Raw genomic sequence first — 57539 nt, 5'->3', positions numbered from 1 at the left:
GGTGCTTTGCAGTAAATCTATTCCTGTGGCCGCTCTCCGTGTGACATTGCCAATAAAAGATGGAGAATTGGTGAAATGATGACGGATGAAAGGCGAGGGCTCAGTGCATTGTTTTAACAGAAAAGGGCAGCAGCTGCTGTCACACGGTTGTGGCGTGAAAAGTGGAAACCTGACCTATTGGTTAGAGCACATCACAACACATTTACCCCTGACCTTTCCGCTTCATTACCTGCCATGATACCTCATAAATTGAAGGGAATACTAGTCCTGCTGCTGGAGATAAAGGAGGTTTTCACAGCCCTTTCCCTCAGTTTTTCTTCATTGCCAAATTCCCAGTACACACATACTGTATATGGGACGCCTTTTGTAAAGTTGTGCATGCTAAAATAAATCACAATATTTAGCAACAAACCACGTTTTAAAACATGTTACTTTTGACCAGATTTACAGCAATAATTGTGAAATTTGTGATATTTACTTTTCTCGTAAAAATGAGAAAATTAAATGTTAAATTTAAATCTAAATGTTAAATCTAAATCTAAATGTAAACTCTAAATGTTACATGTAAATATTAAATGCTAAATCTTGACTCTGAATGTTAAATGTTAAATCTAAATCTAAATGTAAATCTAAATGTTAAATGTAAATCTTAAATGTTGAATATTGAACCTAAATCCAAATGTTAAATGTTGAATCTGAATCTAAATGTTAAGTATAAATGTAAAATCTAAATGTTACGTATAAATGTAAAATCTAAATGTTACATATAAATCTTAAATGCTAAATCTTAAAGTTAAATGTTAAATCTAAATCTAAATGTTGAATGTAAATCTTAAATGTTGAATGTTGAATCTAAATCCAAATGTTAAATGTTGATAATCTAAATGTTACATGTAAATCTTAAATGCTAAATCTTGAATCTAAATGTTAAATCTAAATGTACATCTAAATGTTAAATGTAAATCTTAAATGTTGAATGTTAAATCTAAATGTTTAATCTAAATCTAAATGGTAAATCTAAATCTAAATGTTGACTGTTGAATCTAAATCTAATTGTTAAATCTAAATCTAAACGTTAGATCTAAATGTCATTGGTGAAACTAAATATTTAACTAATATGCAAATTCACCGGAAGGACCAAAATAAAAGCTCATTGACGCTGGTCAAAAAATTCACAGATGTTTTTTAATGCAGTTTGTTGCTAAATGTTGCAAAAAGTTGCTGTTTTTTGTTTGCCTGCGCAACTCTATACAATCGGCGCCCATACATAATTATAAATGGTTTTCTTTTTTGCTTTTATAAACCCTTTTCCACTGCTTTTCCCCACCTAATGTCACATATTTTAACCCATTATTGTCACTTTTAACCTCTTTTTCACCATATTCCATGCTTATTTTTGCCAATTTAATCACATTCATGATTTGTCATGCCCATTATTTGCCACCCCCTTTTAAACAATTTCTGTCGTTTTAAAAATCCAATTTCTCCATCTTTTCCACCATTTTTGTCACTTTTAACCCAGTTACTTTATAATGAAAAAAAAAAAAAAAAACAAGGATTTACATCTTTAAGATGACTACATACTATGGCACAAATAATAATAAACTTCCTGGATAACAGTGGATATATTCAGGTAAATAAATACATGTGGTTATCACATATTCATACAGAACAATGGACCATCATTTATGCTGACTTTATGGATGGGTCCCAAAAAGCCATGTCTGTGTTCAACCACCTTCAGGTACAGTGGGGTCCCCGGTCTCTGGCACCTTTATTTTGGGAGTCGTGGGATAAAACGTTTGAGAATCACTGGTTTAAATGAATCTATGATTTAATGAACTTAATAATCTTTTTACGCCCCCTGCTGGCTCTGTCCTAAAATAACAAGAACAAACTTCTCTCGACCTTGTGGCCAAAATTCCGACAGACCCTGAACGTTTCATGTGCCTGTTTCCGGTTTGCTGCAGGTTGAGTGAAAACGTGAGTAAAAATGCGTCTTTTTAAAGCTCTAAAAAGTATAAAAGACAAGAACAACATTAGATTAACATGACCAGGAGGTTCATTTGTTTGTTCGAACGGTTATGAGTTAATTTTAATTTTAGCCTTAAAAAGGGAAAACATCTGCACACGTGAGGGCTAAATGTATTGATTATGTGCAATGTGACGTGCACTGAGGTGACAACATGTTTCTTTGTTGTTGTTCTTAATGGAGTTGAAAATACTTATTATTTTAAGACACTTTTTAATGTACTGCTGACAAGTGACATATATAGGCATTTTCCCTAATTACTACAGTTCTAAAAACACTTTTTAATATATATTTTGTATTTGTGCATTTTTATTTTAAGCACATCATACTGGGTAACATAACCACAGCTGTTTCTGAGCAAAGCAAAATGTTCTAAAAAAAAAAAATAAAACAGAAGGAAAAAGAAGAACTCTTGTTTGTTTTTTTTTTGTCATTTTATTTGACACACGTGGACCTCATGTGTTAGTGAGCTTATTATTATCACGTGGTGTCTTCCAGTACAAAAAGCTTCATAAAGCAGTTTTCGTCACAGACAGAAGATATTCTTTTGATTTTAGTTAATGTTCATAATAATGACATCGTTTTAGAGTGTGTAGCTGCTGTAGTCACATTTTTATAAATTTAAAACTGCTTCAAATATACAATTAAAATCATTAATATCAGACAATCAAAAAAGTCATGGGAGTTTATCAGTGACGTGCCGTGACCACTCGGGTTGGGTAGGCACGGCGTTGCAAATCAAGACCACAAATGACTTTCTTTTTTTTTCCTGTCTTTTTTTTTCCCCCCCTTGTCTGCACATGCTGTCAAAGGCAATCATTATGAGACAGCAATGACAATTTTCAATATAGCCTCCTCTCCCAACAAGATATATCTCATGTCACAGCATCCTTGTTTGTGTTGGAAACACGGAAAAAATGACAACGACTCGGACGGCGGAGCTGTCTGCGGTGCTAAAACCACGTCTGCACCCCAAATGCACGTAACACCCAAAACCTTTACAGCAATAAGTTTATGCACGTATTCAAAATGTGCAGCACCTCTTCCTCTTACGTCATGCTATTTACGTTGTTATTTTTTCATAAACACCATATTTTACCATATACACACACCATTCAGCTCGCACAATGACCACCGCTGTAATAGAGAGAGAGAGAGAGAGAAAACTGTAAGTTTTGATGCGTTTTAAAGCAGAAAATGACCTCTCCACCGATGCTGTGGTGGCTGGAATGGTCAACACCAACTTCAGCAGACTAGACCTTGTCGGTAATGCCACGGCCGCCAAACAGCAAACACGGGAGGCAGAACAGCCGGTTCCGTGAGGCGCATCCACAAAGCCATTCCTTCCGTCTGTACCATTCACTTTGGAAAGTCCGCACACTTTTCTGACCGTTCTTTTGCTGAAGGTCTGGTTGCTCAGGTGTTGGTCTCCCATCGTTTAAAAGCTGTCGCTTTTCTTCAAAAGAAAGTTGTGAAAATGTATTTATCCTCTCCATCGCTGTCATCCAACCTGTAGTGTAATCCCGCCCACTAGATGCGGCCACGTGATATCTGTTTTGTGTTCACTATGCGCTGTGCGTACGTATTGGATTAACATAGCACGGTTACGTCCAAAGGCAGGGTAGGGATTTGCCTTTTTGCGTAAATGGTTTTTCATAGTGGGTCCGTGGGGAACTGACTGCGCATGCACAAAAACATCTGTTCACGTGATATGGGGCTAAACTTTAGCCGCTAAAGGCAGAGCAGCAGTGTGCCTTCAGGAGAGGTGTGTCCTCCTCCTCGTAATACAGGAGTGTGCAGCGTCTCTGCCGTTCCAGGAAATAGGCGCATAGCGATGTTTAGTCACTCATTTGGGCTATGAAAAGCACAAAAATGCTGACACTTTCAAACTTATCGGTACTGTGGGCTATCGGAAATTGAAAAAAAAAAAAAAAAAAAAAAAATTATGATTAAAAAAAATTTGATTAAATTTTTTTTTTTTTTTTTCAAATGAATATGTCATCCTACCCTGACTGCACGTGCTTGGAGTTTATTCATTATTGCTATTACAGATATGGTGGACCAGACCTGCCTAAATTAATAAAATAAAAGAATAAGATAAAAACAAACAAAAAAACAAATAAAAATGTTTTTATGTGTATAAAATAAATGATTAAATGAATAAAAGTAAAAAAAAAAACCTTTTATTTATCAATCTACATTTAATTTTGGAATATATATATATATATATATATATATATCTTTATATATTGGTAGGTTTGGTGCAAAAATATATGCTATATCTTATTCAATTCTGCTGAATCTGCAGGAAATTCAATATTTTTTAGCGCTTTCTTAAAAAAAAAAAAAGAAAAAAAATGACATAGAGATGTAAAAAAGTGCTAAACAGCAAAAAGTTGTTAAGTTGTTTATAGTTGCCTATTAGTATTAGTAATATAAGTTTTCAAACATAGTGGTTCACGTTGGAGCACCATCTAGTGGACAGAATTTTTCGAACCTTAAATTTTTCCATCTTTTTTAGTGAATGAGTATTGAGACTTGTGGAATTTTCCCCAGAAATTACAGCATTTCTCCCAGAAATAGTTACAATTACATACGTTTTTGGTTTACACGTGTTTATTTCCTTTTTGTGCATTGAAAAAACACAAAAAAGCAGAAGTGAAAAAAGCCAAAATGTACATAATTTTACACGAAATAATAAAAAAAATGTATATGTAACTGGCTTCAGGTGTGATGTTTTAGTTAAACAGGTGAGTTCAAAGGAGCATCACACGTTTGAAATAAAATGATTCATCAACAGTTTTAAAAGGGTGCCAACAATTTTTGTTCGGTCATTTTTAATTTATTTTTTCATGTAAAATTCTGTAAATTTTGGCTTCTTTCTTCTGTTTTTTTTTTCGGTAATAAACGTGTGTATACCAAAAGACTGTTGTCATTACAACAATTTCTGGGAGAAATGGTGTATTTTCTGGAAAAATTCCAGGGGTGCCAATGCTTTCGCCCATGACTAGAAGGCAGGAGTTCTCAACCTTGGGGTCAGGACCCCATTTGGGATTGCAAGACATTGGGAGGGGTCGCCACATGTCTTTACAAAACTAATAATTTAATAATATTTTTTAACAACATTTTTGCTTATTTTTACCCTTTTTCTGTAATGACACCCAGCTTGCCACGTTTTAACCTATTTTCAATACTTTTTCTTGCCATATTTTTGGTCCTTTTAATGCATTTTTGCTACTTTACTCCCATTTCTGCCAATTATCCATCAAATTTCTGCACATTATTTTCACTTTTAAGACATTTTCCACACTTATGAATTCTTTCCAGCATTTTTTCCACCTAATGTCACATATGTTGACCCATTATTGTCACCTTTAACCTCTTTTCACCATATTTCATGCTTATTTTTGCAAATTTAACCACATTCAAGATTTGTCAAGCCTATTATATGCCAGTTTAAACTAATTGTTCCTACTTTTTAAGTTACACTGCCCCAGCCCCCTTCCCCCATTTATGCCACTTTTAAGACAATATTTTTTTTACGCTTTTTACCACTTTTTTGGTCCATTTATGGCCACTCTAATTTGCAACATTTAACTAATTACTGTGGTTTTAAAAAATCCCATTTCATCACTTTCAACCCATTTTATTTAGACATTGTGTATTTTCTAAAAAAAAATTCCAGGGGTGACGATACTTTTGTCCATGAATGTCAAAAACTAAGCCAAATTGAGCTATAACCAATTTCAGCTATTTGATACATACTGTATAATTATTTTGTTTAATCATAATTATTGCTGTGTGTGTGTGCGTGTGCGTGTGCGCGTGCACGTGTGTGTGTGGAGACTGGGGATGCTCCCCCCACCCACGCACACACACATACAGTTTACACATGGAGGAGGAGGAGGATCATTGTAGACGTGAGGCAGAAAAAGGGGCGGATCGTCTAAACACTTGATCCATCAACCTGTTTGTGCAGTTCAGCAGCAGATCATCAGGTCGTCGAAGGAATCAAATGAAAAACATGTGACGTAGAAGCAGTGATTAGAGGGCATGGCACTGATTTCCTGCAGAAGAGCAAATATTTTATTGTTATTAGATAAAATCATAGTACACACGTGTCAAACTCGAGGCTCAGGGGCCAAATTCGGCCCTGTAGACAGGGGTGTTAAACATATATTAGTTGAAGGGCCAAATATGGACCACTTTGATCTCAAGTGGGCTGCAAATTTTAGGTGGGAAAAAGATTGAATTTAAAACTATTCTGCCCTATAAATATATGTAAAGTAATGGAAAGTTTGTGACCAATTCTTATAATTTGCAGAATCTATTTAATAAAATTGTAGTATTTTGGAAAAGATAAAGATTCCATTTTTTAAAACAATTTGGGGTAAAAGTGTTGGAAAACTGGGCGTCCAGGCAAATATTGAGGATATTCATTCATTCATGTATTTGAAATGGCTGAGAAATCTGCTCCTGAATTACAATCTCCGGAAATACACATCCCACAATGCAATTCGGGAACATTTCAACAGACTGTTTACCAGAGGTGTATAGTAAGAAAGTAAATGTACTTTGTGGCTGTACATGAGTTGTTGTTTTTTATCCCAGCATTAATAAATTTAATATACTATATTTAAAAGTTAAAAAATATACTTTTACTCCCTCACTTTTATTTTTGCCACCTCGTTACTTGTTACAAATGTTATGGTCATTTTTATATTCATCATCATATCCTCAAATGTATGTTCATGTGTACAATTTGTCATGTTTTAATACATGACGACTCCATTAATCTTTACACTTTTGAACAGCTGAATCATGATTAAACAGTACAGATCGTATTATTCTCAGTGCAGCACAGTCTCTGCCAAGGCCAGAATCTCTGCTCACATGCAGACATACACTGACGCACACACTTATCAAGACAGATAAAGACTGGAGCCAAACCTTCTCATAACATCTTCATCATCCTCCAACATTGCCACTATGGGCATCTGACTCCCTCCCTTTTGTCTCTCACTGTTGGGACCTTTTCTTATCTGTATAAAAAGCTTAAGCTTTGAAACTGTTGGAGCGGGGCGCGGCACTTCCTTCGGACGTCCGCCTGGACGGACGCTAATTTTGTTTCACTTTGTTCCATTTTGTACCTTTTTACTTAGCAATAGAATAAACTTTTTATATAAAATCATCAATGCTTCTCCTGGATTCCATCATTCAACCAGAGCAATGAATCATGTCACTAAATGAGGTCAACCGTAAATTCTGCCGTAACACAAATTAAAATATGAACATAATTATTCTGGAATGGGCATGTCCGAGAGCACAAAAAGAACAACTTTCAGTTCGCAAACTCATCAAAATGTCTGGTTTTCCCAGGGACCCTGAAAGCATCTCAGGAATACATTAATTTAAAAGAGTGTAACTCCACTAATATTTGCTTTATCTGAGAAGTTTTACCCTTTTCTAGTTGCTCTTTACAGCCAATATCAATCAATATCTCAGACAGACACTTTATTTACTAACTGTTTATGTTTGCTCAGGGCTTGTTTTTAAATCATACCACGTCTTTACCTGAAAGTGAAATAAAGAGAACAAGGGAAGAATATTAATGGCTGTTTTGCTTCTTTTTATGCATACTTTACTTGCTCTACTTTTAATACTTTAGTATTTTTTTCACAAGATACTTTTTATACCGAAGTACATTTAATGGCTATCTGTACGTAGCCGTATCAATATACCGTCATTCTATCCGTACGTAGCACCCCTCATTGGCCAGTTTAGGTGATGTGATAGGTCACATGATTAATACGCTACGTACTTGTACTTCTGTTTGCTATTAACACGTAGATTCCTAAACTACGTTACGGACATGCTATGCAATTGTTGTGATATTCATACGTTGCCCCCTCATTGGCCAGTGCTTTTGTTTGTGATTAATACGTAGATATCTTAACTACGTTATGAACAAACTATTCATAACCCTAACCGTAACCCTAACTTTAAGAAGTGGGTTTTCATTTCTTGCCATTGTGAATTTGTACGTGTATCGCTTGTTCAGCCATTTTTTCTTTTGATTTGAATGTACAGAATGGTCACATGACTTCCGGTAACGTCATAGGCCACGTACGAGGTTGTCTGTATGGCTATGTATGGATAGCCACTTTGTATATTTAATGTGAGCTGTTTTAAGACTTTTACTCAAGTGATTTTCAAATGGGTAACTTTCACTTTTACCAAAGTTATTTATTTTCAGTTATTGTATTTGTACTTTTACTTAGTTTTTTTTTATTCTGGTACTTTATACATCTCTGCTGTTTACGGTGGAGACCAAAACAAACTTGAAAGGGGCAATTTAAACTTTTTTTTTCTTTCTTTTTGGAGTAAATAATGTTTTTTTGGGCATACACTCTGATTTTGTCGAACAAACAAAAAATGATCAGGCGTCAAATTGAACGTGTGTGTGTTTTAATAAGTCATTGTTTACATGATAAGCATTATGCTCGTGATATAAGTTTGAATCCGGAGCACGCAGATTAGAGTTGACATTCACAAAGAAATTGATACAGCGTCGTTGACTTGTTTACTTCCTGATTCTTCACGCATGATTCAGAGACATCGATGAAAAATCTTCTACAAACTGACTTGTTTGTATGGAGTGTGTTTAACATGTACAGTATATCGTGCAGTGTTTATCACCTTTAGGTCTTTCGATTGTGTCCCAGTTTGAAGAGCTGAAATATTAAGAAATTTCATGTTTAGGGTTACAACATTGCTTTTTTTTTTTAATAATAATAATGATTAAAAAAAGAAGTTGCATGATGTTACTTTAGTATGCAGTTACAGTTGAAAGTATAGCATGAGTTTTCAGCGTATCTGCTCACGTCCGGACCTCTGTGGATGTTCCGATCCTGTGGAGATCAGGCAGAAAGAGCAGAACGTAGAAAGATCAATACTCCTTAGTGGATTTCCTATATCAACCACAGTGAAATCCTACCATCTGTGACATATAGGTTGAGTGTAAGTCACTGCTGGGTGAGATCCAATCCAATCAATCGCTCCCTGTGCCGTCTGTTCTCTCGGGCTGGAAATGCTGTAGGACCATGAGGTGGATGAGTGGGGGACACCAGGTAGCTTCACCAGGTGGAGTGTTCATATTATTCCATCTGAATGTTTTTTTTTTAAATATATGTGGGAATCATTTATTATTTTTATGTTCCTGCTTTATCTTGTACTATTGGTGCCTTTAACCATAGGCTCATCTATAGAAAACAATGAATTGATTGTTTCTGAACAAAGCTTTTTTTTTTCCTCTTTTTTTTGTTTTTTTTGTTTGGGCCACTGATCTTCAAATTAGTACAAATGCAACATTTGGGGTCACATTTGTGATAAGAGTAGTAGTTAAAACCCCATTAATGAAAATAATCCCTAAATAAAGCAAAACATTGCACTAGTTTATTTTCAACGGCATGTATTTATTTCTGTTTGTTGGCAGGATTACATCTAAAGTAAGCATGTACAGTATGTACATAGCATCTTGTACTCTGTTCTCATCTTGTTTTTAATCCAATACACAACTCAATTTTAACTGTTTATGATAAAATAAGTCTGGTAAGGATGGAAATATTTGTACTCATGTTCCTACTACAATAACAATAACTTTAAACTTTTTCTAGAGAAACTTCAGAGTGTTATCTTTCAAAATAGACCATCCCCATGCATGTGCACCAAAGGGTTCAAATACAGTTATTCCTATTTTGGAATGTCTTGGACAGGCATTTTTTCCATAATCTGGGTGGACCTTAAGGGGTTAATGGTTTTTGACATTTTAACCAAAGATAGACCTTACACCATGGAAGATTCCATTGCATTTTGGAAGAGAGGTTTGGATCCATTTACTGATTCTGGATTTCAAAAATTCATATATCAATTAGTAATTGACTGATCTTTATGAAATTGTACTCAGTGATGTAATTGAGGAACCAATTCCACATAACAGTTTCATCAAGATCAAATCCAGATTGCGCATTTAATCACACGTTCTCGAAAAAGGGATGTCAAATCCACACATTGGACCTACTGTATGGTTATTAATTTTGACATTAATTAAATTGTCTCTTAGAAAGATTACATCTAAAGTACTGAATGGATTTTGACAACATTTTAAGCAAAGATAGACCTCACACCATGGAAGATTCCATACATTTTTGGAAGAGATCGAGATAAATATATCGTTTCTGGATCAGTTTAAAAAATCCAAAAATTTCTCTTTCATCATTGGTAAAAAAAAATTGTATTGTAATTTGGTAATTGACTGAACTTCATTAAATTTGACTCCGATATGTGGAGATTTTCCAAATTACTCCTTTCAGTTTAATCCAGTTCAGATCAAGATTTAACCACGATTTTTCGAAAAAACGGTGTCAAATCCATACATCTGGACCTACTGTATTGCCATTAATGAGGAAAAACCTGTCTTCCAAGCCTTTAAAGTGTGAATAATTATTGTACTATGATCAGGATCACTGATCCAGATAACTGCCAATATCTAGTAAAGAGGAGATTTGTCACTTAGGGAGGTTTGCGCTCTCTAACTGCTCCTGTGTGATATACAGCAACCCTAAATAATCCACCCAATCCAAATGTCTAACAGACTTAAAGTAACGCAATCACAGAAAACACAGTGTTGGTAAATGGGAGGCTCATGATTGCTCTGCATAGGTTTGTGTTTGAAGTAGCACAATGGAGGATATTTAGTAACTCCTGTGGGCCTGTAGTTTTTGTCCACACATTGTGACCTTTGACAGAAGCTTCTGGTTCCGTCTGACTCAAGAGTAACATCTAATAGAAATGTCTATTTATTATTTGTCTTTGCTGAGCAGCTTGAGCATCAGACTTCCTGTGCACATCACCTACTTCTACACCAAAATCATCTGGTTCTGCATTTTCATTACTTCTGTTTCATCTTCTTTGGTGTTTCATATAAAGTCTTCTTTCTTTTTAAGTTTATACATGAGGTGTTTACTGTATGCAAGGGAACCGTGGCAAGATTTATTACCAAAACTAAATCTGGTGGGTGAAAGTAACTTTTGCTTTGAGTACAGTTTAATTGAGCTACTTTTTGCTTGTACTTGAGTATTTTATGTATGACTTACTTGTACGTGTACTTTTCTTCAGTATAATTTCAACCAAGTAACAGTGCTTCTACTTGAGTAGGATATATCAATACTCTTTACACCTCTGTACGTTTAACCTGTTCATTCCGATTTTGCTCTCCTTCCTCCTCCTCTCATACAAAGTCACTCATACTTCCTGATTCCTCTACTTTTTCATCTGATTACCTTCACAATGAATTCTAATCTTTAGTCATCCCAATAGGTTATTATACATTTTGTACCTTCAAACTCCTGTTTGGCTACCAACACATATCCATGATAACAAATGAGTGATTAGCAGAGGTGTAAAGAGTACTGATGTATCCTACACAAGTAGTACTGTTACTTGACTGAAATTGTACTCAAGTACAAGTAAGTCACACATAAAATACTCAAATACAAGTAAAAAGTAGCTCAATTAAATAGTACTCATTGTGAAAGTTACTAGTCACTCCCCCCCAATTTTTATTCTTGGTAATAAATCTTGATACGGTTCCCTTGTGTACAGTAAACATCTCATGTATAAACTTTAAAAGGTAGGCAAAGTTTACCACGCATTATGATACTGTTTGTTGCCTTTCCTGTGTTTAAATGCAAATATATCAGAAAGATGCAACCATTGATTTGCATCTTCATCAACCTCTCTCTCTTGTGGTGTTTTCTTTGGTTCTGTTTTTATACTGTCTATGGTTCACTTTGGTCCACATGAGCAGAGGGTTTTCACCACGTCATCAAACCCAAAGTTGCCATATTGGAGGTACTCAGCAGGTAAAACAAAGCAGATCCCAAATGTTGAATGAAAGGAAATGGTGAATTATTGCTGTGTTTTTGGCTGTGCCAATCGGTCGGACCGTGAAAAACATTTGGAGTTTTATAGACTGCCAACTGGCAAGGTTCTCAGTCATGCAAACTTCACGCTTTGCTTGGAGACACTACACCTCTCATCCAACAGGCTTCAACAGTTCTGAAACGAGTCTGGGATAAAGTATACAGTATAAATTCCAAACTCCCAACAGACGAAGCCTCTAATGACCCCCAAAATAAAGATGCCAGAGCCCGGGGACCCCCACTGTACCTGAAGGTGGATGAACACAGACATGAACATTGAAGAACAGTCATGTGGAGACAGGGTCATCTGGGTAATGTAATTTCAAAAGTATATAACAATTCCCTTAAACTGACGTATAATGGGCATAAGAAATTGTGACTGTGGTTAAGTTGGCAAAAACAAGCATGGGATATGGAGAAAAGAGGATAAAGGTAACAATAATGCGGCAACATATATGACATTAGGTTAAAAAGGGAATAATTTAGCAAAAATGCATTAAAAGAATCCAAAAAAGGCATGAAAAACTGATCAATATCAGTTAGAATATGGCAAGTTTGGTGTCGTTGCAGAACAAGGGTAAAAATCAGCAAAAATGGGTTTAAATTTTTCAAAAAATATTCTTAGTTTCTTATAGGCATCTGGTGACCCCCACGCATGCTGTCTCGCGACCTTAAATGGGGTCCTGACCACAAGGTTCAAAACCTCTGTGTTAAAAGAATAAAAATTCAAACAACTACATTGAGAATATGATGAGGAACTGTGGGGGGAACGAGAATAAAAACAACCTGAATCTAGTCTTTTAGGAAAATACTGAAAAATAATATGTGAAAAATGTGAAGCACTGAAGACACTTTGATGTAATTTTGGAGATACATTCAACATTTCATGTGCCCACTGACTGCTACGGACTCCATTTAGAATCATGAAAGGAACCGTGGGTCGTGAAGCACTGAAGTAGAACAGCTGTATCGTTAATATATACGATAACACTCAAGCATATACACATTTTCATACCCCTTATTCCTGAGTGCATTTCTCCTATCAGCCACTCTGAAATCCTACCATCTGTGACATATAGGTTGGGTGTTTAAGTCAGTGCTGTGAGGGATGCGGTCCAATAATTTGCTCTGTATGCCGTCTGTTGCTGTGAGGATTACAGGAGCGTCGCGTTTAGGGAGCTGCACCTGGAGCTTCACTGGGTCACTGTTTGTGCCACTTTTTAAACAAAGAATTATTGCATATATTTGATGAATGTACATAAAATATCTATCATAGTGTGTGGAGGGCTTTGTGTTTAATTTGTCCAATTCAACACACTAAACCAGGGGTGACCAACTCATTTTAGTTCACGGGCCAAATCAAAATCACAGGTTACAAGCGGGAAAACAAATACAGTACGGATATTATTACCTGCAGCATCTCCATGTCAAAATATTCTTGATTTTGTGACCAATTTTATTTTAATTTGGGGTTATTTTCTGGAATGGTTTGGGGAAAAAAATGTCAGAATTCTAGAGAAAGAAATGAAAGTTATTTCAAAATCATTACCGTCGTATGATATAAGCACGGAAAAACTGAGTTTTTTTTAAGTGTGTATTTTGAGTGGCTGAGATATCAAACTGTATTGTAATTTACACAATATTTCAGGTTTTCTCTGACACAATGGATGCTCTTAAGGGCCGTATTTGGTCCCCGAACCTTGAGTCTGACACATGACTTAAACAAACCCAGCACGAAACTACTCCTCATTTACTTCGAACACCCAATATTGACCTGGAGGTTGTACTGTAAATGAGTGAATGAATAAAAATTTAATTTATTGATCACTTGAAATATTTACAGGTTTAGGTTTTTTTTTACCTAAGCTATATCAGGAAACTCAACTTTAACCCTTCTATTATCCTTGGGGTCAATTTGACCCCGTTTGCTTTTTTTTTGCTTCATGTTTCATGACTTTTCCTAGTTTGATGGGTACAATTAATTCAGCATAAAATTATCATGATGGTATTTTTTTCAATGTGCTGAACACATATTGCACTCATTGGTGTTTCTGATGGTGGCGCCAGAGAAAAGGTCATGGTTTCAGTATCAAGAGGTTATTTATGTATTCAACAAATAAACAAAGTGTCTGACACAAAAACTTGGTCAACAATTTTCTGAAAATCATTTTTTGGAGACAAATATACATGGGGTCAGATTGACCCCTTGGATAAAATGTGTATAGTATAATAAGAGGGTGAAGTGATATCGAGAGTGTGTCCATTGTATCAGGGGCTCTTATTGTGGAAAACCTAGAAACGGTGTATTTTTGAGGATTCTCTCTCTGTGTGTACACAGAGAGAGAGAGGATCCTCAAATATTACTAGCACATTTTATACTTGGGGTCAATCTGACCCCGGGGATATATGCGTCCAGAAAATTATTTTCAGAAAATTGTTGACCATTGTTTTTGTTTCAGGTACTTTGTTTATTTGTTGAATACATAAATAACCCCTTCATAATGAAACCATGACCTGTTCTGTAGCGCCACCATCAGGCCAAACTTTTAATATTAGAATTAATTTATCTTGAATAGTTTTCTTCCAAATCTTCTTGAACTTTACTGACAACATTAATGAATCCTAATGGTTGTGGTGATGATATGACCTTTTCTGCAGCGCCACCATCAGGTCAAACTTTCAGTTAATGAGTTAATGTATATTGAACCCCCCCCCCCCCCCCCCCCCCCCTCCTTTTCTCTGAATAAACATAGAGCTGACAGACAGACAAGTTTTACACAGCTAAAATAGCTTGGGGTCAAATTGACCCCAGATGAACACCACTTTGTGCAATAAGTATTCAGCACATTAGAAAAAAAAATCATAATGATAATTTTATACTTAAATGTACCCATCAAATTATGAAAATCCATGAAATGTGGAGCAAAAATTTCAAGTTAACAAATGTTTTGAATGATTTTTGAATGATAAACATTAACTGGGGTCAAATTGACCCCAAGGATAATAGGATGGTTGAAAGTTTGGCCTGATGGTGGCGCTAGAGAATATCCCTGGGGTCTAATTGACCCCAAGGGTAATAAGTGTCAATAAAGCCACTATGTTGTCTTGGTTGATTGTCATGAATCTTTTTCACAGGAAATATTCAGGAAGGAGGAACTAATATTGCTGTCCTAAATGTGTAGTTTTGGATGATACCAAGCCTGTGTCTGTAGTTTATTTGCAAAACTCTTTTTGTTTTTGTTTTTTTGATTCTACTTCTGCATACAGCTATAGCATTCCAAACTAGCAGAATGTACAGGAAGGATTTCAATGTGTGAGCACGTTTTCATCTTTCCTTCTGTATATTCTTCCCGTCTCCTGTGTGAAGATGGTTCAACACGAGATGAAAACAAACAGAATTTGCTCAGGTGTTATTTATTTCCTATCTTAACGTTGGAGCCTGGGAAACTGTTCCTCCTGCCTTTGTTATTCAGGCACATACAGACACAGCGGTGAACAGAGGTAAACGTCAATTAAGACGTTCCAGTGGATGACAGGCCCGAGGAAAAACAGTGGTGCGAGATGGCATCCGGGGCAGCCTGTGCAAACAGAAGGTGTCTGAACACGACGCCTCAGATCCTGCTGAAACCTTTGCAACTTCAGGATTGTCAGCTAAACATGAAGAGGCATGAGGAAGACCTCCTGGAGGAGCGTGATGTGCCTGTGGGCCAAAAATATCAGCCCTTTTGTTTTACTTTCTACATGTAATATGATAACATGTCTATTAACGTTGCATGTATATGTATATAATAATAATTGATGGATGGAATGTTGAAAATATTAGGAACATTACTTTTGAAAAGTGAATGAAAAATGAGGGTGGGGGATAATAAGTGCTATTTCATCTTACTCCCTTTCGAGCAGTGTATTTATGTTTATCTACAGTGTTTATGATAATACATGTAATTAGCCATGTAGGCAACAAATGGAAAATGATGGTGTTATTTTATTGAAAAAATAATTGCACATTTTGACAAACCTTTTATTTTGTACGGATGCCTTTGTGAAAAATAAATTAAGTTCCAATTGTGCAAGATTTCATCTCTTACTTTTTAAGTTTATACATGAGATGTTTACTGTATGCAAGGGAACCGTGGCAAGATTTAAAATAAAAATAAACGTGGGGCGTGAAAGTAACTAATAACTTTTACTTTGAGTACGCGATTGAGCTGCTTTTTACTTGTACTTGAGTATTTTAGGTATTACTTACTAGTATTTGTACTTGAGTACAATTTCAATCAAGTAACAATACTTCTACTTAAGTAGGATAAATCAGTACTCTTTATACCAGCATGAATAAGGTGTCATGAAGGCTGTTATTAAGTGTCGTTAGTTACCCTAATTCTACCTAACCCTAAAAATGCCAACATAGCTCTAAAGGTGTCATAATTTAGCGAACGACACTTAATGACAGCCTTCATGACACTTTATTCATGCTAATGACAGTGTAATGTCAGCCTTATGTGTAAAACTTAAATATTTATGTTTATTATAATCCCTATAACAGTGTTTTTCAACCTTGGGGTCGGAACCCCATGTGGAGTTGCCTGAAATGGAAAAAAAGCAAAAAAAAACAATAATGATTTTTAAAATTTTAAAATTAAAGCATACAATCTTAAACAACTGTAAAATTAGTTACTTATCATAACTGCTCTGTATCAAACATGATCAAAAATTAATTCTAGAAAAAAATCGTCTTTGTGGTCACCAGAAATTCTTGATATCAAAATGGGGCCACGATCCAAAAAAGGTTGGAAACCACTGCCTTATAACAAGTGATGGTAATTTGGTCAAATGTTCATTCAACTGTGGATAGTTCAACATCAAACATCCTTGCTGTGAAGTAAAATAACCAAATACTGAGGGGGAACATTGCATTGTTAAGATCTTTAAAAAGATTATTGTCTTTTCTCATCACTATTTCAAGCTGTAATCATTTCATGCACCCGTAATGTGTCGGAAAAATCGATTTGGAAAGAAAAACCTCTATGAGGTTGATATTTTATTTTGGTTTCCGTTCATCTTTCATTGGACTTCACAGAGCAGGAAGTGTGTGCGTCAATAAATTTGCCTATTTTCACACGCTCCAACCAACCGCATGCACTGTACTACACCACCAGTCAGTGCCACTGGAACAGATGAGGGTAAATAAAGTGGTGCACTGGCACCGTCCACATGCTTTACATCAGACATGGGCAACTGGTGGCCCGGCCGGGGACACATCTAATTTTTTGCAGCCCCCGAAGCAAATTCCCCAAAATTGTAATTTAAGAAGTTGGAAGGAATATAAAGCCCACAATAATACACAGAATAATTCCCAAAACACAATAATTGGCAGCAAAATGCACAAAAAAAATCACAAAATGGCTCATAAAACAAAATGACAAGAAAGGCTGACACGAACACCACTTACACAAACAAAATGACTACAAAAAAACCCCACAAAATAACAACATGTTACAGAACAGCTCTAAAGACACACAGACTGTTAACAAAATTACACAAAATGACAGAAAACATCATCAAAAATACAGAAAGTGACCCCAACGAGGCACAATACGACAACAAAAATGCAGAAAAGGACAGAAAAATACACAAAATTACAACAAAAACACAAAAAAATAACAAAAAACACACAACATGTCTTCACAGCCCACTTAAGAAAATAAACCGAACCAGTTTATTACCTTTATTGTATAAAACTGATCTGTAAAGCGACTATAAGCATCTAAAATTTGGTTTCAAAACATTTTATTTGGCAGGTTAACTACAAGTCCATTTTTCCAATTAAAAATATGCACCTTTTAAAGCCTATAGAGTAGTGTTTGTGCTCACAATCACCCAAAATTGTAATTCAAGAAGTTGGAAGGAATGTGAAGCCCACAATAATGCACAAAATAACTCAGCAAAATGCACATAGAACACACAAAATTCCTTAAATACACAACAAAATGGCTCATAAAATGACAACAAAAACAGACACAACAACCACTAAAATAAACAAAATGACTACAAAAACAAACAAAACAACACATTACAGAATAGCTCCAAAGATGCACAAAATAAAAAAATTAGACAAAATGACAGGAAAATACAGAAAACAACAAATATACAGAAAACGACCCCAAAAATGCACAAAACCAACAACAAAATTGCAGAAAATGACAGAAAAATACACAAAATTACAACAAGAACACAAAAAAATACACATGATTACTCCAAAAACACACAAAATGTCTAAAAACGGACAAACCACAGACACACACACAAAAAAAAGATAAAACCTGTTTTCCACTTGTGTTAGTGCTGACATGAATGTTGATAATGTGGCCCTCGGATTAGATACAATCACAGTTTTGTGGCCCTCGCTGTGATAGAGTTGTCCATCCCTGCATTACATGGATTTTCCTTGTTTTAAATAATGTTTACATTTGCTTACAATCAAACTTAAAGCACATTAGACAGTTTTCCTCATGAAGCTAATATCATCTCCAGGGAATCAGTTCTTATGTAGCGTCCTGTAGAGATATATCTATACACGCAGATGCAATTTGCCAAAGAAGTTGTAGTCGAGCCTTGAGGTGAGGGTGAGAATGTGTGAGGTCACACCATGTGACCTTTAGCTGAAAGCCTCTGGCCACCATTGGTTCAACGCTAAAAGACCCCCCCCCACCCTCTCCCCCCAGACACACCAGAGCCCTCCCTGCTGCCTGTATGACTGCTGCATGCTGGAACAATCCGCAACCATCAATTCTGACCTAGTGGCTCATGGTTCTTTAAAAAAAACAAAGGTAACTCAAACAAATCTAATGGCAAATACACAGATACTGTATGTGGATGTAACACACACACACAAGTGCAAATATAGAAATAATGTTATTTTTAACATTTTTTAACGATTGTAGGCCTGCTGGGCATCTTCACAGTCCACTTAAAAAAAATAAACCCTATATCAGATTCACCCAGAACAAGCTCATTATTTACCTTTATCATAAATCTGATCTAAAGCCACTATGTATAAGCTTCCACCAAAATTTGGTTTCAGAACGTGTTCTTTGGCAGGTTGGCTCCAAGTCCTTTAAACTTGATTTATCATCTTTCCCCAATTTAAAATATAAGCTTGCACCCTTTAAAGCACATGTCAAACTCATGGCTCCGGGGGCCACATCCAGCCCTTTAAAGCATTAAATTTGGCCCACAGGAGAAAGTAAAAAACATAAATCATTGTGTAAATAAAACTCAACAATATTTGCCAGTGCACACAGTTTTTCCAGTACTAAACAGTTTTAAAAAAAACTATTTTTTTCTTAAATTATTACATAATATTAGCCTTAAGTAGAAATTGGTCACAAAATTTAGGAAATTTAAAATGAAGATGCTGTTAGGGCTGATATATGTCACTTATTGCTTGGATATTGTCAGTTTCTTACATATTTTGTATTTTGTGTATATGTATATGTGCAAACTAGGGCATAATAATGATGAAAGTACTCATTTTCCAGAATAAAATGTGTGACCCACTTGAGATCAAGCTGCTCCGTATTTGGCCCCTGAACTAAAATGAGTTTGAGGCCCCTATACTATAGTTAGTGTTTGAGTTGAATACCAGTGATTTCTGACCTTTTTTTTTTTTTTTTTTTATCATAACCCCATTTTATCAAGAATTTCTGGCTATCCTAAAGACATTTTTCTTAATTTATTATAGAATTGGTTTTTGATCGTTTCTTACATTACATTATTAATACAGAGTAGCCATGATTAGTGACAAGTTGTGCCAGGTCATATATATATATATATATATATAAATATATATATATATATATATATATATATATATATATATATATATATATATATATATATATATATATATATATATATATATATATATAACTTGATTTATATATCAATGTATGCAATACAGTTGTTTAAGATTGTGTGTTGTTTTAATAAAAAAAAGTGTATTTAAATTAAATTTATTTTATTTATTTTTCATTTTTCAGACAAACTCATTTAAACTCCAGGTGACCCCATATGGGCTCCCAACCCCAAGGTTGAAAAACACTGCCTTAGTGATAAGATAATATGATGTATTAAAAGGAATTTATTTTTCCCAAAGTGTCATTTGTTTATAAATGTGACGTCATCATGTTTGGTTGTAAACACATTTGATTGCATGAATGAAAGGTAATTCAATAACAACGTGTTGAGTTAAAGATGAGCTGCAGACCTTGTATTTAGACTTCAGGCTTCATTATTATCACCCAACTATGTCCTCTGTAAATATGGAGAGGCCGTTGATTATTTGGATTGAAGGTGTAACGATACATGTTTGAATATTTGCACTTGCTGGAATATTTAAAAAAAATTTAATTCACACCATGGGAGAAGGAAGGAATACTGTGGATTACTGGCGGAACTAATCCGACATGCTTTGTTAAATACATTTACATGTTTTTCTATACATAAAAGAAATCATTAAACGAGGAACACATTTTAACATTTTAAAATAGTAAATTGTTCAATTGTATTCGATGAAACATTTCAGATAAAACAATCCCCATCTTTTGTTTTGTTAAATTTCAATAAGATCCTACCTTCTCCAGTCTGGAAAGAAGAGGGGAAATAACCCGCATATCCTGCACACCGTGTCCTCCAAATGATCAGCTTTCCGTCCAAGTGTCTTTTCCTTTAGTTTACACGCACACACAGACGCACACACACACACACACACACACACCCATTGTGCGGATGTGTATTGAAGCCCCAGACTTGTGTATTCGCCCAGGCTTTATCCCCCTGTCCGCTGATTATTGTTCAGCGTTACCAACTTCATCAAACGTGACACTTGTGACCCAAAAAGAGTCTGCAGCGTGCAGCTTTCTTTCTTTTTTTCTTTTTTTAAGGATACACCCACATACACACACAGTTGGCAGAGGCCAATACACACACACACACACACACACACACACACGCTCAGGCTTCACTTTGTGTTTTGTTGGATGACAGTTGTGCAAAAAATATTTGGGTTTGCCTGTGATTTATTCCTGCTCATGAAAATCCCTTTTGTGAGATGATCGGAGATAATCCTCCATGACATCACACCCTAAATCATATTATTAACAAGGGATTATTGTAGTTCTTTGTGATCCCCCCCCCCCCCATTTTTTTGTGGTAATTTTCTCATATTTTATAAACCAACACACATACACACAAAAAAAAAAAAAAAACTACACTGATATAAAAATAATAATCAAATACATGTAAATATGAATTTAATAAATAATTATGTCTCTACACTGATATAAATGAATATAAAATAAAGGATTAAATAAATAGATTTAAATAAACAAATACATAAAATGCATTTTAATAAATATCTAAATGTTGCATTTGAATGTCTGTTCTGGTTCCGTGTTTACGCGCGGTTTTTACGCACGGTGTGTCTACACTGTCTGCAGCCGAGAATCATGCACTCACCCCCGCCTGTCTGATGCAACAAGCACCGGTACACACACACACACACACACACACACACACACACACACACACACACACACACACACACACACACACACACACACACACACACACACACACACACACACCCCTCCGTATTTCCTGTGTGGTTTTGTTTGCTTTAGCTTTTTACTGCATAGTTAGTTTTTCTATATATACCAGTTTTGTTTTACGCACGGGCGCAGGCGCTATACATAATAAAGTGCAATGTATAGACAGTTATGAGCTTTAAAAACTGCTGTGATGAGAACATCACACCACATGCTTGTTCAAATAATTGTGTATAGCATCTTATTTGGTAGCAGAAGTCGCTTTTTTCATAATAATCCTGCACCACAAATCGAGGCTGAGATCAGAACACAAAAAGCACCTCATCCTAATGGACTCTTGTCATTGTTGTGTGGTCCAGATCTTTTTTTTTTCTCCTCTTCCCTCTTATAATGTTGATTCCAGTGTTATTTCAAGCACCAGTAACCAGGCTGCAGACGTGGATTCAGACGCTTTTAATCTGACGGAGCATCCTGGTGCTTTGTGTATTGGAGCTGCCCGCATTGTTTTCCTCTATAGATTAGCCACACAGGCAGGCCACAGCAGCAGCTCACCCCCAAACCAAAGACTATAGACACAGTGTCATCGCTTAACCAACTCCCCCAACACAAAGATTCAATAAAAAGTCCAGAGTGTTTTTGGACAATATATTTACTTCCATTAAATAAAACACAATATTTTTTTTGGGATGTTTGAAAAAACAAAAACATAATTTCGTACCAAATTGTATACACAGAGCAAAATAAAATAAAATAAAAAAAACCAAGTCATTTGTTGCAGGAGCATATTTGGATGCGTCTTTTCTTTCCTTTTTCTTTTCTTTCTTTTTTTTTTTTTTTTAAATCCAGAGTCGCTATTCTAAACCCATATTCACACAGACATTAATAATAAATTTATAATATGTTAGAAACACACAGCTGGTGCGTTTTAAGTATATACATTCCCTTTTTGTTTGCAAGCAAAACATGACCCCTTTTTTAAGGTGATATTTTTAACCCCCCGACATGCGTAAATTGAACCCGAAGAAGACTTTGAAGGGCACGAGGAGATGATCGTTCAAATATATATACAGTCTTTTTTCAGTCAACAAAATCCACCAGGAAAAAACACAAGGAGTTGATAGAGAAATGAATGAGACCGCAGAGAGGGGAGACAGACCCCGGGACTCACCATGAAGGACGGAACCAGTTCAGAGTCCAGCCTGCAGCAGTGAAGCTTCTTTCATTCAGTGGTTCAGTCTTTAGTGCTCTTTTTTTCTTTTTGGAGTAAAATGAAAAGTAGTAGTAGTAGTCTTTTTTTGTTCCTGTGGTCGTCTGTTCGGTATTTACCCATGCACACTGCAAAAAATCACCATCCAAACTGTGCGTAATAATCTCCACTAAAATCGCGCTTATTATTCTTTCAAAAGTAACAAAACATATTGTACCTTATCCTTATACAAGATTAGGTTTGACATTGTTTCCGTGTTTCCCATTAAATTAACCAAAAAACAAAACAAAAAAAACCTGTTAGAATAATTATATTACATCAAAAATAAAAATAAATCTGATGATTTCAGAAATCCAAAAAGCCCAGTTTAGAGTTTCACATTAATTGTTGCTTCCGTGCATCCCGGATGGTTATTTTTTGCAGTGCATCAATGGGTATTAGACCGGTCTGTCCACGGCGTATTGGCAAGCGCTCAGATTGGTGGCCGGATTCTGCATCCCTGCGTATCCAAAACTCGAGTGCTGCTTGGCTTTCAGTCTCAGGCTGGCCAGGCTCGAGTTGCAAGTGTCCCTGTACACGTATGGGGGTGTCGGCGGCGCGTAAGGACACGCCGGCGTGGGTACCCCGGAGTTTAGAGACGGGTTACTGAGGTTGTTCAAGTTATTGAGACTGTTGAGGCTGGAGCCCGGCACACCGGTCACCGCCGACGGCACCATGCTGGAGGTCATGGAGGAGATGGAGCTCGGGGGGGAGAACATGGTCTGCGAGGACAGGGGGTTGACGTTCATGGAGTTGAAGAAGGGGAAGCTTTTGGTGGACAGGGAGGCGGAGGTGAGGCCTTTGGCGGCCCAGTTGTTGTAGGTGTAGCTCGGGTACATGTCGTCGTAGGGCTGCATGAGTCCGTTGAACTGCGGCCCGAAGCCGTTCTTGCACAGCTCGGCTTGTTGGTTTCTTTCCCGTTTCCTCCACTTGGCTCTCCTGTTCTTAAACCACACCTAAACCAAAGATAAACAAAAACAAACACGTATTAAACACATATTCTTACTTCTATAAATTCAAATAAGAATTTTAATGAATTTAAGCGTCCCATACTTTTTAAAAATAAGATATAAAGTCTAATAAGTGATGTGATATCCCTGCCAGTTCCTTATCTAGAACTGAATACTCACTGATCCTCCTCTGGATGTGTATTCTATTCTCCTAACGAGCTGCAGGCTCTAATCACACAACAGGCGACAATCGCAAAATACAAGCTTTGCACCTCTTTCACACGAATAGGAGAAACACGACTGGTATCTGTCACCGACTAATGTCAATATGCCTGACTGTAAACAGCTCACTTAGCGTTTAATCATACCTTATATTATGCAAACAGGAAAGGTTCCTTATTTATTTTAATAACGAGATAAGAAATAACATCATTTGCACAAGGGTGATCTACCTATCATCTATCAATAATTTGCGCTGTGCGTTTATTAATAATAAATGTATTTACCATACCAGAGGCACGCACATGCTGGTAGTTACTCTAATGAAAGTTTTCCTTCAGTATCTGAACAAAGTTTGTTTTCAAATTAAACAGGGCATATGTCCTACATTGTTTTTAAATAATAGTATATATATTCCCTGTGCGTGCGTGCTTAAATAACGATGTTTATTGGATCAACAAAAGACATTTGGAACAAATCGTTGAAGATTATTCACACAGATTCATTGGATTTTCTCTGAAATTGAAGTGAGAAAGATAAAACTCACCCGGACTCGGGCCTCTGTCAGGTTGGTCCACACTGCGATCTCCTCCCTGGTGCTCATGTCCGGGTAACGATTCCGCTGGAAAGTGGCCTCCAGCTCCTGCAGCTGCTGGCTGGTGAAGTGAGTCCTCTGCCGCCGCTGCCGCTTCTTTTTGGACGGATCGTCTGAGGAATCGTCGTTTTTATTCTGTATCTTCTCCTTTTCTGCAAAAGTATTAAACTCAATTCAGATATTTCTTTCTTTCTTTCTTTCTTTTTTTTTTTTTTTTTAAAAAGCCGCTGCACAATTTTCTTTTTACCCATTTACGCACGGCAATAAATAAGCACGTGGTTTAATTTATTTAAATACATTAATTACACAGTGTGAGGCTTTCTTTAAATTTACATGACAGAAAACTTTTCTTTGAAGCTAAATAAATGATTCGCGGGGTTTAAATGGCAGCTCTAATCCCTCGTTCACATGTGCGTAAAAGTGCCTGAATTCACATCTACTGACGGGAGATAAAGTCACGATAACATCTTCGGATCACCCTGAGGTGGGTCTTACCGACGGACTCTGGACTTGACGTGTCGGACACGGTGTGCACCTCTAACCGATGTTTAGAATCCACGGTGCGCTGGAGCGGCTGTAACGAGGCCATCGCCAAAGCCGTGTGCGTGTGGTGGTGCGTGGAGGAGAGTTTAGTCCCTGTCAAGTGGTGGTGGTCAATATTTATTGAATCCCTCATAGAGTTCATCAGTGAAATAGCACACAGCTAAGATAAGGTCCAACAGCAGCAGTAGTAGGTGTCCAGAACAAAACAAAAACGCACAAATGCGCACGAATTCCTCCTCTGGATGAAATCACGGTCCGATTCAGTAAAAAACGCGTTGTGCCATGGCGTCGGTGTTAGTTCTAACAGCAGCTTCTTCTTCCCCCGGCTCACTATCAGAGTGACAAGGGCAGGTATGCTTGATATTAGATCCACACACATACACACACACACACACACACGCACCACACCACACTGCTCACTGTTCATTTCAGCTGTTCATTCCAACTCGCTCCATGCGCGCTACGTCACCGCAATGCGGCCCCGCCCACAATCTCTCTCTCTTCTGACAGGCGCGTCCATGTGGAAATGAGTGCGTGCGTGCTCGACCAAACAAGATGTTTTTTTTTTTTAAATTTATTTATTTCTCTCTTCCAAATAGAAGCGCGTAAAGAGAGACGCGCTCGCGGGGCTTCCGCTGCGCAACAGCCCAAGACCAAATAACAATGGAAATAACAGTTTTTACCTCGTTTTACGAGAACAGTCCATTGGCCCTGCAGTAAAATGATAACTTTATGGCGCGTGTACACATGGTTTACCCTGGCAACCAAATGAGAATAAAGCGAGCAAAAAGAAATAGACACATCAAACACACAAGCATGATTGGAAGAAGTGAAAGATCTATAGTTGTTCTCAACTGGTCTGGATTTATAGGAACCATCACCACCTCCTAGAAATGTGTAACTCAAACGTATTCAATATGTTTGTGCAGTAGATAAAACATAATATCACTATATGGCAACATTTGCATGTAATACTTCTGTAATTCCACCCCTCAATAATTAATACATGCTTAAACATTTGACAAATAGTGGATTTTGCTATAATGGGAAAACCATTAAAAACCACAATTGATTTATAACTATAGCTGAGAAAAAAAAAAAATAGTTGAAAGGTTTAGTCAAAATGCTAAATTATGACACAAAATAACTAAATAAATAATAATAATAAAAACCTTTTTCTGATCGGGACGTCATTAACAAGGGTATAACATTAAAAAAACAAACAAAACAAAAACACACACATACACACACATATATATATAATAAAAAAAAAAAAACATGTTGTGAACCAATGATCAATATAGGACCATGGGGGGCTGTATAAATAACTTCAAAGGGAGAATTAGCCCCCCTGCTGCAGATCTGTCTGTGCGCCCCTGTCAACTGACGCTAACTACCAGACACGCACGCTATGTTAAAAAGAGCAGGTGTGACACTCGCGAGGTTCACTGCGAGCGTCAGGATTTTATACCATATCCATAATAATAATAATAATAATAATAATAATAATAATAATAATAATAATAATAATAAATAAATAAAAATCATGTCAAAAAGCGTCCTCTCACTGACCTGATGATTTTATTAAAACATGACAGGTCTGTCATGAAGTAAGGAAAAAAAAAAAAAAAAGTTTCTCAATTCCCTCAACCTTAATGCATATTTAGGGCAAAGCAAACACATGATAAATAAATAAATGAAGGCCATGTTCACAGTCAGGAGAGACGCGTATAACAGGTGACCAGGGAGGGATGTGCAACACCATCATAACCATCATCATAATTAAGAGCCTCGAGCACAATGCGCATTAATAATCACAGGAATAACACTAGTGATAGAAATGGTAATAATTGTACATTTTTAATTATTTAAAAATGGTGTACATAAGGTTGATTATTCTTCAGCGAATTCAGACTGTTGCTCTTTTTTTCTCCTCCCGTATAATGCTGATGTTGAAGTGGATTATCGGTTTCCTCTTCATTTCTACCTTCTGAATGCTTTATCTCTACTTCTGCGGATTACTGCGTGCAATAGGCCCCTGCCATAGAGGGCCATTAATTAGCTATTCAGTCAATACACAGGCAGGGACGACAGGGCTTTTTACATGGGATTAAGGAGACATCAGATTCCCTCCATTAGTGTATTCCTCCTCACGGACGGGCTTTCATTATACATTTAGTTTTCGTCCCCGGAGCAAAAGAAAAGAGGGGCGGCATAGATTATAAGGCCTACAGTCTGTGGTGCACGATGCGTCGTGTGCGCAGTATACATGCTTTTTTTTATCTGTTTGTATTTTATTTACTTATTATATATATATATATATATATATATATATATATATATATATATATATATATATATATATATATATATTTTTTTTTTTTTTTCCAAATTGTTCCAATTGACTAATGGTAGAGTTTACGTCAAAAAAATCAGCTTTTTCCAGCCTTTTTTTTTTAAAACTCCAAAGAATTGTTTCTATATTCACTATTTGATCACGTTTGTTACTGTGTCACAGAATGGGCCAGGATTAGTGCACAAAGTGATAAGATGCACCAGCTCAAATATTTCCACTTTCTTCCTTTTTTATATTCTGAATACTGATTTATATTTGAGAAAGTAAAAGTATAGAGTTGTTTAAGATTGTGTGTAAATATGCATTTTTAATCAGTAAATCTTTTTTTTTTTTTTTTTTTTAAACACATTCCAGGTGAGGTGACCCAATTTAAATTCCAGGCTACGACCCCGAGGTTAAATTAAAGAAAAAGAATGAAAGGTATTGGGTATTAATTTTGGCACCATTAAACCACGATTTACATTGAATAAATGATTGGAGCTTTATTGTAATTTTAAATATAAGGCTGCATTCCGTAGGAAAAAAACAATGGCTATACTCAAAGCAATTTATTTAATTATTAACGTGGCAGATATCGCACAGAAATCATTTTTCCCCGTTCAGTGAAAAGCTCATCAGGTGCAAAAACTGCTAGACGACATTCAACCACCAGGTGGCACTCTAACACAGCAGGCCTTTCGCTTTTAGAGGTTTCACTGTGAGACAGAGGCCTTAATATGCACGACTTCAAAAGAAACTATAGTGTTTTTTGTTTGTTTTGTTTTGTGTTCTTTTTTTGTGTTTGTTTTTCAAACCAATGAACACAGAACAGCTGAGTATTTAAAAATAAAAAAAAAGCTTTGTGAGATGACAATGAGTGTATTTAGTTAAACGTGACAATAAAAGACACGCTTGATGCCTTTTTCTGTATTAAAATCTTTTTTCTCTATTTATCTATTAATAATAATAATAATAATAATAATAATAATAATAATAATAATAATAATAATTATTATTTATTTGTATTAGAAAATTTGATATCCTAATGGTGGATAATAACATTTACCTTCATGCACAACAGCTATTCTACATTAGACCTATAATTATGTACTTCAGATTACATCATGTTCCAAATATTGAAATAATGAATAGTAATAATAATCCATTAAAGTGGCACATATATACGCATCTGTTCTCAAACATGATTTTATTTCACACTGTAAACATAAATAAACACTCATTTAATAATAATTATAAAAAACAACAACACACAATTACTGATTTTCCCATTGATTATCGAACGCGCCGAGCTCTTTTTGGAGATGATAGCAACACTTGATTATTTCCAGACAATATCAAAAATAAAACAACTGTGCATGACATTTTTTTAAAAATAATAACAAACAGACAAAGTGGACGATGAGACATGCACTACTCACCAATTTGCGCACATGTGGTGGCCAGTTTGCGACAGTGCGACGACTCCATTATATGACAATTAATTGGAACCGCTTCTGTAAAAGACACGCAAAGACAGAAGTCATGATTAGATACAATAATTTAAGCATCATTTGGCATCAAACTCTAAATAATTAGGAGACATTTTAGAATAATTTAGAGGAATACAAAGAGATTCACTCTAGCTGTTTGCATAAATGTAGTGCAAGAATGCAAGAAATATAGATTTCATCCAAAATAATTGTTTTTTTTTTTAATTTTTTGTATTTATTTATTTATTTATTTTTAAAATGCGTCACAGTTCGAGTGATTTTGGATATTATTTACGTTTATGTGCAAGTAATTATTGATCTCTTCACCTCTGCACTTTTTTTTGTATATTCCTTTTTCCTTTTGTTCTTTCTTTTGTTGTTGTTGTTAAATTCAGTGTTTCCTGTGTTTTACAGCTACGTTTATTATTATTATTATTATTATTATTATTATTATTATTATTTTCATGTTTTTTTGGCACCCGCCGTGTCGCGCGCGGACGGTGCGCGCCTTGCAGCAGTTGGAAGTGAAGTGATTCCGAAGTAAAATCACAGGATTAACGTCTGATTGAGATGTCTGTCGGTGGGATATTACAAAATTCATTATCGCAGCCCTCACACTACCTCGATATGAAGTTACACAGATGGGGTTTTATTAGTCCAGGCTCACACTGTTTGCTTATGATAATTCGAAAGTCGGAGGGAATTTGCATGATGCACTCATGCTGTTAACCATTTTCTCCACTTCTTCTCTTCACCTGCTCTACATCATGTGCACCCCTCCCCTCTCCCCTTTCCTCCCCCACTCCCATCACCATCCTCATCCTCCATCCTTTCCTCCAATTTAATTCAAAAAAAAAAAAAAAAAAAGATGCAGATATTGGAGGTTAAGTTTTACACGGTACCTGCACAACCTTTCATTTCTCATCCCTCCTCGACATCCCTGCTGCAAAATGAGAGCGCGCAGGTCAGGCTGTAAAGGTGTAAAGGTGTAAAAGGTTGCTGCAGGAGGCTCATGTGTTATCTAATCAGCACGATTTAATGAGTCAGCCATGCCTCAATGCATCTGAGGGCACGTGACTCTATTTTGGCCTCGATAGAAGCAAAACGTCCCTTAATTTTATTTATTTATTTTTTTTGGTGTATTTTTTTTTTTATTAACATATAATACAGTGGTTCACAAAAGTATGGCAACCCCTAATATATTTTCCTATAATTACTTTTTGACCACATTTGTTATGTGTAACAAATAGACCAGGATTAGTAGTGCACCAGCTCAGATATTCATATACTGTATTTTGTTGTTGTTGTTGTTGTTGTTGTCTTTTTTTTTTCTTTTCCACTTTCTTTCCTTCCTTTTTTATTATTATTTTTTATTGATTTTTATTTGAACTATGGATTTATGTTTGAGAAAGTGAAAGTACAAAGAATATAGTTGTTTAATATTGCGTGTTGTGTTTTAATTTGGGGAAGAAAAAAAATTGATAATACATTCCAGGTGACCCCATTTAAATTTCAGGCGATCCCATATGAGGTTAAGACCCTCAGGTTGAAAACCAGTGATCTAATACGTTTTTTTTAATTTAATTTTATTTACGATTTAAAAGTGCAAAAAATAACGATGATTATTTTGGTTTTAAATGTAATGTAATTATATTTAATAGGAACATACATAATAATAATAATAATAATAATAATAATAATAATAATATTAATAATAATGCATTAATTATCTATATAAATGATTTTATTTGGGCTAGTTGATCTAAAGCAGCTGTTTAATAATTATTCTTCTTTATTAATATCTCTGCATTTATTCTCACTTGACGCAGACTCCTGATAGGAATCAGAACGTCTCAAATGGCACAAGGCCCAGTGCAGACAGCAAGCTGGCATTGTCTCAATGCCGGCTTTATTTCCGAAATTAACACAGTGGAGCAATGAGACTGCAGCCTTTAAAAGTGGAGAAGAATCGGCCAACTCTGCTCCATATGGCCCCGGTTTTCCACCGGACAGCGTGAGACCGTGAACGCATCTTGTTCACAAACCCTAAAGGTGGATATTGTGATTCTAAATAAGACAAACGTATAGGTGCTATGTTATTTAGTTTGGAGCACATTGGTGTTTTATTTCCAAATAGAGAAAATGTGCAAAAATAACAATATCCCCCTCTATGTTTTCCCATCAGTCCATCTCATCATTATCGTCTAACACTTTACGCACCTTAATTCTACAGTCAAGGCTTTTGAAATTCACATCAGAAACTATACAGCAGAGATGAAACAAATTCCTTCACTGGCATCTATTTCTTTCATTCTTTCTTTTTCTTCACTCACCAGTTGGTTGGACGCACCGACGTTGGAGAGGCTGAGTTGGTTTTTCAGCCTGCGGCGGTGCCTTTTTTATTATGAGGTGAAGCGGTGGTAAAATCCCAGCGTCCAAAAGTCTCACACTAGACACTATAGAAGTTCTAAACTTCAAACTCCCGCAGCAGCTGAGGTGTGACTGTGTCCCGGTCGCTGCACTGAATGCGCACCACTGCGTATCCACAAAAAGACAGAGAGGCTGCTGCGCGTAAAGCTTCAGAACACTTTCATTTATGCGCATTAATAATCATCTATATTTGCAGAGTGGGACCAAAACATCAAGAGTCGCTTTTCATCCTCTGGCTGTCTCTCCCTCAACTTTTCTTGTCTTCTTCCCCGCCTCCTTTGACAGAAAGACACTCCAGGAGTGGCGCAATTTTTTTCCCCTGCAGCTTTCGATGCTCTACGAGGGACCCGGGGAGTGTGTTCATGTGCGTGTGTGCGCTTTTAAAAGGGGTGTGTGTGTGTGTGCGTGGGTTTTTTTTTTTTTTTTAATGCGTCTTGTGGAGTCTGACAGAGGCAAACTCGGAGCTTCTCAACTTTCAACAACTATCATAAATAAATGAACAACAATGGGTTTTAAGAGCGCACAACATCCGCGCGCGCGCATGCAGACCACGCAACACTTGAATTGTTCAATCTTAACCTGGCATTTACATCATGGTTTATGCAAAGAAAAAGAAAAAAAATAAGAGGAAGAGTTTCTAAGAATTTCATAATTTATATGCTTAAAAATACATAAATAAACAAACAAACACAAGATTAAGCATTTTTGTTTTAGAGGTGGAAAGCAAACAGAAAGCGTATTTAAATTGATGCATTCGGCTTCATCGGGGCCAGGCAGAGCAGATATCGTGTTTCGGATTTATATGTGCAGATGAAGTGAACAGCTGGCTCGGATGCAAATGTCCTTTATAGATCCATTTCGTTAAGATACAGACCGATTTTCCATCTCATGGAGTAAAAGGCGGGCAGAACGGACGCATGCAGGCCGCGCGTTGTTCCCTTCGTGCACCTAATCCTGTTTTTACATTTTTAGTCATACTCCCATTAAAGCGGTAATTAATGCTCATCCACATGGGAATTTCCAAGGGAAAAAATGGAGTGCGCACATCCCCCCCAACCTAAATTTGCTGTGCTGGATCAGGGATGGTGTTCCAAATAAGAATATTTAAAATGAAATATTTCCTTTTTTTTTTTTTAAACAGCTCTGTTTGAATAAAAAGACAAGACACGAGGCAAATCCTTCTTCAAGCCTCAGGAAGACCATCTTTTATTAATTTATTCTCCTTCCAAACACTCATTCATGACTGAGTGTGATGGGTCAAAAGCAAACCAATATGATGGTGGAAAAATAAATAAAATGAGCATATTTGCCCGAAACGGCTCCCCCTGCATCACAATTTAACCCCTTTTAATATTAGATGTGTTGATGTGGCATAAGTAAACACACGCCTGTGAAAAATAGCAAGAAACCAGCACATGAAAAAACATCATGGACATGTTGAAAACCCGCCCAGAATGCAGTGAGGACGCGCAGAGAGGCGCACGATGCTCCCACAAAGAGAAAGGAGGAAAGAAGGGGAGGAAGAGGAGGAGGAAGGGGAAAAGTCAGCCAAAGCCTTTCTGGTTCTCACGCAGAAAAAGGTGCAGAGCAGCTCCTCCGGTTCACAGGAGGCTGGCGGCGCCGTTCAAATCTTTCGCCTCGGGGCCAAAAAAAGCGCCTTCTTTTCATTTCAAGCGCTTATCGATTCACCGTTTGTCATCTTCGGCGACGCAGAAAGACACTTGAAAGAAATTTCTGATGTGAGAAACAAGGGTGACCTGATTCTTAACGAGCACGTCAGTGTCAGCAGGGGTTGGACATTTCAACTTTTCCCTCTTCCTGCCAAGGCTTTTATCATCTGAGCAGAAAGTTTAGAGAGAAAAGAACCAAAGCAAACCTGCAGGAACAGGAACACAGAAACAGGCCTGAGAAGTAGCCCTTTCTATATGTTTCTGTCCATTTTCAAGGAGTATTTTATTTAAAGAAGCGAATTAGGGCCAATTTTGGGCAAATCAAGAATAAAGTCGAGAATAAAGTCGACATTTTGAGAATAAAGTTTTAATATATAATCTTGAGATTAAAGTCGATATTTCGAAAATAAAATCAAAATACAAATATCGTGATGAAAGTTGAAGGTTTGCAAAGCTGACTAAGGCCAATTCAACATATACCGCAACAGTCTCCATCAAAACTGGCCCTAATGTGTTTCCGTAGCTCTTCAATAGCCACAGACGGACTCAACGCTCCACCGCTTCCAAACTTTACTGGTTTTTCCTTCTGAAAAAATGATGTTTTTGGCAATATCTCTTCAAAGTCCTTAAAGACATTACAATGCTGTGTTTATGAGCTAAAAAAGAAAGAATCTCGTTGTTATTAAACCCAACTTCGAAGTATAGTTAAACGCATTCATCGGTACTCTGCATTTTTTAGACGGAGCTGTGTTCATGAAACCACACCCCAATTATTTGCCAGTTATTGAATGAGTGTAACATCTTAATTAATCATAATTGTTTGAACTTCTCAATAGATTCTTACTGATGCGTTTAATGTATATACTTTTGAGAAAGCATTTGATGTACTAATATTTACTACACCAGTAGCTGTATTGCTATAATTGCATTGGGAAGTTAAAGTAAGTCAGACATGAACCTTTTTTTCATTCGCTGTTTTTTCTTCTTCTTCTTTTTCTTGAATCTTCGAAACAAGCCTGTTTTTTTTCTTCTTTTTTTTCTTCCTGACTCTGCCTCAAACCACATGTGATTGTCGCCTGGCGTTCTGTCTCGCCAACTCTCTGCGGCTGAGCAATAAAATTTCAAGTCAAACTTGGGTTTTCGAAGCCACTAATCTCTTTTTTTTTTTCTTTCAAAAAACAAATCACTTTATAGACTGTTAATAGTTTAGAAAAATAAACAATTAATGGCCGGCGACTGAGCGTTATTGAAAGGAGATTAAACTTGACATGAGGAAGTGCAGATGTATAAAGAGTACTGATATTAAGTAGAAGTACTGTTACTTGATTGAAATTGTACTCAAGTACAAGTACAAGTAAGTCATACATAACAGACTCAAGTACAAGTAAAAAGTAGTTTCACAATGTCCGTTGATCTTTTTAAAGTAATTATTAAAAAAAAAAAAATACTCAGTAATGGTTGGGTTTAGAAATCTAACAAATTACTTCTTTTAAAATGTACTTAAGTACAAGTAAAATTACTGATTTAGAAATATACTAAAAAAAGTACAAGTCATACCTGGAGTTTGCGGGGGCAGGGGGAGCATTTCCCCTCCTACTGTTCAAAAGTTTTCATTACAATTTTCCCAAATTCATTTGAAAACAACAATTCTTAGTATAATGTAAATAATATGCAATTATTTTAAGTGCCATAAAACACAGTCACTGTACAAAGTTAGTTAGTTCTACCTCAAGTGTGTAGTTTAAGTTTTCAGGGAAATGGTGCCAAACTTTTGAGACTTTAGGTTGGTTCTTCTTCTGTCGCGCACTTCTTCTTCACAATATAAATGGTCAAGCGACACTGCACCCAACAGTTCATGTATGGTATGGCAAGAATCTCAAACTCTATGGTACAAGTACCCATAAAAGCAACTCAATTACACTAATGTGAGTACTTGTAATCCATTACTTTCACCTCTGAAAAAGTCAGAAAAGAAGAAGAAGGCGAAGCAAAGAGAAAACATCAGACAAGACTTTTCTTCCCTTTCGGAGACTGAAATATCCTGTGTGTATTTCCATTTGTCAAGTATCTCTCCAAGAACGTTATTAGTGGAAAAAAGCTGCCTGTAAATTAACCAAATTAAAAGGGTGGCTCTCTGATAGCTCTTGAGCTTGTTGAGCGGCTTTGTGCCTGATCCTTGCTTTTCCAGCTTCTGTTACAGTTACCCAACGCTAAGCACTCCAACTCAGCAACATGGCTTGTGGTTTTAGAATGTAATGCAACGAGGGCCAGTGAGCGACTTCCATGTCAGGCACTGCCCACACTACGCTACTCCCCTCCAAAAGGCAGCGCACTATGGTGTATATTTAAAAAGTGCTCAGCCCTTCGTCTTTGTCTTCTTCTGTAATTATCCTCTCCTCCTCGTCCACAGAAAGTGCTCAGCTGATGTCATCGTGGTCGGCTCTAATATCAATCCCATGCATGAGGCGGCTTCAAATGAACAGAGGATTACTTTGAATTAAACTCTTGTCTGTGTTTATATGCAGAGGTGAAAGTAATGGATTACAACTACTCACGTTACTGTAATTGAGTTGCTTTTATGGATACTATAGTACATTGCTAAATCAGTCATTTTACTTGTACTTAGGTACGTTTTTAAAAGAAGTAAAGTAATTAGTTAAATTTCTACATCCAACCGTTACTGAGTAAATTATTACATTTTTGTTTTAAAATGATCAACGTACATTGTGAAACTACAAAAAATGAAATCACCAAACAACAATTACATGCATCACATCATAGCCGACCAATCAGATTAAACATAATGCACGGCATCAAAACAACATTGAATGGAGGTTATTTCCTCAGTTTTAGAGTTAAAAAATGTAGCTACTATATACTTAGAGGATATTTTTTTAAAATTTTGAATTTAATTCATTGGTGTCATTTTATTTTAAAAAGAATTGTACATTTTCGCAAATCTTTTATTTTATACAGATGCCTATGTGGAAAATAAATGAAGTTCCAACTGTGCAAGATGTTTACTGTATGCTTATTTCCACAAATAAACGTGGAGGGTGAAAGTAACTAGTAACTTTTACTTTGAGTACTATTTCACTGAGCTACTTTTTACTTGTACTTGAGTATTTTATGTATGACTTACTTGTTCTTGTACTTGAGTACAATTTCAATCAAGTACCAGTACTTCTACTTGAGACGGATATATCAGTACTAATGCGAATGCCAAGTTAGTGTTAATGCTAGGCTAATGGTAATCCTATGTTAGTGTTAATGCTATGCTAATACTAGGCTAATGCTACTTCTAGGTTAGTGTTAATGATAGGTTAATGCTAATCCTAGGTTAATGTTAATGCTAGGCTAATGCTATTGCTAGGCTATTGCTTCTTTGTTGGTGTTAATGCTAGACTAATGCTATTGTCAGGGTAATGCTTCTTTTTGGTTAGTGTTAATGCGAGGTTATTGCTAATCCTAGGTTAGTGTAATGGTATGCTAATGTTATTGCTAGGCTAATGCTAAGTTAGTGCTAAGGCTTGGCTAATTCTAGGTTAATGTTATTACAACCATGGCACGGCTTATTACCAAAAATAAACCTGGGGGTGGAAGTAACTTGTAACTTTTACTTTGAATACAATTTAATTGAGCACATTTTTCATTGAACTTAAGTATTTTATGCATGAATTACTTGTACTTGCCCTTAAGTACAATTTCAATCAAGTAACAGTGCGTCTACTTGAGTATGATATGTCAGTACTAATGCTAATCCTAGGTTAGAGTTAATGCTGTGCTAATGCTATTGCTAGGCTAATACTACTTCTAGGTTAGTGTTAAAGCTATGCTAATGCTAATCCACGGTTAGTATTAATGCTATGCTAATGCTATTGCTAGGCTAATGCTAATCCTAATCCTAGGTTAAAGTTAATCCTAGGCTAATGCTATTGCTCGGGTAATGCTACTTCTAGGTTAGTGTTAATGCTAAGCTAATGCTAATCCTAGGTTAGTGTTAATGCTATGCTAATGTTATTGCTAGGCTAATGCTAAGCCAATGCTAATAATAATAATAATAATAATAATAATGCATGAATTTTATATAGCGCTTTATCATAGACACTCAAAGTCGCTTTACAGAATTAAGGCATTATTCTTTCACTCCACACTTAGTGGTGGTAAGCTACTGTTGTAGCCACAGCTGCCCTGGGGCAGACTGACGGAGGTGAGGCTGCCATAGTGCACCATCGGCCCACCACCAACACTCACTCACACACGACATTCATACTAGGCAATGTGGGTGAAGTGCCTTGCCCAAGGACACAATGACAGCTACCACTGGGGTGACTGCCACCACACTGTGGCACCTGGATTTCTCAGTGGTCTCCCATCCAACTACTAACCAGGCCCAGACCTGCTTTGCTTCCGAGATCAAACGGGATCGGGCAATGACAGGCTGGTATGGCCACAATATTATATTATAATACTGGGTTAATGCTATTAGAACCATGACAAGGTTTATATTACCAAAAATATACTGTACGTGGGGGTGAAAGTAACCATTAACTTACTTTGAATACAATTGAATTGAGCAACTTTTTACTTGTACGTGAGTATTATATGCATGACTTACTTGCACTTGAGTATGATTTAAATCAAGTAACAGTACTTCTACTTGAATAGGAGGTATTAGTACTCTTTACACCTCGATTTTTATGCAAGGACATTAGCTCCTGTCATTGGCTGTCAATCAGAAAAAAGCAAACCCGCCGTTCGTCTTGACTTTGGACATGACATGGCTTTGCTCGGGCCTGATTAGAAATGTCCGACATTCATTACGTTGACAGCTAAACAGACAGCGTCCGCCGCCGCCCCTTTATGGTACACAGTTGATGACGGGGAATGTAATGGTCAGGGCATGCATAAACACATGTGGCCCTCAGCCTTAATCACAGGTGTGAGTGAGCCAATAAATTGCTCCAGCAGGTCTCTGATCAATTAGATGAAAAATCAATAGGAAGCTGCCACTAACCTGCCTGAGGGGAAATCGGCCAAGAATGAAATTGGTGTGATAAAATGACTATGATGCCTCCCACCCCTGTCGATAAGATGTAAAACAGTTGAGCTGCATGTGCTAACGCTCCCGTCAGCATGAGCCAAGGTGGACCCAAAGGTCACCACTGGAATGGGTTCATTTCTAATTGGTCCACTGTGGCAGAGGAAGACCACGCGTGGAGAGGAAAGCAGAAGAGCTGTTTGAATTTCATGAGTGAAAGACAAGATCCAATCAAACATATTTCAACCACCTGTAATACATTTTACCTAGTTTTTTTTTTTTTTAATCTGTGCTTTACATTAAAATGATGAACTTCTAAATCAAAGATGGGCAACTTTTATTACAGCAGGGGCCACAAAACTGTGATTTTCTGACGTGAGGGACTCATTATAAATGTTCATATTTGCATTTAAAGACCGTTTTGAGCATCGATACTGGAGAGATTAAATGTTTTTCTGTGTTATGAGGAATTTCTGTGTATTTTTTTGTGTTTTTTGAGTAATTTTATGTATTCTTGTTGTCAGTTTGTGTATTTTTTTGTCTTTTCGTGTGTGATATTCTGTCATTATCGTTGTCATTTTATAGTATTTGGAGTCATTTTAGTATATTTTTGTTGTCGTTTTGTATATCTTTGTGCATTCTCTTAGTTGTCTTTTGTCTTTTTGGAGTATTTTGGTTGTCTTTTTTGTGTATTTTTTTGGAAATGTATGTTTTCTGGGATTTATTTTGTGTAATTTTGCTGTTTTTCTTTAACTCTTTTGGGGGCTGCACAAAATTAGACCCTGGGCTACCAGTTTCCCATTTTTGTTTTAATTTAAAGACTGAATGTGTGTGATAGTAACAGTATGATTACAAGAGCAGGGAGACCAAGATGAAAGGTTTTTGTGTTATGAGTCATCTCTGTGTATTTTTGTTTTGTTTTGTTTATTTTTCTGTATTTTTGTAGTTGTGTTTTTTAGGAATACATTTTCTATCTTTGTTGTCGATTAGTTTATGTCCTTTTGTGTGTTTTTCAGTAAATATTTGTTTCGTGTGTTGAGTCATTTTATGTTATTGGAGTCACTTGTTTATTTTTTGTGTCCTTTTGTTTATTTTTTGGTAATGTATGTTTTCTGGGAGTTATTTTGTGTTTTTCTTTAACTCTGCGCGTTTATTTTGGGGGCTGCGCAAAATTAGATCTAGGGCCGCATCTGAACCCCTGGTCCACCAGTTGCCTATTTCTGTTTTAATTGGACAATACAACTGAATGTGTATTACAGTAACAATACAATTACAAGAAGGGAGAACAGTGTTATATAATGTGCCTGCACTGAGTTTGCAAAGAAACTCAATAAACAATAAATAATTAGGAGAATTCATGTATTTTTGGAGTTAAAGTTTTTTTTTATTTTTTAATTAATATAGTGTATCCTTCAACAGTTAATTGAAATTCACTATTTGAACAAAACAAATAACTTACTTCATTTTTTAACACACACTCTAGTCAAATTGTATGACCATACGTCACGAATAGCATGTCCTTGGCAGGTTTTACCTCCATGTTTATCTTTTGTTGGTGAATCACTGACAGCATCTGCAGCAGAACCATCCCTGGGTCCTTCCATCTTATTCCTGATCAGGTTTCACATGGCACTGAATCTCTCTGAGCTTATACTCACCCTGCAGAAAGTAATAAGATGTTCATTCATCCTTTCGTATAACCTAGGATTCTGATAAGGCAGAGATGGCTGAGGAAGATATATTAGATTTAAATGGGAGGTAACAAAAACATGCAGGACCGCTGCCCTTCAGGACCGGAGCTGAATATCCTGGCAGGGTCGGAGAGGGATTGCGGGAGCTTAAATCCAAGCCGAGCGAGTGCACGAGGATGGATGTAAACCACTCTTTCTTTGGGGTAACTCACAGAAAAGGCTATCACAAATATATTTTCTCCTGCAGATGATTTAGAGACTCAAGGAAAACCTGCAAACAGCAGAGAAAGAAACACAAGGATCTGCTGCAAACAGAAATATCTGTGACTGACATGTTGTTCCTTCATACAGCCAAGGGAACAGATAGAAAAATACATTCTTGTGACACATAGGCCACGGTTACATGATGCTTTTTTTTTTTTTTTTTTTACTTCGGCATTAATTATTCACAATGAAAGTGTTTGGAATTAAAGTATTCTGCTTTAAGTTTACATGGAAATAGTAATTCCTAATTGAGGTTTACATGAAAACACGTTTATTCGGCTTTATTCAATCTGGGGGTTGGGAAGGGTTCTGATTGGACAGGGGGCCAATGTGACGTATCACGTCTACTGGAAAAAAAACACAAAACAAACCCATTGTAACTGTTTTCACTTTTATTTTGATTGTAATTTTGAAGCAGCAGCTCATATTTGACTATTTTGAGCATCGATTCAGGAAAGATTGAAGCTTTTTTGTGTGTTTTTGTGTGTTATAAGTAATTTCTGTGTATTTTCTTTTTGTGATTTTTTGTGAATTTTTGTTGTCGTTTTGTATATTTTTGTTGATTTATTTAGGTCTGGGGGTTGGGAAGCGTTTTGATTGGACAGGGGGCAAACATGACGTATCACGTCTACCGGGAAAAAAACACAAAACAAACCCTTTGTTTTCAGCTGCAACATAATAAGAACTATTTTTTACTTTCATTTAGTTTGTAGTTTTGATGCAGCAGCTCGACAATAACAGTTTTTAACAGTTTCACTTTCGTCAGCTGAGCAGGAGAGGGGAGATAAAGTAGTGGAGAATGGAAGCAGGTGACCATACTCAAAGCCAGCGGCTATTGTAACGGCTGCTCTACCTCCACTTTTTGTGAAAGGAGAATTTTAAGGCTACTCGCACATCATTAGTGAAGCTCTGTGGTCTGGTGCAAGAATTCATGTCCCCCCGATGCAGATGTTCATGTATGTGTGTAATATGTCTGTGAATGTCTGCATGTTAAGTCTTCCGTCCATCCATTCTTTTCATTATATCATTATATTGTCTTCTAAGGCTCTTATTCCATCCTGGATTATGTCGTCACCAGCGCATCATCGTGACAGCACGAGCATGTGCCGAACAATCAGAATTAACTTAAAGCTAAATTAACTTTTACAGGATATAAAGGAATTATTCAATTTGGAATTAAAATCACAATAAAGCAGCTTACTTCAGATTTAGGTTTCATTCTGTGTGGTCATTTCCTTTTTATTTTAACTTTTAGGAACATACAAGTACACAAGCACAACTTGATGGTATGATTATGCATTCTATATGTTAGCATTGCACTCATATACCCAGGTAGAAAAACTAGTAAAAATAAAATGATATAATATAACATTATATATAAGTAAGTGATTTAAATAGCACTATTGTTATAGGAAAATTTACATTGACCACTCAAATCAGTGTTTGAACTGTTGGACATACTGAGCTAAATTGTGGTGGACGACGCACAAAACCCTCCAAAATCCAGCATTTTCTTTTTCGTGACCATTACTTCTTAAATTTTTTGTTCTTGTTACAAATTATTCACGGAATAAAGGGTCGTCGACAAAAGGTTTCCTTCAACTTTTAGTTGACAAAATTACCACTGCTCCAAAGGCATTTCTAACACAATGTTTTACTATTTAACTGGAGAACTTTATCAAAATTATGTCTAAAAGATGCTTTAAACTTGATATTTGAGGCATTTCATACTTGATTGTACTTGTTCAAGTTTCACTTTTTCTTTTTGTAAATCAAAACTCATATTAGTGTTTTTGTGTTTGTGTGTATGGTTTTTATGGACCACGAGTCTGATATAAAGATATCTATCTATCTATCTACACTCATAAACATACATTGTTTAATATATTTCTTTTATGGGCTAATTATTGTTATGGAAGTAGCAATAAGTATAAAAGGTTGCCAGTTGGAATAGAAAATGTTTACCTTTTCTCTTAATAGAAATGTTTTATTTTCTCCACTTTTGAAAGTTGCATCACTTTTACATGGTGTGGCCATTTTCATTCGGAACTAGGTGTTTAAAGAGAATTTAACTTTTATTCTGAATTAAAGGGGAACAAAAACTCTCACATTAATGTAGCCATCAGAGGATAGAGATACGCAAAAATGCCTTCATGCTTTAGAAATAAATGACAAAAATTAATCAATTAATGCGCAAATACAGAACAAAAACATTTCAAAGTGGAAGACAAAGGGATGAAAGAGAGAGAAACTATAAAGACAAAGAGGGAGACATGAATGAGGGGGATGTGTCATGGTTAATCTGAAATCAGGATGCTAGTCCCATGTCATGTGTTCTGATTAGTTCCAGTTTTTCACGCCTGTCTCGCCTTTTTTTACGGAGCCACAATGCCTGGCTGCACTGTACATCTGTGCACGAGCGTGCATGAGGTTCACCGCGCCTCACATGTGCATGTGCAACCCCTGTGCAATCACTCTGCCACAAAGTGACACGCAAACAGCCCCGAAGAGGAAGCCGAAGCAGGGTCAACACACACTTACATTATGCTGTGGAGCTCAGTGTCACATCCTCAACATCATATAGACTGTTCTAGAACTGTGGATGGTTTGAAGAACAAAAGCATCGCCCAGGGTTGGGGTCAATTACATTTTTCAATTACAATGACGTCTTCAATTATCCAAAATTACGACTCAATTATGATTACGGTGACTGGCATTTATTCCAATTCCAATTATTATTTTTCTCCTGAAAGTACAATTACATTCCTAATTACTAAAAAAGTACAATCACAATTAATGCCAATCAATGATCCTTTAATAAATAAGCCAATAAAATGTATCCTTCCCCTTGTGTTAGCTTTCTGTTAGATTCTCTTATGATAATGGATCAGTTTTATTTTGTTTGTTTTTCATTTCTTGGCTACCTTGTTAGACTTCCTAATCAATGAAAATAATGGTATCGATATTTTTTTACTAATATCTTAGGCTTTTTTCTGTCAGTATACCCCTCGATTTATTTATTGTTATTTTTTAATTGGTAAAAGTGAACAAACAGATATAGGAAATTAATTAAATTGTAAAAGACAGTTTTTATAGAATTTCCAAGCATATTGCAGTTAAAAAGTCAGTGATCTGAACTGAATTACAATTAAATTATTATTACAACAGCAACAGATTTTTCCAATTACAATTATAGATACATCATAATTGTAATTAATTATCAGTTACATGATTACATTTATAACTGACCCCAACTCTGCCTGTGGGTGACATGAGCAACTCTCTTTTTTGTGTTGCTTTTCCTTTAAATCTGTGCTGAGGATTCACTAATTAAGGGATGGGCAACTCTATTACAGTAGGGAAAGGGTTTAAACTGTCTCTTTTTTGTCAGTTTTTAGTCATTTCAAATTTCTTTGAAGTCATTGTGTATTTTTGTTATTTTTTTGTGTTCCTGTTGTAATTTTGTGTATTTTTCTGTCATTTTCTGCATTTTTGTTGTTTTGTGCTTTTTTGGGGTCACTTTCTCTATTTTTGTTGTTGTTTTTTTGTATTTTCCTTTTGTTTAGTTAACAGTTTGTGTGTCTTTGGAGCTATTCTGTATACTAATGTGTTGTTGTTTCGGAGTAATTTTGTTTGTTTAAATGGTTGTTGTGTCTGTCTTTGTCTTTTTATGTTTTTTGAGTCATTTTGTGTATTTGTTTTTATTTTTTGTGTACTTTTTTTTTCTGTACCTTGTGTATTATGTTGTATTCCTTCCAACTTCTTGAAAATAAAATTTTTCGGGATTTGCTTTGGGGGTTACAAAAATGTGGCCACATGTGGCCCCCGGGCCGCCAGTTGCCTGTGTCAGCACTGATCTGTCGTGGAGACACATCAGAGAAAAGGTGATGGAGGGAGGCAGATGTGTGTGGATGTGAAATGTGCAGTGTGTCTGTGTTCTGTGCAGAAGAGAAAGAAAAAGAAAGAAGGGAGCAGGGCCTTGTGTGATTGAGGAGGCTGAGGTGGGGGTGTCTAATCCAGTCCCAGTGTGAAACTGTTGACATTTGTTCTTTTTTTCCCTTCATTATGTGACTGAGGCTGTTTTGCGCTGGATTAGCTACAAATCTCCCATGCAACACATTCAGCATGCCACTAGTAGTTTAACTTCATTAATAATGGATGAAGAGATTGTAATCCAGGAGTAAGAGAGCATGCAAGAATAGCATTCATGCACGGGGAAGGAGGAGAGGAAGGGGAGGGGAGGGGGGCAGACAGGAAGAGAGGACAGCCCTCCTTTAAACCCTGGCTTTTCTTCTTCTTCCTTTTTTCTTTATTTCTACCACATTCACAGGACATCACAGCCCTGTGATGTTGGTACCACGACTGATTTTCTCTAACCACAGTTGTTGCATCACTGCCATTGTCTCAGGTTGTAAGTTGTCTGCAACCTGCAAAGGTGGAGGTGGGGATTGGGGGTCGGGGGGTGTGCAGAGGAATTACGTGAAGGCTTGGATGAGAGGTGGGAGACTGCACGGGGAAGTGTTCCGTCTGCATTTGTTAGTGTGTTTACTCAAGCCCGTCATTGCAGACTATTATAGAAGAACCAGGGCATAACAGCAGGATGAGTGCAGGGAGTGTACGCATAAATATTCAATAATGCTTCCTTTTGACTATTCAGTCATGTGACTGATTTCCTCCAATATGTATTGGAATTAAAGTAGTTTTTTTTTTAACGTAATCCATAACAGACAAACGTTGCAGGAGTAAAAAAAAAAAAAAAACAGAACAAAACATTTTTTAAAGGTAGTAGATTAGATTTTTTTGGGAGCGGCAATTGAAATAGTCAAAACAATACCAACAAACAAGCACAAATATTTGCATACATTATAAAAGTTTAGCCCTGAGATGACAATCAATCCACATCTACAAATTAATGTACATTTCCTTCAATCCGTTTATTGGAATAAAATGCATTTGAAGACTTTTCTTCATTTCCAACACAGGAACAGGGCTTATACAGTATGTAGAGCCCTTTTAAGACAAAAATTCATTTCTGCTTTATTAAAAAAGCCGGAGAGAATTTCCCGTAATTGTGACTCATCTCTATTTCTAACGTCTTTTTTAGACCTACTTTTCTAATCAAATGATTGATTATGCAGTACATACAGTACATCAGGAGAAAACATACGTTAACAGTTGTCTGACCATTATGTGCCTGATATGAGAATCATATCAGGCTGCTGATTGGAGGAGCCATTTAGTTTTTGACAGGCTTTCATCACCATGTCTGTGCATGATCTCTCTCTGAAATACTCATGAACAGGGTGAGAATTAATGTCATTAAAAAATAAACTGATGATTCAGCAGTTTCATGTGCATCCAAGATCCTTTCTATGCCTTAATTAAAAAATAATAATAAAAAAAAAACATGCTTCAACAAACCTCGAACAAGCAGGTGATGGGATACACGATTCATCAACTGCATTCTCCTTGGTGTTCAGACTCAGCCGTTAGGGAAATCGACTGATCCTTTTGTACTATTATTTCAAAATAAAAGACATTTCTGAAATTAAAAAAACAAGTGTTTGTGCTCTTTAATGTGGCCTTTGTAGAGCTGCACTGAAGTCACTTTATTGGAAAGGTGCAAAGCTGAGGACAATAACTCTGGAGTACAATACAACCTTGTAGCTCCAGGGCTGCCTCCATCTACGGGTGTTGAAAAAATAAAGTGCGTTCACAAAAGCATCACACCCGCAAAAACCACACAATGTAGTAATATGAGCAGCAGGTGAGGATACGGTTTGGCACGGCACCAGTGATAACCTGAATTACCTGTGAAAAGCCACCTGCTTGTCAACTTCCTGTTTCAGTTGATCAAGTTTGTTCTTGTGGGGCTGTAAAAAAAAAAAAAAGCTTCATTGCTGCAAGAGGACAGCTTCTTTTCCCACATGAAAGTGGGATTGAGACACGTGTGGGGGGGGAGGGGACGAGTTTAAACTGCTGCCTTCCTGTGGTAAAGGATCAAAGTAATATAATAATCTAGGATAGTTTGGGCAGTGGGTGACCGGCTGGTATGATCACAACCTAAAAGGATAACATAAAAAAATACTGCCATAAACAACACCCAAAAACATGAACAGGTGGAAGCACAAAAGTTAGAAATGTTAACTCACATCGGGAGGACTGGGGGGTGGAAACCAACCAGGATTTTTTTGGAGTATTTTATTCTTACAGGTTATAATTTGTTCAAAAGTACAGAAGAAGAAGATGATTATTTTTCTACCAGGCCTTAGACGATTTTTATGATACAAAAGTAATATGACACATTCGTCGTTTAAATGACTAAACACATAAAGTAGTTAAAGATACGCTTACACTGGAGATTTTACTACCATGAGTCATGACAATTATCATTTTGCAAAATCTATTCATGTAGGCCTATTAAAAAAAACTGACAAATGACTTCAAAAGACTAAAATGAGACTAAAACTGAAAATGATTTTCACTAACTTAACTTTAACCGAAACAAAATTGAAAGACTAAAATGTGAATTTAACCAAATCCAGTAATTTTGTAAGTACATTAAGACTTAAGAGAATTTTTTTTCATCAACACAGATTCCAGCCAATACATGTTCATATACGATGACTTTTTATGTTTTGAATTTTGGATGGTTTTGTGCATCGTCCACCACAATTTAGCTTTTTTTTTTAGCACACTGATTCAGGAGTCGATTAGCTTCCGCATGTTCCGCAACTGAGTAAATCTATTAAATATGAGACATTTTACAAGTTACATACAATATTTATAAATAGTAAACATTTTCTTTTAGACTCTAAGAACAGTGTTTGACATGCAACTCGTCATGGACAAAAAAAAAAAGATTTTGGAGATTTGGGCATAGCTTTTCTACTCAATTCTGAAATATATCTTATTTGTGGAAAAAATGTCATTTATTAACGTTTAGACTTTAAAGGTCCAGTATTATGCTATTTTTCATCCATCTCCATTTGTTCTTAGAACCCCAGCAAAATAGTATTTGAGCTTTATTTTCCCAAACTCACTTGTTTTTTTGAATTTTAGCCCTCTGAAAAGTCACTTTCTGAGCGCTCCTAAAAACAGGCTGGTTTGAGAACTTAATGCATATGTATGAGTAGGTGTGTCTGTAGATGCTGACTCCATGCCACAGCTTTATTACCATAGCGATTGTCTTTTGCTATCCACACACTCTTGTTATTGTTTTTAGCCAAAAAAAAAAACTGCACATTCAAGTAAAATACATGGCTATTTTAGCGGCTATTGTGATTGTGAGTCCGACAAGCGCTGCTTCAGTGTGTGTTCATCACATCAGCAGCAGCAGTAAATCATCAACAGTCACTTCCTTCTCCTCCTCACCTCTTCTGACCACAGGGATAGTTGTTTTAAGATGGGAATACATTATTTTTTCCAACCACTGTGTTGCATTGGGTCACAAACATGTCAGATCATCCCATAAAGCTGATACGAGGTGATGGCTGATAAACGTGAAACTGATTTTGAGCGCTTGTGCTGCCTTTTGTATTATCTATATACTGAACGTAAAGATTTTAACTGTGATACCAACCTGCCTTCACTATTTTTGTTTTACCTCTGAGGTAGGAGGAGCCAGGATTGTTAGGAGGAGGAGTTTCCCCCTTATGACTCATAAGGGGAGAAAAATCCAACTGGCCCGTTTGGAGCTGACTTGTGGAATAGCAAGAGGGAGGAAACATAACTTTTTATTTTTCTCAACTTTTGCCCTCCGAATGAGGTTAAAGAAATGTATACAATTGTAGCAAAACCATTATTAAGTGCATTTTTCATAACACTGCCCTTTTAAACACACATAAGTGGGCATCGCCATTTTGGAAATTTTGTTGGTATCTTCTAAATGCATTTAGTAGGTCAATGAGTCTGCTCTTGAATGGTTGCAGGTTTACCGCTTTTGCTCAAGGGCACAGCAGCTGCTGTTTTCATAGCGGTGAGCATACTTCACCACTTTTAATCATGATCACCCAGTCATAACCCTCCTTGTGTAACTGTCAGATCATGAAATTAGCAGCAGGCTGTCAGAGGCGCAGGGAAAAAGCTTTTGAAGTGCGAGGTGCCACATTGCAGCAAATAAATGACTAATGGGCTAAGCTTAGGTGATGTCATAGTTCATTGTAATGGCAGATGCCAGCTTCATAAATAATACTTAAGATTGTTTCCAAGTGCATCTTTTGACTGACATACCAGTTTGATTCAGGCCAGCGCCGCTGACCCCAGGCATGCTGTGAATGTCACACGACAGTTTCCATTGTAATGAATCGATGGAAACGACAGACACAATGTAAGGGATGACTAAATGGATTTTCCAACAACCTCTAGAAATAGGACGACGTTAGAGCAGTGAGAGCACAGCACTTATTTTTAAAGATACATTGATGTTTGACACATAACACAGTCATGACAACAGACTAAAGGACTCCAATCAGCCATAACATTGTGACCAATGACAGAATTTGGTGTCTTCTCAACAGACAGACGAATTGACCAAACAAAGCACCCACTAACAAGCATGGAACATGTTTAAACTAAATGGGAAGAGGCAAAGCCAGCAGTGAAAACATGATGACTGACAATTCTAGAACTTGCGTATCTTAAATAGTGGAGAAGTTTAATGGATATGACTGAGCACCTGTATGTAAACTAGGATTCCAGGAGAGTCGTAGATTTGGTTGGAATGAGCAGAGAAAGACAAATGGCCTATAAGAGCTTCGGTCTCAATTTTTGTTAAACATTGTTTTGTGATTATCAATAGACACACTGTAAATCTTTAGTTTGATCGAATGAATACTTTTTGAGATACGGCCAATTTTGTGGCGTGTATGTGTTGAGATTCCATTTTCAGCTTCTCAAGAACTACATCACATAGGAAACTGAAATTTGGTAAAGTAATACAGCTCCATCTACTCTCTCAGAACATGTAAAAATATCTGCTATACATCCTATCTGTTGGAGATGCCAGCTTCTCAAAATTGGAAAAAAAAAATGTTTGGGGTTTTGGGCTTGAACATGTTTGGGCCTTCAGTAAACAACTTTACATATGCCTCAGCTCCCTGTAATTTGATCAGCTTTGAGCTATGTACATAGACTGTTCACATCACTAATGATTAGTCACATATATGTATTTATTATTGAGTGACAGTCTCTGAAATACAAATTTTTTTTAAACTATTTTGGCCCATGACTGCATGTGTGTTACATATAGCATAAAATTTACTCTTTCTTGGGATATAAAACATTTTTTCTTCATGTGACTTCATCCTTTTTATTTTGGAACCCAACTTTAGGTTATTTCACCACTCGCAGATATGGAAAATCCTTTACATGAGGCCATTGAAGCTTGTCTCAATGCCTCTGTGTCTTATAATAATAATTAGTTTTTCACGAATAACATGAAAAACTATTGCATTGTTAGATTTGAACAAACTTTTCATTTGGTAGAAATTTCTGAATTTTTAAGACCAAAGTGTATGGGCCATTTGTTGCAATGACATGGAATCATCAAATATTCATTTTCTATGCATGTCTACCTATCAGGATGCTATATGTTGTCCTTTGAAGTCCTTAGAACACATTCTTTAAATACTAAATCATAAAATGGTCCTTTTCCTACTCACTCAAAGCCATTCCTCCTCTTACCAATGTTTCCACTTGCTACTTCGCTGCCAAATGTATCACTCGTGACACCATGTGGTATGATTAAAAGATCATTGGATTTGTCACTAGTTAATAGGTCCATGTACACATATGTAAAGTTTTAAAAGCCAAGAGAAATATGTAGAAAGATGTAGGCTGCACTGGAAGGAGTTTTTATTTAAATACTATAGTTGAACATTTCAAAAATTTCTCCATAATACGTAACAAAAAATATGCAGTCCAAGACTTAGTTATGTGTTATGTTATAATTTAAAGATAACAAAAGTGCTATTTTGGCAATATTTGTTAATATTTAATCAAGAATTTTGTGAAAAAGCACTTGTTTTGGGTTTTTGGGTTATTAGACGGCTTGATATCAAAGTTCTGCCTCATACAGTATCTTAATACGCCATGATGACAAGTCAGGGATCATACGGAGAAGTGCATGATTCTTTTACTTTTAACCACAGCTCCTTCCAAGAATAACACTCGACACTCTCTCAGACTAGTCACGCAGGGGATATAAGCATTGTGATACAAAGTTACATCTGGTTTCTCCGACCTGGGAGGAACGCTAGCCGCTGACACAGAGGCTATAGCTAGCCTAAGCCATTCCTGGATCGCTTAGGCTTTCTGTGTCTTCAGGGGCTGCAGTGCATGTGATGCATAAACCAAGGCCATATGAGCCCAGAAGCACAGCCCCCACTTTCCCCTTCTTCCTAATGTTTCAATTAATTGCAGCGCTGTCACGAAGTGTGTTCAGCTAACAGGAAACACATTTTCATTGACGTGGAAGCCTGGGTTGTTGATTGATGGAATGAAAGGAATTAAACTTCTCCACATTCTTCCAATTGGCTACAATCTAACAAGTTTTAATAAAAGTAGTATGTGAAGTTACAATCATTAGTTATGGATTACATTTTATGTCAGCGAAACACATTTTTCCAAAAATAAATGAAGGGTTATTGGTACTTTTTATAGAAACAGGTGCAACAAAGCCACCCAAGGACATTTTACACTTGGGAAATAGATTAATATATAGTTTTTGAGATATATACAGGAAACACAGGCTCAAAAACAACATCATGTATTAAATATTTTCAAATCAGATAAAAATGTAGAGTAGGCCTCATAGATCAATAAAACAATGAAGTCAAGCAAATTATTATCCTTGTCTGGTGAAAAAACTCAAGAAATCACAGTAAGAATTAAGTAAAAACATTTCCATGTATCCATATAAGGGACTCCACATCCCACAATGCAATGTGTGACATTTTCCACAACATATAAATATGAGTGTTTAAAGTGGAGATAAAAAACAAACTCTCAAGTGGCAATTTGAGCCTTTTACAATTTTTTTTCTTCAAATGATCTTCAATTTATTGATTTCTACAAACAATGGCAATGCATTTCATTCAGTTCAATTGACATTTAAAAACAGCTCTAGCCATAGATGTAATCAGTCTATTAGTTGCTTTAAGCCCCTCCCCCATCCTCACTGTACTGGGACCAGATCATAAGTTTATAAGGTGATATAAAACTCTGAATACTTTGATTGATACATTTGTTGTGAATCTTCAATGATCAATGAGGAAAACTCTGTCTTTATCACCTTTAAAAATCACACACCAAATAACACAAATGATTAGTAAAAATCATTATCAAAGATATAAAAAAATACAGATATACTTACGATAAGGACTTGGCCTGTAAACAGATAAGATTATATAAGAGGGAGAAAAAAAAGATCTGGGAACAGCAAATGGCATCGCATCGACAGCTCCAAGTCACTCACGGGGACTGGGACAGTCTTCAAATACTTTTTTTTTCTCCAGATGAGATACTTTAAAAGATGAGAAAGTGTGAACAGTGTGAGAGGTAGAGGAACCCCATGTGATCCCTGATGTGATACATTCCTGCTGGTGAACATGACTTCACTTTGCATGCGTGCAGGCACAAACAATCCCCTCATGCTGTGACAGAGATCCCTGAATCTCTGCTTTGCACACTCATATCTTGCTTTGATTTACAAAAAAAAAGAAAAGACATTTGATTATCAAAATCATTTTTTGTGTTATTGCCTCACATTCCAGGTCTGTGAGGTTCTGCCGTCTGTGATCCATTGAAGTCATTGCATGTTTGATACGGTTATCTAAAATCAACCGTCGGGGTTACTTAAAGTGTGAATATTCAGGCAGAACAGATAGCGTAGATAATCTCCAAGACTCCCTGAGTCAGGGGTGTCAAACTCACTTTAGTTCAGGGCCCAAATATGGACCACAGATTTCAGGTGGGAAAAAGCAAATTCAACATTAATTATGCACTTCCACGTATAAATGATATATATATAAATGATAAAATATGTGAGTATACCAGTCCCTACTGAAACCTCACTTAAATTTCCTTGATTTTGGGGTAGTTTTGTGGAGCAATTTGAGGAAAATTTGCCAGATTTTGGAAAAAATTACGAGTTCTTTCAACAATTTGAGATGAAAAACTGAGCTCTGCAAATGTTGTGGATTTTAATTGAACTTGTGTATCTGGAGGAGGATGAGATATCTGCAACTGATTTTGTTGCTAATTTAAAAAAATGTTTCATGTATTTTCCATAATTTTTAACTTCTCAAGCGGGCCAAACTTCATGCTCTAAAGGGCCGGATTTGTCCCCGGGGCCTTGAGTTTGACATATCAGCCCTAAGTAATTTAAATAGTACTGTTGTTATAGGAAAATTTCCATTGATCACACAAATCAGTGTTTTAACTGTTGGACATACTGAGTTAATCGAGTTCTTATCAAACCCATAATTTCCTTTTTTGTGACCATTTTTTCCATCCATCCATCCCTCCATCCATCCATCCATCCATCCATCCATCCATCCATCCTCTGTCTTTCTATCTACAGGTATATACACTCATAAACATACATATGCATACATTGTTTAATGTCTTTCTTCTATGGGCTAATTATTAATACTAAAGCGGTTTATAAAAGGTTGCCAGATTAATAGAAATTATTTGCCTTTTCTCTCAATAGAAACTTTATTTTCTCCACTTGTAAAATTTGCATCACTCTTACACAGAGTGGCCATTTTCATTCTGAATTAGGTGTTTATAAGGTGATGTTTAATCCTTTTTAAAGAGGATTTGAATTGAAGGGGATTTAAAGCGTCACGTAAACGTAGCTATTATATTCAATTCAACTTTATTTGTATAGCGCAAATTACAACAATAGTCATCTCAAAGCGCTATCAAGATATACAATTCTTAAGGGAAAAAGAAAAAAACCCAACAAATCTACTTCAATAAGAAAGATTCACTGAAATACCCTAATGCTGCAGAATAAATCAATTAATGCACAAAATAAATATTGGGGTATTGAAGGACCTCTATCTATCTATCTATCTATCTATCTATCTATCTATCTATCTATCTATCCATCCATCCATCCATCCATCCATCCATCCATCCATCCATCCATCCATCCATCCATCCATCGCAAATGTTTTAAAAAAATCATTACTGACTGTAGGTTTTCTTTGGCAAAACTCTTGAAGTCACTATAAATCCCTTTTGAGAATTAAATATCCAAAAATAAAAACGGTTTAAAGTCAAATAACAAGAAGTCAATGGCAACAAAGAAATTAAGCTGTGCCAACTTTGTTAGAATGATTTATACCGTAGTAACGTTGTAGAAAGACATTTGTCGAGGATGGCCTGTGTTTGCCAGGAAGATAAACCGTCTGCAGGATTCTGCAGCCATTAAATTGTGTGGGCTTCAGGTAATGATTGATTGATATTTTCCATTGGCCCGGTGATTTCAGCAGAGGTTGACAGGTTGCAGGTCTGTGATCCTTTGCGAAGACAACTGCAGATCCTGTGGTATGTTGACGGCTTGGCCCTTGCACACTATCCGAGTCTTAACCCCTTCCATGATGCTTGTGTTTATAACAGAGCATTCTGATCACTGGACCTGAGGGTTAGCTCAAATACTGCCAGGTCACCGGGGGCCCATATTAACAGAACCAAGGCTTTGTCACCAATCTTGCTCAACCTCGAGGATCTTTAGGGGAAACAAATCGATCAAACCATGACTTCATAACTGCTCTGTTATGGGCTGTAAAGAAGAAAAAGAAAAGAGTAAAAAATCTTCTATCTGGTGTCGTGCTCAAATGTAATTTCAGGTTTTAATAAGAAAACTCTCAAATTAACACTAAATCCCCGATAAGAAGATGAATAATTTTTCCAACATAATCAGCAAAATCTTAACCATGGATCACTAATATTTTTCCAGATTATCTGATATTATGAATATTGTGAGGATGTTAAAAACATATTTGATTTTTGAAAATGAGAAAACTAATGAAAGCCTAAAAAAAAGTTGACCAATGTTGAAAATAGGTTATTAAACAGAACTACATTGTCTCTAAGTAAAATTAGTTTTTACCTTTATAGATATCGTATCATTCAATGTTCCTCATCAAAGAAAATAGATTGGTTTGCCATGTCTCTCACTAAGGCATTTCTTTTGGTTTTGTGATATGTTTCTTTCCGGTGACTTTGCTTTTTGGTCGCCCAAAGATCCATAATCTATTGAATGCTTCACAAAGTCCTACAATTTATTGCACTATACCAGTTTAACAAGCTACAGTTGTTAAAACCTCCATTTATCATTAAACATCACCACTCTAGTACGATAAGTGATACAAATGTTTATACCAGTGCAAAAATAATCCTTGAAATGTCAATAATTAAACTCCCAGAACACTACCCAGTGCTTATGATTTTTTTTTTTTTTCACCCTATTCTTAAATTTTACATTTAGGTGCATTAGGCTTTAGACAAGTAAATTTCAATTTAAAAGTCCCATAAGCACTAGGTTTGAGCCCCCCTAGTGACTTATGGAACCCTATGCAATTGCATAGTCCACATATAGCCAGAATAATCTTTTTGGTAATATTTTCACTGGTGTTTGTTTATCTATTTGTTTGTTTGTCTTACGTCAAAAGCACTTAATGGGTTTTGACAAAATTATCACCAAAGTTAGACCTTAGGCCATAGAAGATTCTATTACGTTCTTGGAGGAGATCCAGCTTAATATAATTATTCTAGATCACTTTAAAAAATAGAAAACTCCCCATCTTTCATTAATGGCAATAATTTTTAAAAGTTCATATCTCAGTTTTTTACTGATCAATCTTTTTGAAATTTCACTCAGTTATTTTGGGTTGGTCCCTCAATTACCGCACCAAGTTTCATTTGGAATGGATCCAGATTGCGCAATTCATTGGAATTTTCCATCGTTCTGACCAACTGTATTGTTATTAATAGAGATATACATTTCTTTCAAGTCCATAAAGTGTGAAGGATCATGGTACCATGATCAGGATCACTCATCCAGAATATTTGGTGATTGGCGAAGGTTTGCGCTCCTTTGTTGTGAAACTATGCACAAAAACCTGTTTTTTAGGTAATATCTTAAAATTTAGCTAGGATGATTCATGTTGAATTCATGTTATGATTTATGTCAGATTCATTTTTAATCTTGACAGTTTTTTGTGTTATGCTCATAAAAGCTGAATTACTTAAAAACATATCAGTAAGTTGAACAGAAGACGTGGTAAAGGTCAAACAGATACAAATGGCATAGAAGGTCACAAACAAGACTTTCTTGTCTTTCCGCTCCTTAGCGGTATGCCATCCTATTTCTTCCCCACTGGGCCACAAAGCACCTCTGCCGTGACCGCGTAGCTTGGGAAGCGAAGGCGTCAGCTATGAAGTGCCCAGCAGAGACGGTGGAGCAGTGGAATAGGGTAACCAGGGTTTAGGAATAACAAGGCCACCTGTTCACCTCAGACAAACATTAGACCTCAAAGTGGTAAAGAACTCAGAGGGCAGGTTTTCTGAGCTCCACATAACATCATTAAAGCAAAAGAAAGTGCCAGGAGTCCAGAGTGAAAAGCTTGTTAGACGCTATGAATTGAGTCTGTCTCCTCAGAGCGGACAGCTGAATGGTAACAATGCCTTTTATAATGTAGCTGTAAGTTACAGTATGTTTGAAAATGTGTTTCTATTTTTAACTTTATCAACCATCATTGAAATAATTTTTTAAAATTTTCCTGAAACATTGTTTTCTCTTCTGTTGAGTGCTTTTGCTTTCATTGAAACAATTGTGAAAATAACCATCATCAGTAGGGAGGGAGGTTTTTCCTTTGTGTGCAGCATAGTTTTTGAAGATGAGACACGAGAGATATAGAAAACTAACTTATTATATATTTAAAATATTTTTTTTTTGCAATTTGAATCTGATAATGTTTTTATAAATGATTGAGATGACGTTTAGACCGAAGATAACACAAGGTACCAGAGGCCTGCAACCCTGAAACAGGAATACAAGGGTTGGAAGATGATTGAATGTAATCCTAATAGCAGAGGTGTAAAGAGTACTGACATATCCGACTCAAGTAGAAGTACTGTTACATGATTGAAATTGAACGCAAGTACAAGTACACGCCCACCACGCGTAAGTAGACCAAAAGCGTGTAATCTGTGAATGAAGGAGGTCTGAAGCAAAGGAGACAGACTGGGCTTGATGTCATTTTTTTGGAAAAATCTCTAAAGCGTCTTTGAGTGTCTATGAGAAAGCACTATATAAAATTGATGCATTATTATTATTATTGTAGTATGAGAGGATCGGCCGCATTCATCTGTCCGAGTCACCCTTAAAATATTTCCTTTTCCCCCTCATACAATGACAAATTAACATTTGTTTGTGCGGAATGCCTGATTTTATTACTTTTTCCATCTCTGAATAGAATAGAGCGCATCCAAAAACAGCGCTGCTGTACGGCTTTTTAGAGTTACGTGCATGGGAGAATAGACCTCATAATGAATGACTTTACTTATTTTAAAACATACTTTTCTGATACAGTTTCTGAGAAATCTGTGTTTTTGTAGAATTTTTTTTAAATTTGAAAAAATACCTAACTAGCCTTTTACTATGGTCTACTGTAGGTGGTCATTCATATACATCAATGTATATAAGACCCGCTGTTGTCCTATAGACCCCTAAAAAAATCCCATATGAATGGAAACGAGTGCCGAGTTTGCCCAGCCAATAGGCTTCGACTTCCAGGAGCGGACTCTGTCAATCAAAGAGAATGCGCGTGCGTGAACTGTGCACGGAAACGAGGACGCGTGCCACAACAGCAAACAGGTATTACTGGGCAGAGTAGCATCATGGAGGAGGGCTCTGAAGTTCTTACCTCAGAAATGTACATCGTCACGATGACCCATAGACCTATATCAATGCGCCCCGATGCGACCGTGTGTACAAACATAGAGGCATGGCTTCTGGGAGATTGCAAAGGCAGGGGGAGGAAGTAGAGCTGTTGAGGGCGGGACTTTGAGACTACCTCTTAGAAACTCTGGATATCAGCTTTAAGTACAAGTAAAATCACTGATTTAGAAATATACTCAAGAAAGTACAAGTACCTATGAAAGTAACTCAATTACAGTAATGTGAGTACATGTAATCTATCACTTTTACCTCTGCCTAACAGTTATTATCATTAGCCCTGAGCTAATAAACATCAATATTGATTTGATAGCAAAGGCTTAATGGCGAGAATGGTTTAGCTTGTCTGCTTTAAAGCAAGAAAGTTCATGGTTTCAAACCCTGGGGTGGACACTTGGATCCTTTCTGTGTGGGGTTTGAATGTTCTCCCTGGGCTATTGTTGTTTTTTTCTATGGTCTACTACCAC

General features: G+C 36.4%; 1 protein-coding gene, 1 long non-coding RNA gene and 1 pseudogene across 3 annotated transcripts; all 3 read right to left on the bottom strand.

The window, feature by feature from the left end:
• Positions 1–5966: 5966 nt before the first annotated feature.
• On the bottom strand, positions 5967–9051 carry LOC114470831 (uncharacterized). The gene is made up of 3 exons (XR_003674911.1): positions 8861–9051; positions 8732–8766; positions 5967–6099 (listed from the first exon to the last, which is right to left on the bottom strand). It is a non-coding gene; the product is annotated as an uncharacterized LOC114470831 (long non-coding RNA).
• Positions 9052–22254: 13203 nt separating this feature from the next.
• Positions 22255–31770, bottom strand: pitx2 (paired-like homeodomain 2). Of its 2 annotated transcripts, XM_028459154.1 has the most exons (4): positions 31335–31770; positions 28951–29025; positions 24586–24785; positions 22255–23825 (listed from the first exon to the last, which is right to left on the bottom strand). In XM_028459154.1, exons 1-4 carry the CDS (start codon positions 31603–31605, stop codon positions 23268–23270), a joined length of 1104 nt encoding a protein of 367 aa, XP_028314955.1. In that variant the 5' UTR covers positions 31606–31770; the 3' UTR covers positions 22255–23267. The 2 variants fall into 2 exon arrangements, with proteins under 2 accessions (XP_028314955.1, XP_028314956.1); XM_028459155.1 differs by lacking the exons at positions 28951–29025; positions 31335–31770 and adding an exon at positions 25129–25595.
• Positions 31771–37441: 5671 nt separating this feature from the next.
• On the bottom strand, positions 37442–37559 carry LOC114471678 (uncharacterized; annotated as a pseudogene).
• Between the last annotated feature and the right edge of the window lie 19980 nt (positions 37560–57539).

Source organism: Gouania willdenowi, chromosome 10, assembly GCF_900634775.1.
Source record: "Gouania willdenowi chromosome 10, fGouWil2.1, whole genome shotgun sequence".
Classification (NCBI taxonomy): Eukaryota; Metazoa; Chordata; class Actinopteri; order Blenniiformes; family Gobiesocidae; genus Gouania; species Gouania willdenowi.
This window is presented reverse-complemented; position numbering and strand designations above follow the sequence as displayed.

What these genes read in the sequence shown, in the direction of transcription:
- pitx2 (XM_028459154.1), bottom strand. Translation starts at nt 31,605, where the DNA reads ATGCGCATAAATGAAAGTGTTCTGAAGCTTTACGCGCAGCAGCCTCTC. An exon ending in TCGGTGCGTCCAACCAACTG is followed by an intron (nt 29,026 to 31,334) that starts GTGAGTGAAGAA and finishes TGTCTTTTACAG; the next exon opens with AAGCGGTTCCAATTAATTGT. An exon ending in CACCACATGTGCGCAAATTG is followed by an intron (nt 24,786 to 28,950) that starts GTGAGTAGTGCA and finishes ATACTTTTGCAG; the next exon opens with AAAAGGAGAAGATACAGAAT.